Source organism: Cornus florida, unplaced genomic scaffold (genome assembly GCF_030987335.1).
Source record: "Cornus florida cultivar Cherokee Brave unplaced genomic scaffold, ASM3098733v1 CherokeeBrave_3.0.0_Hap2_Chr02, whole genome shotgun sequence".
In the NCBI taxonomy this organism is placed as follows: domain Eukaryota; kingdom Viridiplantae; phylum Streptophyta; class Magnoliopsida; order Cornales; family Cornaceae; genus Cornus; species Cornus florida.
The window spans coordinates 11,318,485-11,379,432 of record NW_026775572.1 but is presented as its reverse complement, the minus strand read 5'-3'; the positions used below and the strand labels follow the sequence as shown (position 1 = coordinate 11,379,432).

Sequence of the window (60,948 nt, the reverse complement as noted above, 5' to 3'; positions counted from 1 at the left end):
ATTTAAAAAAAAAAAAAATTATAAAAGAAACTCTCACATACATGCATTTATTTTTACAAAAAATTCAAAACTTTTGACTTTCACTTTGATTGGCTGAGAAGAGAGGAGTATTAAATTATAACCTTTAGTTGCTTTCTTGACTTGGTAATTAGTAGTTAAACGTCATTTTGCATTGTTTGAGCTAATTAATTGCAAGAGATTACAATGAGTTAAAAAGCACTCACCAATCACCATACCAATCTTGAATAAATTTTCATTTTTGTTTTTTATTATTTACTGCAACAAGCCAAAGTACTACACGAAATAACAAAAGCCTCCACTTTTGAACATCATGAATAGGACTTTTGCCTATCAAGCAGGATAAATCGAGCGCATGGCCAATTTTTGCCTCCACATTCATGCCTCACACAACTGGACCACAACAAGATTATGAATTTGTATACGGCTTTGCTTGACGTAACACATTTTAAACAAGTGTTTCATTTACATATATAGAGACACGCTAACACAAAATGTCAACTTTAAAATTATTAAATATTTAATTTATCCAAAAAAAAATAAATTAAATATTTATGCAAGTAAACCAGGCCGGTTATAAATAATTCTCACTTGAAGAATGTCAACTTAATCAACCAATACATTTTCTGTACCTGTCTGGCTGCAAACCCTTCCTTTCAAAATATTTGGAGAATGTCTAGCTAGCATTTGTATTCCATTGTATTATAATGAATTTTATTTAGCCAATTAAATCACTCCATGGCCAATGGTTTCATTTTTTTAAAAATAAAAATTATTAAATTAAAAGTTAGAGATGCGAAAACTCAAAATTAGACTCTCAAGGACAACTGGAATAACCCAGTTGTTAGGTACGAAGGTGTTCGCATGACCAATGATTCTAAGCTTCACCCATAATACTTGACCCAATTTGTGACACTTGTATTGCCAAAAGACATTCATACCCTAAAAATAGTATTAATTGCTGTGAGTTGAATTTCTTACAATATATATGGATTTTTCAGATTACACATGAAAATATCTATTTTAGGTAACTTGCCTATGTACATATGATGATGCCCTGAAAGCCCCACGAGACCCTGGTCGGTCATTATATGAAGGATGGATTGAATATTTTAGATGTTTTAGACTTTTAGTAAAGTTACATTATGAATATGCATTGAATCTATCTTCATGTGGTCACTTTCATGACAATATATCTTAAAGAAGGTTTTGTCTCTTAATTAAACCCAAATTAAGTACAGGTTAACAAATTGCCCTCTCAAGCCATGGAATCGTTATGTCATCGTTCAATTATTAAAAATACTTTATTGTTTCCAATTTTTCAAATCCCTCTTTATTAACTAAAGTAAGCTTCAAACCGTCCAAGAGACTCAACAAGATAATCATTGAGCAATTGCTTTTGTTTTTGTTTTTATTTTTATTTTCTCATTTTTTATTTTGAGTAGTCTTGTGCTACCACATGTTTATATGATTAGGATGCCTAATCTTTCTAATATGTTTACATATATTCATTAGCCGCCTTATAATATGCATTTATAGGTAAGGAAGAGTCCTCGAATGTCCTATTAGTACAATTTATTTTAAATGTAATAAAAGTATATGTGATTTCATGTTTTAACTCTTCTCTCTGGAATCATCATAGGATCATCCAACACAATTGTTATAGTATCTTGTATTACGTTCAAATTAACTTTTGGAAGAGATTAAATTACACGCACCGGCAATATAGTCTAATAATATTTTCTCGACATTTTAAAGTAAAATTTTGAAGAGATTAAATTACACGCACTGGCAATATAGTCTAATAATATTTTCTCGACATTTTAAAGTAAAATTTTGAAGGTATAAGTCTGATTAGAAACATAATAGTGAGTGTGTGTATTTCTTCCTAATAATAATAATAAATTAATAAATATTAATTTAGCTTGAAATATTATAAATTTTTTTTTTTATTGAGAATAGTGTTTTTTTTTTTTTTTCTGAATTTATAAATTATTAATTGATTGCCTAAATTTATTCTATTTTCCTCTTGACATAGCATTTGTGTGTAAATAGGAGTGTTTAGTCATTCTTAGAATTGGCTCTGATTATTTTCTTAATCCTAAGCCAAGCAACAAATATATAATAATAATAATAATAATAATTTACCTCCTCTACTATCCCATAGGTCACCGAATCGCAATATTTAGTATTATTGGCGATTCATTGTAGTGAAGCGTTTAAAGATAAAAATTGAAATGGTACACTGTAAATTGGTTCACTATTAATTCTATTAAAACGTTGTTTTCCAGATCACTGAAAAAAGATTTATCTGAATTACTTAAATTGAATTCTAGAATGCTAACTAAATAAAGCCAAAACCTCTCTTAATTTAATAAAAAGTCGTCCCTTAAACAAAGGTTTTATATCATTATCGTTAAATTTGAAGATCTAATCTGTGAGTGTAAAAAATATATGACAACTAAGCAAAATGCAATTAAATTATTATAATAGTGATATGGAACAAGTGGACCACGCAAATGTATTATATAATTTATGTGTAAATAATTTTATTAATTATTCTTTTAATTTGATATATACACGACTCGGTCAAGTTACTCAAGTACATAACGCTAAATCGCTAATGAATAAGCAATCGTGCATTTCTCGACTTCCACCTATATAAGTAGGATCATAGATCGTTCGTTTACACGCTTCCTTGTGAAAAATAAACAATTTTTTACTTTAACTGATTGAGATTAATTTACATACGCATTGCGCATGTTTTCAAACACGTGTAATGCATTAGTTTGACAAATTGCACTGGAAAATGGTCCCCATTGGTGAAAGTCGACCAAATTATCTTTGCCCCTAATCACTTTTTTTACCCACTTAGAATTAAAAATACAATTCTTTTCCAGATACATTAAGAAATTTAACCAAAAAAAAAAAAAAAAAAAAAAAAAAAAAATTTTTTTTTGAACCTATTTGTTGCAGTGAATTGTCTGACTTATTTGTTTTAATTGGTCTATTTATATAACAAATAAGGAAGTAAGGCACTTCAGTTACTTGTTTTGTACATAAATAATTAATCAAAAACTTTTGATTAAGTAATTGAGGATAACAAATCGGTACAAGTATCACTAATAACTTGTCATATTTTAGACCAAACCAGAAAATATATTTAGAAGGTTTTGCACTACGTTTTGAGAATTTGGTCAGAGAAAAGCTTTTACATCCATTATTTATTAAGATGATAGTTTTGTCTTTCTTATTATTTTTTTTTGACCCGACTGACTAAACATTAACATGACAATTAACACTATAATAAGACAATAAAACAAAAAAAAATATATATAATAATTAAGATTCAAATATTATGTCAAATATTTGTTTTTTCTTAAAACAAAAAAGACTGTAGGATAAAAGTCAAAAATATTAGTCTATACTTTACTTATATCTCTTAACTTGTTAGAAAAACTGATAATTTTTTTTGATTGATAGAAACATTACTTATCTTATGATTTTGGGAATCTTAAATCAAGATATTAGTAGGTTTGATGAATCTGAAAATTTACTCTGCTTATAAATGAACATTTATCAAATCAAAATGAGGGAATAAAAAATATAAAAAGGTTTGATATGATACGATATGATTATTGGTGGATTTGAAGCTACTAACTAGAGGGGCATACATAATATAGGAGTAGTAATATTTTGCAACCACAAAGGTCAACGATAAATAAAAAAGATGAGTATGAATTACAATAATTATACAGAAACCATTTGTCATGGGAAAACATTAAAGCATATGTGTCACCTGACCTAACAAATTGTAAGAGTAAAAATTAGGTTGCGCTCAACCACCCTAAACTGTCCATAATTGATTAAGGTACGCATGGCCGACGGAATTAGATTTAATTAAATGAGTTGTGTCAATAGAGACTTGGTTGTTTATGGCCATGGAGGTTGTAACTGTCACTGGTTCATCTCCTCTTGAGCTTGGGACACTCATGCAGTTGACTTATTAATTTTAAAACAAAAAGGAAATGGAAACAACAAAAGGATAGATAACCACTTAAATTCCGTGTTGTTAATATTAGGAAAATATAAAAATTCTCGATTTAATTTATAAATTAGGAATGACAATTTGTACGGTCCGTCGGAGCCCCGCGTCTTATGGCACGGTATGAGCGTCGGAGCCCCGCGTCTTATGACACGGTATGAGAATCGTTTATGTACTGTAAGAGCGGGTATGAATTTAGATTTTAAACCCGAGTTACGAGACAGGTACGAATTTTAAAAAACATTTCCCCCTACCCCGCTCTCTATACTTTGCAATATTTTTTAATTTTATAAATTATATATATATATATATATATATATATATATATATATATATATATCATTATTTACATTGTATAGAATTTTTAGATTCTATCAATTTATTTATATAGATAATAAAGAAAAAAAAGTAAACGGAGGCCGGGACGGGTACGGGGACACTCATTTCTTAATGAGACAGGTATAAATTTGTCCATAATTAAATGGAGCGAGTACGAATTTAGACAAATCCACTCCATACTTGCATCCGTTGCCATCCCTAGCATAAATTAAGTTGTGTTTTTTTTTTTCTTTTTTTTTTTTAAATCATGCAAATCTGAACTGGAAATTTACACTTGTATGGTTGAAAAAAATTGAGAAAAATGTTCTTATAATAATAATGAATGTGGATGAGAACTTGGGTTTGTGTCCCGCAGGGTTAGATGGGTGTGTATTTCTTATTAATGAAAAAAGTAATAACTTAATATAAATTGAAATAGTAAATAAAAAAATAATAACATGATGATTTAATTATGCTTATAGCCTTAATTAGAAGAATAATGTACATCAAATGAGTTGAGTCTCACATCTATCCCACTACAATGATTTTTTTATTCTTATCCATCCCGCTACAATGATTTTTTACTTTTTATTTTTGTAAAAAGGATTCAAGAACGGAGTTGGAACCAACACACTACTTGTATAATTGTTTTATTTGTCACGATAAATAACATACCACTCGTTTATAAAAAAACACTAAAGATATATATATATATATATATATATATATATATATATATATATATATATATATGAAAGTAATTTAGTGGTATTTTTTTTATTTTAAATTGAGTATTTAAGATGAAGAGTCAAAGTTCAAAATTTTTTTTTTTTTTTAAAATAATGTTGAGACAGATTTAATTATATAAATTTTTATAATTCAAAGATTTTGTTGAAATTGAGTTATTGAATAAGGAAAGTGATCGTAAATCGACTTTACTTTCATTTTTATTTTTATTTTTATTTTTATTTTTTATTTTTTATTTTTGTTATAGATTCACTATTATAATTCTTGAGGATGAAGAATAAATTAAATTTACGTCATTTATTTTTCGTCCAATTTATAAACTGAAGTTAGAATTTACAATCACAGTTAGACCGGAGGATTCACCAGTTTCCGGCTCGAACTCACTTGTAACGAAAAGGCGGTTCATCATTCTTTAGTTGAACTCCACTTTGTTTCAAGTTTCAACGAGTGTGTGTGGGCCCAAAATCCCACTGTGGCATGGGAATTATTAATCCAACTTCTGGACAAAAATTTGGAATCCGAGAACAGAGAGAGAGAGAGAAAAGAGGAGGGAGAGAGAGAAAGTGGTCACTGTTTGCTGTGGGCTAGTGTATATAAAAGTCCTCTCCATAAAGCCGTTAAGTGTGCCGGGGTGGAAAAAGTGCAGTTTCGCCACTCTCTCGTCTCACTATATACATACATATATACACATCTCTATATCTATCTACAGATATTCATCGATCGCTGTTATACCATCTTTGTTTTCCTAATCAACACCAGTATTTCTCTGTCAAGTCGCATCGATTTGTAATTTCAATGCAAAATGAAGTTGATGTAGTCCTTGTTTTCTCTACGTTGAGGTTTTGTGTGGTCTTCATCCACGATTCACGAGACATGGAGGCGAACGAATTTGAGAAATCTATTCATGTCAAACAGTTCGATTAGAGGTAAGGACCTATATTGATTTTAATTCTTTTGATGTATTTCTCTTCACTCGTGTTTGGTTGCCAAGAATCTTGTAGAAAAGAAGAAAAAGAAACAAGGTTTTGACTTGTTTTTGTTTTTATGATTCTTTTTTGTTTCGATAAAGGAAAATTTTTTTTTGCTCGTATAAGAAAATTTTCGAAATATTTTTTTATCATAATTTTCTTAGCAACCAAACGGAGTATTTTAATTAGTTGCAAAGAGATAATATTGCTTGATTTTGTGTCTTCAGGTGTGCGTTCGCATCGATTTCACAAATCTTGATCTTGAAAGTTCGGCTTGTTTGAGGTTTGTTAGGCTATAATAACAAATATTTTTAAGTAAAGGTTTTGGGAACAGATTTGGATTTTGAAGCTTCTGGATTCACTGTGTTTATCAGCCAGTCCTAACTGTATACATAATTGTGCGCACTACTAGTTGTAACTTGGAAATTGATGGAAATCTCATCTGGAAAGGTCAAAATCATGAATTTCTTTGTTACTTGTGGCCATCTTTAATTGCTTTTACATCACCTGTTACGAATATCTGGTACGTAGTTCTTGAGGTAGGGTTTTTAGCTATGGACTATTTGCTATTCACTTCCATGGAGCCGCCAATAAAGAGAAGAGCAGGTTTGCGGATAAAACAGGCGGGGCGAGGTTCATATCGGGGTAGTTAGTGAGCGGTTGTATTGATAATTTGGCTGATTTTAATCTTTCTTCAACTGGACCTTTTTATTTCCTGAGAAACTTTACACATGGGGGCTACTCCTCTGCGGCAGTTCCTGCAGAGTCTTTGCCATAACTCTCATTGGAATTATGCAGTCTTTTGGAAGCTTCAGCAGCAGAGCTCAATGTAAGTAGTTGAAAGCAACTTCTTTGTTAGTGTGCGACTGAAACCAGCTTGGTTATGTACTCAAAATTATCTTTTTCATATGCTTTTGAAACATATTGTATCTACCGTTATTCATTTTACTAAACTGGTCCATCTATATGAAGTATTCACTTTCTTGGGCTGCATACTGCTGTAGACTAATGATAAGTGTTCTTGATCTTCTAAGACAATTAATTTTTTTTTTTTGATAAGTATCTTCTAAGACAATTAATTGAAAATTTTGTTTTGTGTTTTCCTTTCTTTTAGAGATTAATGACTTTTAAGTAGTTCTACTAAAGTTTATCCCTCCCATGTATTTACCAGAAAAAAAAAAAAAAAAAAATCTCTCTCCTGTCCTACTTTTACATGGAATTTTAGTCTCTTACTCTCTCTTTTTTTTCCTAGTTGATATTCTCTTACTCTCTTTTGATCCCATAGACTTGGCTTCATGTTGATAGCTGTAGACATTGTAATCAATTGGTTGACGTTGGTTAAAGAACCACTATTGGACGCCATATGACTTTTTCGATTTCATGGATAGCTGTTGTTGATTCCAGGTGTCTAAAGTTGTTTGTCACAAAGCTGGTCTGTGATGCTATTTAGCGCACTTTCTGGTTTAGATCATGGTTAGGGGCCTAGGGCATGTTGCTTATTACATTCAGTTAAAGATGATAGTTTTGAATTTGCAAACTGATATGAGATTCACTATGGTATATAGTAGGCCAAATTTTGGACAATTTTTTAAAAATAAAAAATTGAAAACTAGTGTATTTAATTTAATTTTTTTTTTTTTAAAAGTATTTTGCAGTTGATTGACTTTTGGTTCGATCATCAACTTCTTCAGGTGCCTATTGCTTATATTTTAGGATTGTATTCTACCATATGCCTCTCTATCGGCTACTGCCATTATGCGCTAGACTGGGAGTGGATCATATAAGCTTTAGAATGTGATGTTGTAGAATTAGTAAGTTTTAGAAATAAAAAATATCTGCTTAAAATCATTTTGCTACCATGTTATTGTCATCTTGTTCTTTTGGATTTGCGATTAATATCATATGTGATCTTCTTGAGTATCATAAACCATATAATTACTTTCACCCTAGTAACAAGAGTTTAGCATCTCTTTTGGCATGCCACATGTTCTATGAATTGATTAAGTTTCATGGAAGAAATTGTTTCTTAATCATTCTGTATTACTGGGGAAAAATGTTAGAAGTAAAGTTGTGAAGCATCATTTTAAGTGATATTCTGCAATTGAGAAAGGTAATGCTCAACATAAAAAGTATTCTTTTCTAGACATACTAAAAATGGTCAACACTTGCTATTGTGCTAATTTTAATATCATTTACCTTTTTTTTCAGGCTTTTGACATGGGAAGATGGATACTGTGATTGTTTGAAACCTAGAGAATCCATGGGAAGCATACTAGGTGATATTTGCTTCAAAGAATCGGGTGAAATATTTTCTTTTAGTTGTGAATCAAATTCAAATGATGGAAGAGTGGGTGAATATCCAATTGAATTAGCAGTGGCTGATATGTCAAGGGTTCAATATGCATTGGGGGAGGGGTATTATTCTGCTTTACCCTTGTTGTTTCTCATTGTGTTCATCATTGCTCAAATTTTCCAATGGAATGTACACATATTTACACAAAATAAGTAATATTCACATAATATAATCATGATCAGATGTTTAGTGGCTGGAGCCTTAAGAATGCAAACCTACAGGTATTTGCCTTAAGCTTCATCACATGCCTTTTTGGAACGTGAGTTCCGCATTGCCATCAATCATCTGAGATGTGATTCTGTACTGGCCCACATACCCACCACTTTTCCTCTTTTTTGGTTTCTCGGAGTAGGAAATTTTCAGACAAAAGGTAGGATAAAAGCCTGATAACTCAACAGTGAGCAACAGAATCACTTGATGTAATTCACGGATCACTTCAGTTGACCGAGTCAGGTTCACTTATCAAAAAAAAAAAAAAAAAAAAAAGTTGACCAAGTCAGGATTGTTTGAGAAGGATGAATTAAACTTGCAAGTTCTAGAACTTGCCTAGGATAGTATTTTGTTCAAAATACCTTTGTTTTTGTTTCACTCTTAATGAAGGTTATATTGATTGTAATATAGTAGGAGACACTTGGAGCAGTAAACTCATACAAAATATTAGGACACTTTACCATGTAAGTTGTTACTAAAAAAATATAAAATATGTTGACCAAGTCAGGATTGATTGAGAAGGATGAATTAAACTTGTAAGTACTAGAACTTGCATAGGATAGTATTTTGTTCAAAATAACTTTGTTTTTGTTTCACTCTTAATGAAGTTTGTATTGATTGTATTATAGTAGGAGACACTTGGACCAGTAAACTCATACGAAATATTAGGACTTTTTACCATGTAAGTTGTTACTATTGTTAAATTAGGTAATTTGACCACTGGCTATTAGCTTGACTATATCTCCTGCCACCCCAAGAGGGGGGAGGTCTAGGGTTCAAGTTTTCTGGTTGGGAACTTATCAAAATAATATGAATGAATTAAATAATAAGTAAACATGATTTTTTTATTTTTTATTTTTTTAAATAAGGAAATTAAGGGAAAAAAAAAAAAAGAAGGTAAGCAAACAACTTCCTAGGTAGTCAAAATTCTCTTTCTAGAACAGCAAATGGAAGATCTCATCAACAAGAAAGAATGATGTGCATCGCCATATACCCATGTCAAAGCCACTTAAAAAAATAGATGCCACTTACTTGATTGCTCACCCATTTGGAACTTGGACACTACTTGTTTATCACCCAAGTCATACTCCGATGAGTCCATTGAAATCTAGACTCCCATCTAGGTAGCCATTAGCTATCATACTTCATGAGGGCAACTGCTGAACTGTGTTCTTACAAGTTGAATTTCAATTATAGCAGGGAAAACAAAAATGCAAATTGTAACATAATTGTAATTGATTATGAAAATTCTAAACTTAAGCAGGGTTATTCATGAAGTGGCATATACGGGGAACCATTGCTGGCTTTTCTGCGACAACATATCAGCTGGTGAATTCAACTCTAAGTTAGTTGCCAAGGTGAGTTGCCAGTTAACATAAAAAGAAAATGACCAAAGTTTATAGTCGCGCAAGTACTGGACAGAGGACTAATATAATTCTTCCATTTGCAGAGTCAAGATGAATGGCAACTTCAGTTTTTGGCAGGGATCAAGGTAATTTATTTATTGAATTATACTATGAGTTATTTATTGGTTAAACTCCCTACATTGTGTATCTGTATCTGTGTAAGGAACACTTTCTAAACTGGTTTAACTACATCTGTGGATAAATGCTGTGTTGGTTGATCTTTCATACAATGGTCATGCAGACTATTTTGCTGGTACCAGTTGTTCCACATGGAGTTTTGCAACTTGGCTCATTGGAAATGGTGTGTGTTCAATTTTTTATTTTATTTTATTTTATTTTTTTATATATATATATATAATTATAATTGTCATGCATTGATGTGGGAGTAGTGTTCCTGCTTAATCATCATAATAGTGGTCTTATGTTTGCCTTTGTTCTTCTATCAAAACTTCAGGTTGCTGAAGATCTGGCACTGGTTGCTAATATCAAAGATAATTTTAATGCTCATCAAATTGTTTTAGGGTATTCACCTTCTACCTCTAACGGGGAATTTTTAGCCCAGTCATCATCATCATCAATGATGTCTGTTCTCATGGATAACTTAGATGTGCCGTCAACAACTGCTATGAATGAAATGAATTCTGAATACATAAAGGCTGTTGATAGTGTCAAACCCAAAAACAACAAACTTTCAACTGCAGATCAAATGATGCCACAAGGCACATTTCAAGATGCATACCACATTTCTGAAAAAAATATGCCAGAAATCTTCAATGGTGCAAGTGAATATGATATTAATGTTCGATCAATGTGTTTAATTGAAGTATCAAAACCACTCACTCAGTCAGTAGATGCCATTAAGTCAGAGATGACGGAGAGTAACATGTTCAGATTTTCTGGTCTAGAAGAAGAATTACAGGCTTTTCCCTGCACTAACAACTGCAATGTGAGGGAGTTTGGAGAATATGCTTACCAAACTATGATCTCTTACTCTGATGGAGGTATGATGGAACAGCCATTTTTAGACAAAGATTCTGATAATAATGGTCTTAAAATTGCAAATAGTTTATTCAGCTTTCCCATAGACTCTGAGCTGCCAATTGCAAATAGTTTATTCAGCTTTCCCATAGACTCTGAGCTGCACAAAGCACTAGGGCCTTCTCTCTTGGAGCGGCATAGCGAGGAAAAGTTGTGTGATTCATCTGTCGTAGTTGAGGATACTTGTGGCAGCTCAAGTTTGATCTACAATGGAAATCTTAGCCACGGTATTGAGTCATCAGCCTGGGAATCCATTGGATGCTTTGCCAAAGGAGATCTCAGCCATGGTGTTGAGTCATCAGCCAGGGAATCCATTGGATGCTTTGCCAAAGGAGATGACGTGGAACATCTCTTGGATGCTGTAGTTGCCAATGTATGTAGCAGTTCAGATGATTTTTCATCTAACATGCCCAACAATGTCAAGTTAACTATGACATCGTCGGGACAATTTGCTGCTGCTTCCTCCACGGCAAGAAGTCAATCAGAAAGAACTGCCTTTGTGGGAGAGGGTGCATTTCCACGGAGCGGTGCAGTATCTGCATTTGCTGCAAGGGACATAAATTCTCTTACTAACTCTACACCATCAGCTTCTTCATTTGAGAGCATGATGAGCACATTGATCGAGGAGCAGGAGCAGCAGCAGCAGAAAGAAGGGTACAGTTACACGCAGTCCAGGAAGGGATCAAAGATATTAAATGCCAGCAAAAGAAGGGCCAGACATGGTGATAACCACAGGCCAAGACCACGGGATAGACAATTGATTCAGGATCGGGTCAAAGAGTTGCGTGAACTTGTCCCAGATGGTGCAAAGGTGTGTTCTTTTTCAGGGTTACTCTTTGCTGCAGTTAAGACAGATTATCACTTATCTGCTCTCTCTCTCTCTCTCTCTCTCTCTCTCTCTCTCACTCATTTAAATAATGTTTGCTTTCTCTTCCATGATAAATGCAGTGTAGCATTGATGGCCTGTTAGATCGAACAATAAAGCACATGCTGTTCTTAAGAAGTGTTACTGATCAGGCTGATAAATTGAGGCAGTGGGTTCATCAAGAGGTAAATGAATGTTGTCCACTTTATGTTGATTTTTCTTTTCTTGCCTTGTCAATTGTTCACCTTTAGGTGTACCATCACTTTAGCAAGCCATCTTCTTCAGTTGAAATCACGCATTCTGCTTTTCTAAAGGATAATGTCAAAAAACCTAAATATAATATTAGCTTATTTAGGATATATTATTTAGTGAAAATATTGACAAGTTCAGGCTCTACAATGGAGCTGTAATCAGTGCGTCGATTCTTTGGGGGTAATAACTAGTAAATTTACGACTGCAGCGGGCTTATACCTAGGGTTGGCTCTGAGTTTCTATTTTGGTTGGTGGCTGTGCATGTACAGGAGGGATGTCTTATGGTGTCTTATCTTTGTTGACAACAGAGATTTGATTGATGAGGTTATAGAATTGTGCTTGCTTGGTTCAATGTAAAAAAGCTCGTAAGTGTCTAACCAAAGTTTGACCAAAAACATATGGATGTATATTGAAAACTTGAAAGGGAATTTGGAATGACTTGATTCAGGTTGAAGGATGTACAAGGAGAAGAGGAAGGGAAAACGAAATGGTCTGAGATAGAGACTAAATACTTAAGGATCAATGTTGCCATTGTAGTTAGAATAGCAGACTGGAATTTATTACCCTAAATTATTGAAACTATGCTCAATTGAATTGATTCGTGCCATCCCCCAGATACAAGCAACCCGTCATTTTTGTCTCGAGTCCACAAATATTTGTACGAGCAAATTGTAAACCTCAGAGGAGGTTAGGGTCTCTTCTCCACACCTTGGTGTCCATCAGTGCACTTTGTCCATCTTCTGAAGCGCCCTGAAGTTGATGTAACGCTTCCCTTGAAAGAATAACGTTATATTTACTTAAACATTCTCAGGATTCATGATTATAGGGCTTTGATAAGTGCCCTATGCTGACTGTCAGTTACATAATAACTTAACTTTCTCCATTTTTTCGTCTTTGGAATCAACTTGACAATAGGCAGACGTTAGACACAATACAGAAAGAATTATCAAAAAGAAAGATAAGACATTGTTAGTAATATAACAAATATTTTCATGTACAATATTCTTATGTCTATTAACTACATCTGAAGACAAAAATGAAAAGAACATCATAACTGATGTGTTGGTGACGTAGTTAACTGACTTACGCATTAAGATTATTTCAAAAGACGGCTTAAGTTTCCATTCCAATAATTAATAATTCAGGAAATATTTCAACATGAAGACAAATGCTTCTCTTGGCAACTTGTGCATTTGCAACAATTTCAGACCATAGCTCATTGGATGTTGAGATCTTAAGAGCTAACTTGTCATCCACTTAAAAGTTTTATTACTTCATCTTTGTTGTGAAAAAGAAAAAATGGTCCTTATGTGAGGTCAAATAGTTGGTCATGAGACATGACTAAGTGATCTATCAGAAAATGAATGAAACGAGCTTAAAAAAGTAGAACACAGATGTTTGTGCATCTGATCTCTACATGAGAATAAGTTGTTATTTAAAAACTTAAAATGTCAAATGCATGAAACTTGAAATGTGTAGAATCTGGAATTCTTTACAGGTAACTGGTGAGAAGAATGTGAAATCATCTGAATCCAAGGGTGGTCATCAGGGTGGGACAAGCTGGGCTTTCGAACTGGGAAGTGAGCTCCAAGTGTGTCCCATAGTTGTGGAAGATCTTGAATGTCCAGGGCACATGCTAATAGAGGTCTGTTCTGTGGCTTTACTTGTAGTGTTGTATCAACTGCTTAGAAACTTGTAGCATCGTAGACAACTGCTTAATTATTGATGAGAAAGAAATGAAAAACGACCATCTCTATCTCTCCTATATAAAAGAAATATAGAATTCACCTGGAACATGATATGTTTGTTCTTTTGCTGGGCATGCTTCTAATTCAAATTTATAGCAGATGCTTTGCAATGACCACGGTTTCTTCCTAGAGATTGCTGATGTTATTCGTCGTTTGGAGTTAAATATCTTGAAGGGTGTGATGAAAACCCGCTCTGACAAAACGTGGGCTCACTTCATTGTTGAGGTTAGATTATTTTGAAACCTGCACAGTCAGTATGCATAATTTTACATGGTAAACATTACTAAAAACACTAGTTCTGTTGTGGACACAGGCTTCGAAGGACTTTCACAGATTGGATATCTTCTGGCCACTAATGCAGCTTCTGCAACGAAACCAATGTTCCATACCAAGCAAGATTTGACGCATATTATGCCCAGAGCTCATGTGAGGAACAGCCGGGAACCATCTGTCTTAGCTTCCAATGTATTATACTAAAATCTGAAATTGGTCGCAGCTATACATCATCTTCGTATTATGAGCTATACATCATCTTCGTATTATGAGCCATTTGAGTCACAAGAATTGCTTGTATGTATTGTATGAGTAGAAGGAATGTATTATTTATTTACGAAGATTGGATTCAGTTTCGATTTCAGTTTGATGTTTAAGACTAGAGCTTGCAGAAGAATGAACAATTCTCAGATGCATGTGTCCTCGCAGAAAAGCTTGGGCATACATATCACATACAAAGGCATGTCAAGTGCATCTATTTTTTACCGTAGTAAAGATAATAACTAGCCTAACAAATTGTCTTCTACGCTTGTCAATGCTCGGACCTAAGTCACACAAAGCGGGACAAAGTGGGAGCGAAAATGAGTATGAGAGCCGTAAGATTTAAATCACGGAGTGTGGGAACGGGTGTGCAGAGTGGAAGTGAGCGGAAACGAGTATGAGAGCGGTAAAATTTAAATCACAGTGTGGGAATAAGTGTGTGGAGTGGAAGTCTATGCAGGGCATGTGGGAATGGGTGCGCGGAGTGAAGTGTGAGGGTGACAATGGGTGGGTGTAGGTGCAAAAATTCGTTCAACTTTGACAAGTCAACGAATTCTCTACAATTACTAGAAACTTAGGATTACCTAAGTATCCTGCATGGAGTGTGGGAATCAAAACGTAGTTCTAGCGATGAGAATTGGATCTTTATTTTTAGGGGTTTTGCCCTTTTTTCTGTGTCCCCCTTACTGAGGGTCTTGAGCCCTTTTTATATAGGAAAAACCATAATCAATTCCTTTTAGCACTCGCATTGCTTGTCCCTTAAGAATTTGCATCATACTTTCCTTATAACAAGGATTTACATTTTTTTGTTTCCATAGATTATAATTCTTCTTCTAATAGAACTGTTACTAAAATGGGTTTAGTAACATATTCGTAATTGGGCTCGGGATCCCATTGTAACGACCCCAACTGATGCCAAAATTTTTAAAAAAAATTCGGCATGACCTCTGCTAAAAATTGTCCTACAACAATCTATTTAAAAGCATTTTTAACCTGTCCCAACCCAATAAACATCTACTACATTCCATGGTGGTACAACCACATGCTATATCATCCAAGTATCATAATTACAATCCCAAAATACAAGATTAAAATCAAATATCTATGCCTTACAAGCCCATAGGTATATGTATAATATTTAAAGTCCATAAGTCATCGTACAAAATACATTATGCTTAGTCTTACAAAAATAGAGTGACCCAAGTACAAAAATAACAAAATAAGCTCATAATTCATGCTAAGTCTGTGGTAGAATGTCATCCGCCACTTCTTTCCCGTTTCCTATAAAAAATGTTAAATAAAAGGGGTGAGCAAAATTGCTCAATAGGTAGTGCCTAAGACACACATCTTGTATCCCCGTGAATCCAAACAAGGAATAGGATAATAGGAATTCGGGATCATGCAAAGCCGGGAAAACAAAATATCAATTCTAAGTTCAAAGCAAATAAATCTTGTGCCATGAATGCAATGTTATGCATGTCACCCTCCATTTTCAGAAAAATATCATCACTTCACAAACAGTTAATATAACCCGCCCTTTGGTGACTCTACAGTGACACGAGAGAAGGATTGGCTACTGTCCTTGACCCTTGGTACCTCCGCAGTGTCATTTGGGGCCTAGATAGTTCAACCACGCTAGGACAATCTCCTTAGTTCCCTCTAGGCTATATTAACACACCGGCCCTTTGGTGACTCCGCGGTGACCGGGTTTTTCTCAAAAAACCGTTTCATCAAATTCTCCCCAAAATCCCTTTTTCATCTTTTTCAAATCATTTCACCCTTTTCATACCCCATGCTTTGAATGCATGTTACATGCCTTTTTAATACCATAAAAATTTAGGGAAAATTAATGTTACATAATTAGCATGCTTCCTCATAACAATTTTTAACAATTTAATAAACACAACAAATATAGAAGATCAACAACGGAAAATTAATGTTACATAACTAGCATGCTTCCTCATAACAATTTTTAACAATTTAATGAACACAACAAGCATAGAAGATCAACAATTAGGCATACTTTCCATGTAGAACAACAAATACACATAATAGCATGCTTCACATACACAATTAAAATCATTTAATAGATTATCAGTTCAAATCTAGCATGATTGATAACAATTAAAGTAGGGAAACTCACAAAGGAACAAGAATTTGAGTATTAGAGACCCCTACCCACTTTCAAGCAAAACTCCCAATTTCTTCACCTCAAACCCTAGGATTTCGAATCTCCTATAGTGCATCAATCAAGGAATTGCTCCTATCAACGTGTTGATCTCGTCGTGGGCTTCGAATAGCCGCAAACGGCTCTTAAAACACCAAGAAATGAGAAAGATATCAAGAGTGGAAGTTGCAAAAGAAAAAAAAATACAAAGAGGAAGATACAGATAGACAGAGACAGGAGAGAGAATGACATAACAGAGCAACAAAAAAAAAAAAAACGTCGTCTTATGACCACTTTAGAAAAAAAAACATCTGTGGGTCCCTCCACTAATGTACATATATATAAAAATCACTTAAACATTACATTATACCATAAAAATTTGGGGAGAATTAATGTTACACAACTAGCATGCTTGCTCATAACAATTTTTAACAATTTAATGAACACAACAAGCATAGAAGATCAACAATTAGGCATACTTTCTATGTAGAACAACGAATACACATAATAACATGTTTCACATACATCATTAAAATCATTTAAGAGAGTATCAGTTCAAATCTAGCATGATTGACAACAATTAAAGTAGGGAAACTCACAAAGGAACAAGAATTTGAGTATTAGAGACCCCTACCTCACTTTTAAGCAAAACCCCCAATCTCTTTACCTCAAACCCTAGGATTTCGAATCTCCTATAGTGCACCAATCAAGGAATTGCTCCTATCAATATGTTGATCTCGTTGTGGGCTTCGAATAGTCGCAAACGGCTCTTAAAAACACCAAGAAATGAAGAAGATATCAAGAGTGGAAGTTGCAAAAAGAAAAAAAATACAGAGAGGAAGATACAGAGAGACAGACGGGAGAGAGAATGACATAATAGAGCAACAAAAAAAAAAAAAAAAAAAAGTGGTCTTATGACCACTTTAGAAAAAAAACATCTGTGGGTCCCTCCACTAATATACACACATATATAAATCACTTAAACATTACACCCATCATCTCAGGCCTTCTTAATGAGTTCAGCCCATTATGCTTAATTAACCCGGCCCAAGCTTCTTGTATAGGCCCAATTTGAAGGTTGAATAGTCTCAGTATTTGTGGTGGTCCCATTATGAACTGATGTGTCTTATTTTAATTGGAAGGGGAGATTTTTGCCCTTGGGTGTGCGGAGTCAAAGTGTGTGGAGAGCGAGGGTGAGAACGGGTGGGTGTGCGGAATCGAAGTATGTGCAGAGCACGTTTATAAACTTAAAAATCTGTGACTTAGGCTTGGACAGTTTGGGATTCATAAGAAGGTTTTTTAAGAAGGCTCTCATTTTATTCAACCTTTCTTTTTTTAAAAATAAATAATTATATTACAATATTTCAATATATTTTTATTCTTTTTTACGTTCAAACTAACTCAACATTGCCGAATCTATATTAGCTAAATTGGACTCTTATTATTCAGCCTTTTATTTTAAAAAGATAAATCACTATTTTTCAATTTTTTTATTTGGGAAAATTCTATATAACCCCATTGTGACCGAATTATCAACTGCTTGATTTTCATCTATGGTAATGGTTCAGTCTTGCATAAACGGTTGTATTGCATAAACGGTTGTATTGCACTTGATAAATTTTACAATACTTCTTGTTTGGTGAGGAGTAAATGAACTCTCACATCTGTTTGTATATATATAGCCAAATGCGTTGCAATGAATGGTGTACAAATGTCAATGATCCAACGATTGGAGTATTCTAAAATAAGGTTTTAGAATGCTCAATCCTAAAGAGTTGGCTCGTGTAGATAAGAATTTGGTCCTCGTGTCTCATGAAGTATCATGCCTATTGTTTGAATGCTCCTGGGTGCAAACAATTTCTCGAGGGAGGTGTGTAAGTACCAATTAAAAAAAAAGGGTTCTAGAATGCTCAAAAAAAAAAAAAAAAAAAAAAAAAAAAAAAAAAAGAGAAGAAGAAGAAGAAGAAAGAAGAAGAAGAAGAAAATCATCTCCCTAATACTAAAGTTCTAGAGAATTTTAGCTTATTCTATACAAATCTTTACAATTCAAGACAACTCTAGAGATAACTCTAGAGAGAAGTTTAGGATATTCCGGTGTATGTGAACTATCCATTTTATCTTTTTAATGTGCGCCTCCTGTCTGCATGGCGTCTCTATGGCATAACCTTCTGTGACAAGGGAGTGACCTAAGTCACACAATCTTATTGCTCTCGCTCTCGCTCTCGCTTTCACTTTCACTCTCACGCTTCGCATGTGCCTCATTTATATTTCACTATTTGTGACTTAATTTTGTCGTTTTTGCGCTTCCGCTCTTAAATTCGCTTTCACTTTCATTTTATGTGACTTAGGGCCTGACACCTTACTTACTTCCGTTAGTTCAGCATTTTTTAAGGTAAACTTATTTCAATTAATATTGAAGAGGCAATTGGGTGCTCCAAACATAATTTTATTGACCTATTTGCTTTCCTAAGAGAGCCATTTCATATTGGACTTTATTTGCTGCTTCCCCAGCAGCCAAATCACAGATATACCAAAGAAAAAACACTTGTTTTTTTTATTGTCTCTGCGTTTTAAGGATTCAGAATGAGGTTACAACGCAGCAATGCTACAACCTGCTGGTTGTCGCTTGTCACGAAAATGGTTGTTTCCATTTTCTAGCATTATCTAAATAATAGTACTATTTTATTAAATTCTCTCTTGGTTCCTAAGAAAATGGACAAAACACAATAATTAAATTAACACCCTCTCTTAGATTTTTCGTCATCAGCTGCAAGAGAAAACATGGTCCCCCACTGAATCGAGATAAATACAAGGCTTCACCGGGTCTAGCTTTTAATTCAGGAAATTCGGAAATGTATTTAAGCTTAGGTTATGTTCGACTGTATGAAAAAATTAGAGTTTTGAAATTGAAATTGGTGAAATTAAAGAAAAATAACTCACAAAATTAAAATAATTTTTTTTTCAGTTTTACCAATTCAAATTCCAAAGTTTCAATTTCACGTAACCGAAGGTAGCTTGCATTCGGCTACATGGAATTGAAGTTTTAGAATTGAAATTTGTTAAATTAAAGAAAAGTAACTGACAAAATTAAAATAATTTTTTTTTTTCAATTCCACCAATATTAATTCCAAAACTCCAATTGCATCCAGCTGAACACAGCCTTATAATTTTAGGATTATTAAGAGTTGTGGTCTAGACTTCTAGCAGTACTTTATATCTTTCAAAACAAATGACCAAAGTTGAAACTCATAAGTTGGTGTGTGATTTAATTTTTTCATCTAAGGTATATATAAAAAAAATCTCATTTCTTGAGACATCAAGCAATGTTCAATTTTAACTTGCAGGACACATATAGGCCTGTATTTACCCAAAAAAAAAGAAAAGAAAAGAAAAGAAAATACAAAAGGACTAAAAAAAAAATTAAGAGATAATTTTTAGCAATTAAAAATTTTAGAGGGAAGCATTATGTAAAATTTCTCATATATATATATATAAATGTCTATAAAAATAAAAAGTATATACATAATATATGGGTGGTTTTTTTTTTTTTTTTGGGGGGGGGGAGGCTTAAATTGTTTTCTTTTGAACTTATATCATCTAGAAAAACAATAACTTATCAATTGATCATGAGAAATGTAGTGTTTTCTGATATTAATTAGCTCTCATTTTCAAATAATATAAAGTTTACCATCTCCTTACCCTTATCCCGCAGAAGTCTTTTTTTTTTTTTGGGCGGGGGGGTGTTGGGGGGTTACAAATCTTGCTATCCCAGCTAGTGATAACAAGTTCAAAGATAACAGAATAACATAGAAATGTTCCAAATGATTATCAATTCCAGTAAGAATACACCAGAGATTTACATAACTTTGCTTACAGACATATCCACAACAATACACACAATGTATGAAGTGTTTATTTAGTAGATAGATGGTAGAGCTACTGCACAAGTAATACAAAGGTTGCTGTTTAGACCACTTCATGTCATGAGCTGCCTAGGCACTACCTGCTGTATATCCGCCATCAATACAAATGACCTGCCCGGTGATGTATGAAGCAGCAGGAAGGCAAAGGAACGCCACCAGTGATGAAATCTCGTTAGGCTCCCCAATGCGAGCCAGAGGAGTTTTAGCCAATAGTGGTATAAATTTTCTGCCGTACTCCTCAAGAGCCCCTTGACCCTGGAGAAAATGAAAGTTGAATTTTAACAAATCCTGCAAGAGCTATGCAACTGCTTTTTCTCGTCTGTGAACCTAAATGGATACCGGAAATTATAACAAAATAGTCATGGCACTAGAAAAGAAGGGGGTTTGCGTTGTGGAGGAACATTACATCATCTGGTTTGATCGAGGTTCTGACAGCCCATGGCGTGACAGCGTTTGTACGAATGTTGTCCTTTGCCCATTCACATGCCAAGCTCCTTGTAATTTGGTTGATTGCAGCTGAAAAAAGGCGAGAAACGTAGTTAATTTTGAAAAGTGTCTTTTGAGCAATGGTTTTCAAATTTTCTACTACATTACAGGAAAATTACCTTTAGATGCTGAATACATCGAAAGTGTAGGTAGAGCCGTCACACCAGCAATTGAGGAAATGAATACTATATTCCCCCGTCCTGATTCTTTCAAGAGCGGGTATGCTAGTTGGCACAGATGGTAAGGGGACTCGACATTGGTTCCCATTAAATTTGAGAAATCGTCCGAATTATGATCTGTAATTCGTTTAATTACAAGTGTCGCAGCATTGTTCACCTAAGACACGAACACCATCATTCCATCTAGGTAACTCCGGCATAACATTGAAAATAAGAAATAGCAAGCATGAACTGACAACAATATAATGGTAAAAATTATATGATTAACACATGAATGAACATAAAAGCCTGCAATCCGTAACTCAGATAGTCTTAATTTGGCACTGGGACTAAATGTGGAAGGCAACTCTGCTAGGTCTAGTCAAGGAGACTTTAAATCATTACAATGTAAATCAAAACAACCACATGTTAGTGTAATAAGTACTACATACTTTTACTTGATAGATCTGAAGTTATGCTATTCCTTAAATTGTTTTTTATTTTTATTTTTATTTTTTATAAGCTGAATTTGTTCTTTCTTTTACACAGATTTCAATCTTTCAATTTTGAAAATTGTCATGCATAATTCTTCTTTTGACAGCATCAAATTGAAGTTGGTTTGGCAAAATCTTATTTATACTAAAAAGTGAGGAGACAATCTTATATATTGTACTGAAATAATAAGGGGATACAGAAGACAAACTAGTCATAATTGACACCGATACTTGAGTTCTTAAACTATCTTTGTTCCAGTGCTCAACTCACTAAACTGTCTCCCATTTCTGAAAAATTCGACTTTCCTGTTCCTTATTCTTCTTTCCATTTCTCATCTACATTTCTACAAAGTTTGTGAAACCTCATAATCACATATCTCTCACTAGTCATTTTCTCAGAATTAAGTATGAACTAATAGCCAACGCCCATATCTATAAAGTGATAAGACATGAAATCTTTTAGGGCCCTATAAAATACCATTAATTATTTTCGTGGCCAATAATAAAGAATAAACATCACAATAAGTTGTTTTCGTGGCCAGCAACAAAGAATAAACTTCACAATCAGCTCACTTTCATACTCAATAAGAAATAATGGCAAGCTATTATTATTGTTAGACATACTTTTCTTCCGCATCATCTTTGCTCTGAGTAACAAACCCTTTCATTGATTTTTGTTAGAAAATTTAGAAAATTGATTCATGATCCCACATAGCTTACCATGCTAAGAAAAATTTGATTTTTGTTAGAAATTTAGAAAATTGATTCATGATCCCACGTAGCTTACCATGCTAAGAAAAATTAGGTAAGTGTTGATTATCAATTTCCTCAAAAACTCAGAACTTTTAAGGTATAAGCCTGACAACTTAAATTAAATTCAAATACACTCTCTCTCAAGGACAATCCCATCTTACAACTGGAGAGACAACCAAAGTTGGAAACTCGAACTTAGTCCTATAAAGAAATGGACCGAGACAATGTATATCAAGCTCTAGTGCTAGAGGACGTTCTGTCCAAATTAGATACAGATGTAAACATGATCAATATATGTTTTGCATATACTATGTTAAAACTTACAAGGATGTTGAGCTTGCCATCGAACACAGAAGAGACAGTCTGCATCAGCTCCTCTCTTTGAACTCTCAACGACATGTCACAAACAGAGCCACTTACTTTAAATCCCTTTCCTTCCCATTCTTGTAACCTTTCATTGAGCTCCTTTTGGTTTCTGGAACACGTATGAACAGCGGCACCAAATCCTGCTAGTTCCTCTACGATGGCATATCTTAAATTCGTTCATCAAACCAAACAGCAATAAAGCACTCATCAGAATAAAAGAAATATAAAAGTAATATGTTTATGTGTGCGTATGTGTGTGTGAGAGAGAGAGCAATTTACCCAATGCCTCTGGTACCACCAGTGACAACAGCAGTCATCCCCTTAAGTGACCATCTCTGGTCTCTGCAACTCTGCTCTTCTCCAGCCATGTTTGTGTTTCAGCAGCTCTGTGTTGTTCACTAATTTATATACATTTACGTAACTAACACGAAAACAATGACAAATACTTTATAGCCCACTTGAGAACTGTTAGATCGGAACATAAACACAATGTCAATGCTGTATGATATATGCATAAAAACAATGAAAGTGAGATAAGTTCAAATTATAGGCCTTACTTGTTTAATTAGCAGAATAATTAAGTAACATGCTTCGATTAGACCAATTAAGTGAGTTGGCTGCTAATTAAGCTACACCCTTCGATTAGATCAAGTGAGAATAGGGTTGGCAATGAATACAAAATAAATAAGACAGTGGAATTGTTTATTTTAATAGAATTATTGGGGAAATATTTTCAGTGTTGTCGCTCACTACATGAGTGATCTCACTTAGTAGGCCTTCAACTGAAACATCAGAAATAACAGGGCCAGTTTTAAGTATGTGAAACATTTTTTTCCTTATTAAAAATTCTTTCAGAGATTTTCAAGTACTACCCCCCAAAGAAAAGAATTGAATGGTTTAGAAAACTTTTTCCCATATATTCTAAAATTTGTAATCACATGGCAAAAGCCCATTTGAATTTGTCAATTCTGTATCTTAATCAAGCGATGAATAGTATGAAAAGGATATATGTTGACATTATATATGTGTGTAGCTATGGACCGGCAGCATCTTTGAGGTGCCGAGTCGGCTGAAATAGTAAAAAATGCGCAAGTCTATCCAACAACAGGCATCTTTCAATTTGCACAAGAAAAGAAAATAGGCATCTTTAATTGGTCTTAAATAGAAAAAGATAAAGATAAAGAAAATTTGGTTTTAATGTCTTATTTTATGATGGGTGTAATCTCTCCAAATGATCCCCTCGTTTGAGTTTCGTGTATGTGTTTGCTGATCATAAAATTATTAATTACTAATAAAAAATACATCAACACATAAAAATTACTACTTGACCAGAAAGTTTGATTTTTATTTTGTTTTTCAAAGAACAATTAATGGGCTATCTAGAAAGTTTGAAATTATTTTCGAAAGTGAAATAAGGATCACACAATTATCTGTCTAAATAATTTGTTTTGACTTTGACCCACGTTTGTTGGATGGAATTTAATACGTTTTTACTTATTCAACTCTTGTGTCATCATCCCCTTCCTAACCTAAACTGATCTCTATTCATAATTTATGAAAAGAGGATCAATAAACAGTCCACCATATCCCATTACCTTAATGATTCCACCACTTACGATAACAAAATCTTAGTGAATGTAAAGAGGATTAGAAACAGGGCATATATACTAGGTTACATATAATATAACACACGCAATATATATATATATATATAATATGAAATTGCACATAGACACGAACCTCTTTTGGTGCCGAATTTGAAGGATCTGCTGCTATTCTAAATGAAAATTTCTTATTGGGCCTTGGTAGTTGACTGACTAGCCCATGAAAAGACTGAAGGATTTGGCGCGCATGATTTTTTTCGGGCGGAATTTGGTGAGGAAGATGAAATTTATTTATTTTATTTTATTTATTTATTTACTATTATTTTTTTTTTTTGAAAAGACTATATATATATATTACCACAAGAAATCGAGGCATGATGGTGTTTTATATCACCGGAGATGGAATAGGTTGAGTGGTTTGAAATCTTTGAATGAGATGTGAATCGTGTCAGTGTAAGGTCAGCTCTTTTAGATAAAAAAACGTTGTAGGAGTGAGTAATGGAGTATATTGTCTTTATCAAAAAATAACACAACAGTCTAACCTCTTTCCAAATATGTTGTCAATTAGTGCGTCATAAATCCGATCCCGCGACTTTAATCTTTTGTATCGGTGATATATTAATGAAAAACTTATTCAACATGTATATAAATTATTTACATAAATAACATAATGACAGAGACACAAAAGAAAAGAGAACGTGATTTGATTTGATCCACTGAGTCATATACTTTTACACTTAATTAGGTATATTTCAATCGTTTGACAATAGAAACACGACTTGGCTAGGTTTTGGGTGTAGAGTTTTACGTCTCTCTCATTGTGACTTGTTCGGAGAGTCGTCACGTGACTTCTTTGCACGCCCAAAATGTATGATGCGGGTTGGATTTACAAAAACAGTCAGTCCATTAATATCCTATGGATTTTCCCAAAAGAATAGGCCTAGGAAACAGAGAATATACAAGTGTATTTATATACTTTTATTTATTTTAAGAAAAATTACACCGACTCTCTTAAGGTTTCATCAATATTGACTTTCTCTTTTATTTGTCAAATAACAATGACCTCTCCAGTCAAGAATTGATGGCGTTAACGGTTCTAATAAAATTACTTTTCTACCCTTTTATATCTAAATTGTATTTTATTAAAAATCTAATGTAATTTGAAAAGACAAAAATGCCCAAAATTCCCATTAAAACAGGATATTCAGTCACCTTTCTGTCACCGCCGAATCTTCATCACCGAGCACCATTACTTGGCCTCCTGCTCAAATAAAGAGGAAGCAAGAACATAAAACCATCCATTAACAAAGCTAGCTTTAAATGCGCCTATACCCAAAAAAAAAATAATAATAATAATAATAATAAAAAATAAATGAGCATTTTGTTTCTAACATAGGATTATTATTGCCACTACTGAATCCATCATGATAAGTTGAAAAATTAGCTATCGGTGCACGTGTGGGTCATCATCCTAAATTATGTACATTGACTAATTCATAGATCAGGACAATAATTACAACCAGAAGGGTTCATCATGCAACAACATCCACTAAGCAATTGTGGAAATTGACTTTCGTCAATCTATTCGTTTGACCCATTAGAGCACTGCCTTGCTCGCTAGCACCAGCCCCTCTTCATCACGAGTTGCCATCCTCTTTTTTATCATCGAAATTCGCGACGGTTCGAGGAAGGTAGTCGGCAGTTAACCTGTGGAGAAGAAAGGGGAAGTGTTTGCCTATCAACTTGTTTACGTTTTGGATTTGATTGAGGAAAGAGAGTAGAGAGAGAAAGAGATTAGAGAGAAAATTTGAGGAGAGGGGAGAAATAATTATGAGGGTTCTGAAAAAAAAATTTGTTTACGCTTTTGGATTTGATTGAGGAAAGAGAGTAGAGAGAGAGAGAGAGAGAGATTGGAGAGAAAATTTGAGAGGAGGGAATAAATAGTTATGAGGGTATTTTAGATACTTGCTTTATTTACATATCTTTGAGGGGTAGAATGGGAATTTAATAATAAAAAATTCATGACATCATCATTTTCTGTTAGTAACAGTATTTTTCATTAATGGAGGAAAGGTCCTATAAATAGGTATACCAACCTTGAGAGGTCATAGCACTTGGTCGATCTCAGGAGAGGTCAGTGTAATTATCCCTTTATTTTATTAAGATTGGCTCATTTGGTCGATCTCATAGCACTTTTGATTCGAGGGCACAGACCACCTACGAATTGTCCCACAATAAACAATCTGCTATACTAAAAATGTCAAAAAAAAAAAAAAAAAAAAATTCCCCATTGGTATATAGTATAAGCACATAAATTTCTAATATTTAAAAATATGTGAAAATTGCTCCCTAATATCTGATAACAGTCAATTTTGACCCCCCAAAAAAAATTATTATAAGATCTCTAAAAAACCCTTTATATACCCAGAAAAAACAATCAAACAAAGCCCAAAGAACAACAACCAGAGTGCTTAAAAGGCCGCAAAGGATAACTAATCATCCAGTAAGACAGAGCCCAATTAACTTTATCCATAGGACAAAAGGCCCAACTTGGCCTGAATCCGAGGTACAGTGGCCCACAGAGGGAATAGAAAGATAAACATGATAAGTTGACCCAGAGATCAGGCCCGTAAATTCGAAAAAACTGCTACTAAGTTTTAACGGCAGCAAATAAATAAATAAATTATTAGATGGTTCTGCACTATTTATCTGTTTGCATAGATGAAATATTTTTATTATTTTTAAATTTTTATTATTGATATTTAAATTTGAATCACTTCTCAATTTTACAGTAATCTTGCTAAAAAATATATATAAAGGAGGATGCAATTAATGATGTATGAATGCGTATCTTACATCATACTAGCACATTTGTTGTATAAACAATAATACTTGCTCCTTATTTTCAAGGAGAATCTTCCGCTTACAATCAAATGTATCATAAGATGATAAAATTATACGTGACGTAAACAGAGTTTTTCCTTACACGCAATGGAAGAAATAATATTGTTATATAAAATTTGCAATAAGTATAATTTCATTCAACTACGTCCAAATTGCTTACTATTTGTCAACACGACAATGAAGCAAATTTCATTCTTGGTCCCAACGAAGTAGACTTTTGACGTCCAAATATTGTTAAAATCATAGCGTCAATTCACGGAATAGCCCAATAGTTGCTTCATAGTTGCACACATTGTCACATCATTATGTATATATAAAACCTAATTAATTATACCAAACTGCTATGCAATAGCAGGGCCGGCCCGTGTCGGTGGGGTCGTGCCGGTCCAATGGACTTGCATAATGGTCTAGTGGGCATAATAAAGAAATGGACTCGATCCATTATTTAAAGTGGAGGTGACTGCAAATAATTAAACCTAACAGAAAAGAATTCCAAACACGTTCACTAAAGAGACAAAATGAAATGTTTAGGTTATAAACTTGTAACATTAATCAATATTTGTGCATAGACTCTAATCTTCTAATTATATATATATATATATATATATAATTGAATTCTCTACATTCATAGATGCTTCCTCCTGACGCAAGATTAAAGTAGTATTTTTTGGCTTTCTGTTTCAAATGATATTATGCCACAATATTGGTGGTTGAAATGTTCAGTCAATCAACATGGAGTATATTAAGGAAGTAATATATACGTTAAGTCACTTTAATTTCCCACTAACATGCACGCATCGTCCCTAGTTAGCACCTTTTTTTTTTTTTTACCCAGTTAGCAATTAACTAAAAACAAATAATAAATAAATATATATATATATATATATATATATATATATATATAAGTTGGTTTTCGAGAAAAAAAAAAAAAAAAATTGTTTGGGTTGGGCCACAAGTCCGTATAATATAATCTTTCATCCTTCGAAAATTTTTACATTCGAATCTCCCTAGAAACATGTTGTGGATGTATATTTGCTGAAATTTCTGAAAAAAAAAAAAAAATAAACAAATAAAAAAAATTGTAACTTGCTGATAAGGTTTGATACAATGACATTCATGCTATTTACTTTTTGAAAAAAAAAAAACATATACAAGGCTTTGCCTCGACTAATTCACAAGACCCGTGTCCGGCGATCTCCTCACACAAATCAGATAAAACTCGAACTATGTTCGCGGTCGTAGCCTCAAGGAATTGCTCACACCTAAGAGGAATCGTTCATGCTAATTTTTGCTCATAAAATATGGACACTTAATTTTAATGGTAGTAAGATAGTAGGAGTTTTGAATTGAACAAAAAAATAATAGAATGTGAGATATATAATGAGTGTGTGGTTGCTTGAACTATAAAATAAAAAAATAAAAAATCTAGATTGTGCCATAAGCTATGCACAAATATAAGAACAGCATATACAGATCACAAGCTAATCAAGTTTGTTAGCATCTTTGTGAGCAATAAAATTTACAGTAGAAGACAAGATAGCTCTCAACGGTTCAATGTACTTCCAAGAGGATATGAGTCACATAAATTATTTTTACCAAATTAAAGTGCAGTTAAAGTTAATTTGACCTATATTTGATTAATATGCAACACTTGGTCTTCTCTAGCATCCGTCTCCATGAGTAACTTAATTATCTTCTAGTCAAATTTTTTTTAACTAATTTTATATTATACCCTAGGTCATATACACGACAAAGGCTACACTCCTATTATTATCTTTAGATTTGAAGTATACCATATATATTTAGACTTCTCGAGTTATATCATAAAAATGATCATTAAATTTAAAACACATACTTTTTTTTCCTACTTTCCATTCTGAATGTGTGTGTCTATATATATATATATGTCATGCCTGTCTTCTGCCTGATTGCTCTTTACACCATGGAACGCATATTTTATTATTTTCCAATGCAAGACCTTTTGTTTTCTTGTTTAGTTGTTGTTGCTCTTTAAGCTTGAGGTTTTGCCATCTTGTCTGTATATTTTTTCTTCTCTTTTAAATAAAATTTATTTGCTGATAAAAAAAAACATGGTATACATATACACACCCAAGGTGTCGCTGAGTGAACAATTTTCATTACTTCACGGTTTTAAATCGATCAAAAGGGGTCTGAAACATTAATTATTCATTGCAAAGACATTAAATCAAGAACTTAAATGTTCTCACATTACTTATATTTAATATTTTACAAGGATGACAAAGTTGAAGTTAAAGCACCAACTTGTATATATACATGCTAAGATTTCTTGTCCTGTTTTCCTGCTAATTTCCCTACCAAGAGCGTTAGGGAAGACAAAGTTCAAAATGAAAGAATTATATATACACTCTCTTCAACTTAGACATCTTTTGAATAATAATAATAATAAAAAAATAAACATCTTGAATGCATCACTAAATAAGTATATATATATATATATATATATACTTATTTAGTGATGCATTCAAGATGTTTATTTTATTATTATTTAGGCGCGTACACAACTTGATTTTGATCATATAGGTGACTCAGTAGTCATTCCAGTGGGACGGTAAATATAACCAGCATGCATGGATACATGAACAATTGTTGTTTAACAATTTTGGAACAAAGAATTTGCTTCAAGCTGCTTTTTCTCAAAGCGGTTTCTGAAAAACTATCATCAAATCCAATTTTCAAACTGATTTCTGCTATTAGTTTTTTCAGAAAACTATTGCTAGCAAAATAAATAAGACAGACATTTAACTTTCCAGCATAACTAGTAAGTGTTTTTATTTATGTATACACAAATGATCTCTTGCATATCGTTGATCAAGATTCACACCATGTATATGATTGATATGTTATATATATATATATATATATATATATATATATGAGCGTGAAAATATCTAAATATACCCTTCAATATATATATACACAAGCCATTTTGTTGCTTTTTTTTTTTCTTGGAATCTCTCTCCTATATATATAATTAACATTTCAATAATTGATCTCATTTGGTATTCAATGAAGCACCATCATCCTATATGATAGAAACATAAGGACCCACACTAGTGATTTTACACCCATTATTTCCTCCAATTCACAAAGAAATAGCAGGATCAGAGGAAATTATGGGGTGCCCACTACAGTGACTGTGTTGAAGTCCAAACTAAAAACCAAAAAAAGTAGCTATACTTAAACATCCGAAGTAGAGTCAGCATAAGTAGCTATAGAAAAAACAGTACTTTTCATCTAAGCCTTGTCTTCCTCACAAATTCTTTTCATTGACTACTAGCTACAACATCATCCATCTTATAACTTCATTCATTTCCTGTCATCCTCAGATTAAACATATATTTCAGTACAACAATTAAATCAAAGACAGTAGTACTGTCCATTTCAGGTTGTACTATCCATCGCGATGGAGCAAGCTTTGTATTGGATGCACACGAAGCGAAAACATATTTTGACATCTCATATTCAATCGTCAAGCATTAATCCATCGTATGGTGATTCATGGGAAGAACAAGCTTTTGCAGAAGATGCAGCTGGAGCTCTTGGAGGGTGTATATGGCCTCCCAGATCTTACACTTGTAGTTTTTGTGGAAGAGAATTCAGGTCGGCCCAAGCTCTAGGGGGTCACATGAATGTCCACAGGAGGGATAGAGCTAGACTCAAGCAGTCTCCAAATCCCCAGATTAATGAAATTCCTCATCTTCATCACCACCAAAATCATCATATTAATCTTCAATATAGCTCTTTGGATGTCCAATACCCATCCCTGGGTTGTAACCCTAACCCTAACCCTAGTTCTGATCAAGGTGTTCTTGCATCAACTTCTTCACCTTCTAGGGTTTCAGCTCCTCTCCAAGAAAACCACAAGGGGACCTCCTTATCATTAATCCCTCCATCATGGTCAAAGTTGATTGCCAAAAGATACTTTCAAATCTCTGATCGAGAAGTTGGAGACAGAAATTCAAAGCAAGATCAATCAGGACTTAGGGCCAGAGGGGATTATGTCAAAGCCAACTTGTCGAGCTTGAATTTGGTTGTTTGCAGAACTGTCCCAACTGTATCTGGTGCTAAATATGAGGCCACGAGTAGTAAGAGACGAAGAACTGATCCTATACCATTGCCTTTATTTGTGAAACCAGGTTCAGTTGATAGACAACATCTGATCAAATCAGAGGTACTTGAATTTAGCCTTAGCTCAATAGATCAGGATTTAGATCTTGAACTAAGGCTTGGAGACCGGCCTAAGCTGAAGTAGAAATGATCAAAAAGCATGTGCTTTGATGAACATGTTAGTTGTTTCTTCTGTTCATGTCTGTTGTTTGTTTTCTGCCTTGCTCTTTTTCTTTTTTTGTTTCCTTCCTTTTTCCCATTTATTCTCTCTGGTGTAGGAAAAGTCTTTTTTTTATTTATTTTAAATTTACTAATTTGCAGTAACAATTACCATGTGAAAATCGCGGATAAACTTAAAATGTTTATCTCATACATATGAGAATGATCGATGATGCCTTTATGAATAGCTCTAGCTTGATTCTAATTATATAGTGGATGGTAGTTGAATCTATTTGTATTCATGACTCATTTTAATTGCCAATATTGGAAAATTCTGAATTTAGAATGATAATCTCTATGCCTCTATGACTTCTCTTGTATTCTTATTGCCCATTATGAAAAAGTAATTTATTTCGACTACGTAGAAATAATGCAAGTTTAGGTAAACATTCAAAAAAAAAAAAAAAAATGTAAGTTTAGGTTTAGAATTAGGGTTTCACTATTGAACCAGATAATGAAGCAGAAGATCTTAATATTTGTTTAATTTCTGAGAGAGAAATCAGACAATTATTACTCGATCTTTAAATTGCATAGAAATTTAGGTTAAGAAGAGAGAGAGAGGATTTTCAGTCGTCCATATTGTTAAAGAGTTTATTTTGATGGCTAGCTTAATTTGAACTTGGTCTTGGTTGAAGAAAAAAGTAATAATGCATGATATATAGTGAGCTCTTGTTCCTACTCAATACCTCACTGACATTCCATCAGAAAACAATTAAACTAATCCACAAAACACACACACAGTTGGAATTTCAAGAAACACACAAGTCAGATACACCACAGCATCGATTCTCTTTTCTCTTGTATTATTATCATCGTCATCAACATCAGATCTGTTGCACCTACAGTATCTCCACATAAATCCACATTGTGTTTCCTGTATTACTTTTTTCTCTCTGCTGCTAAGTCCCTCCAAAATTTCAACCAACTCCATGGAATCAATTCATTTAGGTCACATAATGCCCTTTTTAATCACAAAGAGAATATTATAACATTCTGAACCAAAGATGCTTACTACTCATCCTTTGTTTCTTCTTCTCTATGTATAGTTAATTAATCAGAGAAAAGGATCCTCCTTGAGCGAGAATCTATATGTAAGTGCAAAATTCTACTCAACCAATAACAATTGAGAAAAATAATACAACACCCCCAAGAACAGTAAAAATAAATAAGAACAGTATCTAAAGAAGCGTAAAATTGCTTGGATCTCTTTATTGGAGGTCTGAGTCTCTATTTATATACAAAAGTTAGAAGAATTATGGTAGGACTCGCGTTGCTTGTCCTCTAATTCTTTCCATATATCAATTTCTTAACAAATAAAATTCTTTTCTCTTTATAATTCTTCCCTTTCCGGATTTTCCTTACACAGAACTTATTCCTTTGATGAATCCTTTTCCTTGTAGGACCGGTTCCTTCTTTAAATGGATTTGGGCTGCATCTAACTTGGTACACATGACTGCTGGCGTCTTGATTCGAGCTTTAGTAAAGCCCGTAGTTAGATAGCGGTACTTTTGGGCTAATGACCAACTCAACTTGGGCTTCTGACGAAATGGGCTTTGACCTTTATTGAAGATAAAGTTATATTTATGATGATGTGGATTGCTCTTATTGGAGGGAGAGTTTTCCCTCCACACTTTGCCCCCAATTCCCTCTTTAATTGGATTGCGGCTCCTATTAAAAAGGGAATTGAAGTTGCACGGTTGTCTTTTTTTACCAAAAGACGTTTCGAAGATTGCCCATTGCCATTCTGCCTTAAGAGATTCTATAAGGGTTACTTTTGCTCTCACTACGTGTCTTGCATTCTTCACTCCATCGTCTTATCAGGTTAGTTCTCCATCTTTTTCTCTTCGATCTTGCATTATGAGTACTTCGACTACTCCTGAACGTATAGATATCATAGATTCTGAGTCCACTCCCTTGTCTTCCCCTAATCTCATTAGGGTTCCCCCACCTAGGGTTTCGAACTTTCCTGAACCCGTAAGTGACTCGGCTAATCAGCCAGATGTTTCTCCGATCCAGGCTGAAACCTCTACTTCCGGGTAGGACAATATCCTCACTAAGGAAGAGAGGAGTGCAATTCTATCTATTCGTCGCATCCCGTTCTCCATTGAATCCGTAATGGAAGAATTTGAGATTCTCGAGGGGATAGAAATCGCAGAGTACCCCAAAGGAGCTGATTTTTGCGCCGGCGAGGGCGTCGGAGAAGACGAGTTGCTCATCTCTGTTGGGCATCTCAATGCTCTTAGGTTCCCCCTTCATCCCTTCTATCATTTAGTCTTCAACAAATTAGGGATTGCACCCCTGCAAGTAAACCCTAACTTCCTTCGAGTAATCTCAGCACTCCTCATTCGCCGATAGCAGGAGAGTCTTGACCTGACTTGCTGATTACTTATTCTATTTCTAAGCATGGAACCGAACCTTGTCGTTTCTTTTTCACTTCCCCCTTGCACCAGAGGATATGCACAGACCTTCCTACTTCTGAGAAGAATTGGAAAAAGAGGATGATAGTTGTTAAAGGGAAATGGGCTGTGCCCCAATCGAGCAAACTCCCAATCCCTCGCAAGTTCAGAAAATTAGGTATAGAACATCCCCTTTTTCTTCATGAAGAGTGCTCGGGCTATTTCCCATGTCGAGTCTTACTATTTCGATATATTTACGAGTTTCTTAGTATTTTTTAAGCAACATTTCCTTCTTCGGCTGCTAAGAAGAGGCTTTCCTTCCTGGAAAAACGGGTCTGGAGCAACCCTCCCTCGATCGAGAGCTTACTCACTTCTGCGAGTCTTAAAGCAGTTGCTTCCAGAGCTGTAGCCGCTGATCTCATGGACCTCTCACTTCCATCTTTTGACAGCTTCCCCATGACTGAGGAAGAAAAACAGAGGCCTGAAGCCTTGAAGAGGAAAGTTGCAGAGAATGCTCCGTTGACTATACTGCGCACAAATGAGCAGGAAAAGGAGATTGATGAAGTCCCTTTGAACAAAAGGGCAAGGCTGAACTCCTTTTCAACCACGAAAACCAAGGGTGCTTCCAACCTAAAAAGCAAAGGGAAGAAAACCGAAGAGGTTAACCCTGAGGATGAGGTCAACGCTTACGTCCTTGCCGAGGCTGGAGCACCTTGGACTCCTTCCTTCTCGAGGGCTGACAAATCCATCCTCCATGTTGGTGATTCTATGATCACTAACCCATCTGCAGCACTGGCCGTTGCTCGGAGAATGTGGCTCCCCAAAGATGAAGAAATTATCGGCAGAATGGGGCTGGAACAGCTACTCCCATCTACCCCTATTCGAGCCATAGAGGTTTGCCTCGTCTTTCATTTCCATTGTCATAATTGCCTTACACACTTTCTTACATTGTTATTATCTCAAAATACAGGGCTTGTATCATACTATGGCCCTCTGTGCTACTGCTGAGGCTCAGTCTCTTTCCCTTAAGAAGCTGGAGAAGGACCTCAGTAATTCTGAGAAGAAAGCATCCCATGCCATTGCCAATGCACAAATTGCATACGAGGCTCGGGATGTTTACAAGAAGCGTTTGACTGCCTCTGATGCTAAAGTTGAGTCGCTGGAGGCTGAAGTCCAGCGTTTGAATGATGCCCTTAGCACCTGCATCATTGCAGGGAGGCAAATGCAGGGTTATTACACCAGTTTGGTGCGCTTATCTAGCGCCAAGGCATTCAGGTCCGGCTTCAATCAGGGTTCAGGGGAAAAGACAATAGATCCCGAGGCTTTTGATGCCCAAATGGGAGTGTCGTTCCTTTATGATGAGGGTCCAAAAGCTCAGGAAGCTGAAGTTCTTTTTGCCGAGATGGTGAAAGCTCATCCTGAGGTCCCTTCAGCTCCAAGTGTCTCTACTCTTGCAACTGGCCCATCAAATCCTCCACCTGCAAATCCAGCTGTGGTAGATGCTTTTGAATCTACCCCGTTTGATCCGAAGAGGAAGTAGGATCGAGTAATAATAATTTTATTTTATTTTTTATTTTATTTTATTTTATTTTTTTTTCCTGTAATGAAATAACATTGGGAATGAATGATATATCGATGTTTCTTTAAGCTGTGTCATTTTTATTCTGCTTCGACTGAGTATGCTTGTATGCTTTTAATATTGCACACACTTTGTCAGATGAGATTATTTCTAAGGAAAGTACCCTGCCTGAGAGTTCCTTATTTGTTCCATTCCGAAGCAAAATAAATAAGATGTGAAGAAGAGATCTCCTCTAATGGTTTATCTGATAATAGAGGATTGTTTTTTCCTTTGGTAATTTAACCGTTAAGAGAACCTTTCTTGAAATGGATTTGTGTGAAACAAGTATATTTATACTTGTTTCTTCTTGTAGTTTTTCAATGTGGGATAATCTTGTGGCTTATATTACCGAACTTAGAATCAGTGAATATGAGCGTAAGAGTTAGGTTTGCTGAGCCAGATACTTAGGGTCCGAGGCGAATAAATTACTCCCCGGCGCTGAGCCCGAGGGGAGGTTGGTTTGCCGAGGCGGACACTTAGGGTCCGAGGCGAATGAATTACTCCTCGGTGCTGAGCCTGAGGGGAGGTTTGCCGAGCCGGACGCTTAGGGTCCGAGGCGAATAAATTATTCCCCGGCGCTGAGCCTGAGGGGAAGTTGGTTTATATTTTTTCTCAAACAACTTATCATGAGGCCGAGGATTCAAAAATGATAAGAGGCCAAGAAAGCAAGTAACAGTGGCTGTGAAGTTTCCTATTTGTTGACTTTGGAGACTTTCCTCCTCCATTGATACTCCTTTCTTAACAACCAAATGTAGTGGACTACGCATATATTAATCGCATTTCTTTTCTATTTCATCCGATGTGGGACATAGACTAAATTTTGTCAAAAAGGTCGGTGTAAGGAATGCCTCTGGTATTGAGCTTGACAGCCTTAAATACCAGTGGGCCTTCCTTACACCGCAATTAACTATTTGAATATTCCCATATATAACAGAATGTAGCACATACTTTTTTGTCGATGTGGGATAGAAAGTTTTAAACATAGGCCATAACTCATGTTTTTTTTTTTTTCTTCTTAAAAATCATCGTGACGAATGCTTTTTTAACAGCTTGCTTCTAACATTGCTTTGCATAAAAATTGCATAGTGCGACTTGGCATGCATAAAAATTGCATAATCATAGAGTAGTATGAAAATATCTCTGCATAAAAATTGCATAATGCGACGCATGCATAAAAGTTGCAAAATCATAGAGTAGTATGGCCCCCATTTTTATGGAAAGAAATAAATAGAGTAGAATTGTACTGAATATGATAGAAGCAAAATAAAGAAAAGTTTGGCTGACTGTGGACATACTCAGCCTTATTTGTGAAGAATTTGTAGCAAAATTGACAAACTTATCTAATGGAAATACCTTTTAAGGTGTATTGCATTCCAAGGACGCGCAATGGGACGCCCGTCAGCTTCGGCCAAACGATATGCTCCTTTCCCCACTACTTCGGTAACCCTGTAGGGTCTGGTCCAATTAGGTTCTAGTTTCTTTACGTGAGCTATTTCTTGCTTCAAAACCCAATCGCCTACCACAAAGCTCCTGAATCTAACGCGTTTGTTATAACTGTTGCGCAGCTGTTGCTGATATGAAGCAAGCCTAATTGTTGCAGCATCCCTTTTTCATCTAGGAGATCGAGACTATGTTCGAGCTGCTGACTATTGTTTCCTTCAAGCAATAAGAATGTTCGAAGGGTCGGAACTGCCGCTTCGGTTGGGATCACAGCTTCAGATCCATAAGCCATGGCAAAGGGACTCTCTCCCGTAGGCCGCCGCGGTGTGGTTCGGTACGCCCAAAGCACCTGAGGGGGATTCTCGCACCATTTCGTTTTGAGTTTCTCCAATTTCTTCTTTAAACAACTGAAAATTGTCCGATTAGTTATTTCAGCCTATCCATTCCCTTGTGGATGACTAACCGCAGTTAACTTTTGTACAATTCCATGCTCAGCAAAGAATTTTCTTGTACTTCTATTATCGAGGTTCTTACCATTATCCATCATAATGACTTTTGGGACCCCAAACTGGCAAATGATGTTATTCCAAAGGAAACTTTTTACCTGCTTATGGGTCACACTTGAATAGGCCTCGGCTTCTACCCATTTAGTGAAATAATCTGTAGCCAGTAGCACGTACTCCTTTTGTTCCACAGTCTTGGGTAATGGGCCCACCATATCAATCCCCCATTGTGCGAATGGCTATGGATTCGCCATTGCGTGCAAATCTTCGGCAGGCTGATGCTTTATAGGACTATGACGTTGACATTTGTCTTACCTTCGTGTATACTCTTCTGCATTCCGGGATAAGTACGGCCAGAAGTAACCTTGAGTCAGGACTTTATGCGCGAGGGATCTGCCCCCGGAATGGTTACCACAATCTCCGTCATGGATTTGTCTCAACGCCACAAGAGCCTCAGTAGGGCTTAAACATTTTAGGTAAGGACCTGAAAATGACTTTCGGTATAACTGATTGTTAATGATGGCATATTTAGCTGCGGTGATACGAAGCTTCTGTGCTTCGGACTTCTGGTCTAAAAGAACCCCATGCTTGAGGTAAGCTTCCGATGGATCAATCCAGCATGGTTCTCGAGGAATAATTAGAACTACCATTACTTCCTGCGGAGGATTAATGCTGGGCTCGTCCAGAACGTCAATTGGCACAATCCGAATCAGATCCTCATTTGAAGATGACGCTGATATGGCTAATTGATCTGCTTCGGCATTCTCAACACGAGGTACCTGATAGAATTCGATCTGATCGAATCCCCGTGCAACGTTCTCTACGGCTTCTTTATATGCTTTCATTCTTTCCTCTTTGGGATGGTACTGACCTGTCACTTGATTTATAACAAGCTGTGAGTCACTAAAAACCTTTAAGCAACATACCTGAAGACTGCTAGCCAACCGAAAACCAGCAAGTAATGCCTCGTACTCGGCCTCATTGTTCGTAGCTGGGAACTTCAAACAGATAGATTGCTACAGCTGGAATATAATGTGTTTATTAAACTTGTTTTAGAATGCATTCAAGTGCATGATAAGGTCATTTAATTATTAATTTTGATCTATGCATGCTTAGGAGGCTAGTTGCTGAATTATTAAATCGTTTCCTACAACTATATGGTTAATGCTTGGATTTAAATTGCCGAACTATTAAACAATCTTCTGAAATTGTTTTAGCAATTTATTGGATAATAATAGGATTATTTAACCTATTCACATGCATGATGGAGTCCCTGACATATTAAATTTGGTTTATACATGCTCTGGTTGTTAGTTGTTGATTTGTTAAATCGTCTCCTGCAACTATATGGTTAAATGCTTAGATTTAAATTGCTAAAGCTTTAAATATTTTTCTGCAATTGTTTGGATGGTGGTTTTTGGGTCTGTAAATTATTAAACTGTTATATATGTTGTAATTTACCTGAATATGGAGGATTGTATGTACCGGTATGGGACGGTGACATACTAGGGACGGTTTAGCTCAAAACGCATAAACCTAACCTATTGGATTAATGGAATGGATTGAAAAATATCGAATCCTAATTGTGACTAAGTCAGATCAGTTGTAACCAAGTTGGATGACTTCCTGGATTAACGGATGGTAGTTATGTCATATCAACTGAATAAGTTGAGTGACTAACTAGTTGGTTGATTATAGGTCAGTTTAATAAATAGTTGAACTGCTTACCCTGGATTTGGACGGACTTTATATATATGTTTATGGTACCACGAGTTGAGTTTGAGTCTCAGACTCGTTGGTTAGGGTGCGTATATGCAGTGGATGCGTAGCTGGTTATAATAGGTTGAGGTGTACCCTGTTAGGTCTAGGTACTCATGCCCACCTTTGGGTGCGTATTCGCATGTTACCTTCTATTCAGGTTGAGACCCCTATTATAGACTAGTGAATGTCCCTTAGTGTGGATATATTTATACGTATGGACTAGATAGATATTGTGAGGTGTCTACGGTGTATCTGCGTATCGGGTCACTGTATGGATTGCAGTTAGATTAGAACTTGCTCGTGGGTCTGACCCACTCCTTCATTATTCTTTTCAGGTACAGGATGGTTCCAGCTTTAGAGCTTGATCGTGTTTGTCGAGGACAGTCTCACCTTCATCTGATTACGTATGACTTCTCTCGATATTTCTAGCATTATCTATTTTCAGTTTTCAGTTTCAGTTGAACTTTTGGTTAGGGGTCCATCAGTGGATTCCCAAGTTGTAACCTTGAAGTTTTGGAGGATTGGAGTTTCAATTTTCAGTTATACATGGAGGATTTTATAATTAATGTTTCTTTCAGTTTTATTCTATCTCTATTGTTCTTTTTGTCATCTGTATTCGTTTTAAAATACTTTAATTGTTTGATATTCACTCGGGTTTGGGCCTGGGCCTGATCAACCCGTGTCTCGGATCCGAGGGGTATCACAGTTGGTATCAGAGCACTCCAGGTTCAAGTGTCTCTAGGACGTTTCGTATTAAGACTTCCGCGTAGCATTTTATATATATATATATAGAGCTTATGTTTAGGATTCGTTGAATTCTTTCACGGTTCGTTTAAACTCGTACTGATGTCTGTCTTTCTATGTTAACAGCATGGTTAACACTGGAAGAGGACATAACATGAATAGTCGACAGAGGAGAGCGGCACGTAGACAGTAGGAACGTCTACAACGTCGGCAAATGGAAGAAGAGCAGCAAATGCCAGGGTTTCAGGAGGAAGTTCAACAGACTCAGGGTCGGGTCAGAGATCCAGAGATTCCTCCACACCTCAATGACCTTGTTGCTCGGGCTATAGAGGTTGGGGTAACAGCTGCACTCCGGAGCCAACCACAGGTTCAGCAGGCACCTGTACCAGCACCAGTGGTTCAGGCGGATTCTTGGGGAAAGGCTAGAAGCTCTTTCACAAAGGGGAGTCCACCTGTGTTTTCAGGCTCAACCAATGCGAGAGCAGCTCACCAGTGGAAACAGGACATTGAGCGTCATCTTCGTTTGGTTCAGTGCACGGAGGTTCAGAAGCAGATGCTTGCTACTTTCAAGTTAGTTAGGGATGCACTACAGTGGTGGGAGTCAGTTATCACCCCAGAGGAGAGGATGACATTGACTTATGATGAGTTCAGTGCTCGCTTTGACGAGAAATATTTTCCCTATGCAATCAGGGCAGCTATGAAGACCGAGTTTCTAAATTTGCAGCAGGGAAACATGACAGTGGCGGAGTATGAGCAGCAATTCATACACTTGTCTCTCTTTGCACTGGAGGAGGTGGATACAGAGGAGAAGAAGCGTAACAGTTTCGTCAAGGGACTGATGTGGTCTATCAAGAGAGCTATTACAGGTAGTCCAGCTTATACTACCTATGCTCAGGTGGTAGACGCCGCTCTATAACAGTATCAGTTGACTGTAGACATCAGACAGGCTCGTGGTGAGAAGCGGGGTGATAAAGACTCTGCTAATCAGTCAGCTGAAAAGGGGAATGGCAATGGTCACCGGCAGAATGACAAAGGCAAGTTCCAAGGACAACAGCCTTGGAAGAAGCACAAGGGTAGTTCAGATGCTCACCGGAATGTGGCACCTATTCAGAGGCAACAGAATGGGGGACCACAGGTAGGACAGGGTCAGCCACAGGCTAACCGACAGAGGAGGCCATTTGGTACTTTCCAGGGTAGTTGTTACACTTGTGGAGAGTATGGTCATACCTGTGATACCCCCGAATTTCCGGATGCGGGTTGGCCAGGCCCACGCCCGACTACCCGAGGATATCAAACAAATTAGCAATAATCGAACACAGAATATAATTAAGACAAACATGAGTAAATAAAATTCGCTGGAAAGAAACTAAATACAAATCCTTTACTGAAAACTTCAGAATAAATCTTATAAATAAGAACTAGTCTGTTACATCCAACTTCTCCAATTATAATACAACTCGGGAATCCATCTGGTGGACCCCTAATCAAAAGCCAATACTGGAAAGCGAACAACTAAAAAGAAGTCCACTGCTAAACCATGAAGAACCCCCTACATCGTTGGTAGAATGAGTAGTCATTTCTGCTCGGTACGAACAAGCTCTAAGACCTGGAACCGTCCGTTACCTGAAAAATAATAGTGGGTCAGGCCCACGAACAAGTTCTATCCTAACTACAATCCAAACAGAGACCCAATATGCAGATACATCCTAGACGTCTCAAACATATCTACATAGTCCATAATAGATAAACATATATCCACACTACAGGACTCTCACCAACTATGCTGAGGGTCTCAACCTGAATAGAAGGTAACATGCAATACGCACCTGAGTGGGCATGACTACCTAAGCCTAACAGGGTATACCTCAACCAACATAGCTAGCTACGCATCCTACTGCATATACGCACTCTAACCGTCGACTATGAGACTCAAGTTCAAATTGCGGTACCATAATTTATATATATAAATTCCCATCCAAACCAATGTAGTGCCGCTCAACTGATTCGTTGCCATGACACGACATAAAATTAGGATTTATTGTTTTAATTAAACCCCTATCCATTCTAGGTGATACATGCACCCTAACCGTTGACTTTAAGACTAATACTCTTGTCACGGTAACATAATGATATATTTAAAATCCATTCACATTCATCCATAAGAAATTCAGTAAGTCGTTCAGCTTATTCAACTGCACAGACTTAAGTATTTAGGGTGGATTCTGTTTTAATCATCCGAACCTTTATTCTAGTATAGGTAAGACTTTAGCAACTGGTGCTGTCCAAACCTAGTATGACACCGTCCCATACCGGTTCATACAATCCTCCATATCCATGTAATTGACAGAACATATAATAATTCAGCAATTAAATCCACGATCATGTAACAATGTAATTAAACGAGACAAAGTTTAGTAACTCATTAAGTTAAAATCCAGCATCCATCCCGTTAATTGACAGAAAACATAAATACAATTCCTCAATTAATTCCCGGCCAAGCATTGAATTAGATTTATAAAGCCTAAGTACTGGTTCAGCAATTTAAATCCAAATCCTAACCCAAATAATTGCAGTGTAATGCTTAATATTACAGTAATTGTAATTCAAATCTTACATCCATGTATTGCAGAAAAGAATTTAATATCTTAACCAATAATGTCCAAACTATACATAGACCAAACTTGTTAATTAAATGGTCCTAGCATGCCACCAAAAAATTAAGATTTATAATTATAATAATATTTCATTAAATTGCTAAAGCTTATTTAAGCAATTAAGCTCATTCCATCCGTTAACCGCCTGTACTGTTATATACTTTTCTACGGTTAAATTCATGAGTACTAAGACCTTAATTTATTAAAGATAGCATGGTATAATGTTTGGAATCCATGTTCCAACTCTTTTTAATTTTTAGACACAGTTTGCACAGTTAAATCATTTCGATCCGCTAAATCCGTAAACTGCCTGCGACTTGCCTTAGATTTTCCTACGGTTTAAAACATTAGCATATAGTTAAATTAATGCAACCTAAGGCTTAAAAAATCCACGAATTAATTTTTAAAAACCTTTCCCTAACTCAACACAGTTCAGAAAGTCTAATTTGAACTCAAACAGTGCCAAAAATATCAAACAGTGCCTTAAAACTAACCACAGAACGTAAAAGAAAAGTGGAGCCGGCTCTAGACAAGTTGAGCAGGCTCCAAAACACTTTGGAGCCGGCTCCTATACTCTTGGAGCCGGCTCAATGAAGGGGGAGCCGGCTCCCAACTTGCTGGAGCCGGCTCTCACCTCATTTGAGAGCTCCGTTCCCCTTTTTGCTCCGGCACCGACCCTCTGCTTCATCTCTGGCATATTTCTACCATTCAGTTGATTTATAAAACTAATTCTAAGGGTTTTAGGAGTATCCAGTAACATCTTAAACATTAATTACACTAGTGGGCATCATTGAAGAATCTTAGAACACTTACCAAATAGAATATGCTTAAAGACTAACACTGAAACTCAATAAGCACAAACTGAAACAGATTAAATTGCAACACATAATTAAATAGGATAAAACTGACCCCATGAGTTTTATATAACCCTAGTAGCACTCCCCTATTTTATATTTAATGGTTGCAAACAAATGCAGAGATTAAACGTGCTACCGATTTAACATGCGTACAGATTTAATAGTGAAACCAAACTTAAAAATAAAATGATTTCAGTTTAATTTCAACCCCTATAGATAATTAATTTATCATATACTAAGCATGCATGATCCGTTTAATATCCTAGAGAACAGCTATGAATGCATAGAACACAAGCCAAAGGGAGAGAGACAGAATAGAATTTGCCTCTGTAACTGTAGCTTGTCGTCCTCTGTCCAGACTTTCCGGTGACCTCTTGACTATCATCTACTCCATTGTTGCCCTAGGTTCAACCCATGAGCAGCATCCCTTCCTCCTCTCCTTGGTTCAGCCTTAATTCTTGGCCAAAATCCTCGTATCCTCCTTTATTTTCCTCACCATCTCTCTCTGTTCCCTCTCTGTTCTCTCTCCATTATATTGTGTGTATATATATATAAGCCCCAAGAAACCCTAAACCCAAATCCTAATCCACGATGGAAAACTTAATTCTAGTCGGCGTGAGATGTACCAAACTCAAACCCTAATTAACATTACAATTAAATACAAAATTTAAATTTAAATCAAATGGAAACAAAAAATAAAACAATTAAGCACCTAGCCACATAAATACCAAAAATAATTAAAATAAATAATGAAAATAATAAAATAAATATTAAAATTCCAATTATAACCCTTACAAAATCAGGGGTATTACAATACCACCAGGCAGTGTGTGCAGCAGGGACAGAGGGCGCCAGTGCCTCTACCTGCTCCACAGGTTCCGCGGATTCAGGGACAGACACATCTAGCTTTACCGACACCGCCGTAGACTCAGGGACAGGCACCACAGCAGTTGCATTATGGCAGGGTGTATAATCCCATGCCACAGGATGTTCAGGCACATCAGACTATTGAGGGTAAGTTTCCTATTCATGGTTTGCATGGACGTGTTTTATTTGATACTTGTGCTACACACTCATTTGTAGCTAGGACTTTTGTTGCTTTATCTGGGATGAGGACGAGGGTATGCACTAGACCTCAGGGTATTTCTACACCATTGGGTGATACAGCTATTATACATGAAAGTGATGGGCCTGTGACACTAGATATTGGCAGACTAGATTTCTAGCCAATCTACTGGTCCTGGACATGCACACTTGTGATGTGATACTTGGGATGGATTGGTTGTCTCACTACCATGCCCAAGTTAATTGTTTTGATAGATTTATTATTTTGACCATACCTGGTCAGGATATATATGTAGTAGCTATGCCACGTTCTAAAGGAGACGGTAGCACCTATTTGTTCCATGTGGAGGAGAAAAAGGATGAGGGGATTACTGTGTCATTGGATAACATACCAATTGTACAGGATTTCCCGGATGTATTTCAGGAGATTTCAGGGTTGCCTAGTTGCGAGATTGATTTTGCGATAGACTTAGCTCCAGGCACTGCGCCTATTGCTAGGGCACCCTATAGGATGGCACCGGTAGAGATGAGAAAGCTGAGGGATCAGATTCAGCAGTTACTCAGCCAGGGTTTTATTCGTAGGAGTACATCACCTTGGGGAGCACCGGTTCTATTTGTAAAGAAGAAGGATGGTTCGCTTCGTCTGTGTATAGATTACAGGGAGTTGAACAAGGTTACGATTCATAACAAGTATCCTTTGCCCAGGATTGATGACTTGTTTGATCAGTTAAGGGGAGCCACATATTTATCCAAGATTGATCTGCGTTCTGGGTATCATCAGCTGAGGGTTAGGGAGCAGGATGTTCCTAAGACAGCGTTTCTCACGAGATATGATTCTTATGAGTTTCGCGTTATGCCGTTTGGGACAACTAATGCACCTGCAGTGTTCATGGACTTGATGAATAGAGTCTTCCGGGCTTATTTGGATCAGTTTGTTATTGTTTTTATTGATGACATCTTGATCTATTCTCGGTCGGAGGACGATCATGATAGACATCTTCGCATAGTCTTGCAGACGCTCCGTAAGCATCAGTTATATGCCAAGTTCGAGAAGTGTGAATTTTGGCAGCGGGAGGTGAAATTTTTGGGTCACGTGGTGTCAGAAAAGGGGATAGCAGTGGATCCGGTCAAGGTTTCAGCGGTGGTTGAGTGGGGACAGCCTACGTCACCTACTGAGATTCGGAGTTTTCTCGGTCTGGCAGGATATTACAGGAGATTCATCAAGGGGTTCTCCAAGATAGCAGGACCACTCACTCATCTGACCAAGAAGGGTGTACAGTTCGTGTGGGATGAATACTGTCAGCGAGCTTTTGATGAGCTGAAAAGGAAGTTGACTTCTGCACCGGTTCTGGCTATTCCGCAGAGCGGGATAGAGTATCTTGTTTACACGGATGCTTCGATGCAGGGTCTTGGATGTGTATTGATGCAGGAGGAGCGACCGATTTCTTATGGATCTCGAAAACTTAAGCCTCATGAGCTTAATTATCCAAACATGATTTGGAAATGGCAGCAGTGGTCTTTGCCTTGCGTATTTGGAGGCATTATCTGTTGGGTGAGTCCTTCAGATTATTCAGTGATCACAAGAGTCTACAGTACTTGTTCACTCAGCGGGAGCTGAATATGAGACAGTGCAAATGGTTGGAGTTTGTAAAAGACTATCATTTTTCTATACAGTACCATCCAGGGAAAGCGAATGTGGTGGCGGATGCACTCAGTCGCTGACCTGGTGGTAGTCTTTCTGCTCTATTCACTACTGAGTGGAATGCTTTGAAGAGTGTGGATGAGTTATCGGATGCTTTTATGGCTTGCATGGTGGTTACACCTTCCATCATTCGCAAGGTTTTACAAGCACAACTCACCGATTAGCAGTGTGTCGACAAGGTCGCAGATATAGCTTCCGGAGAGGTTCCATTCTACTATGTTGGGGCTGATGGAGGTTTAAGGTACAAGGGACGGTTAGTGGTACCTTCTGCTGATAATTTGAGGAAGGATGTGATGACTGAGACTCACCACTCTGAATTCTCTGTTCATCTATGAGGCGATAAGATGTATTAGGATATGAAGTAGCAGTTTTGGTGGGCAGATATGAAGAGGGACATTGCTCTTTTTGTTTCTCAGTGTAGTACTTGTCAGATGGTTAAGATTGATCATCAGAGGCCACCCGGAGTTCTACAGTCACTACCAATTCCAGAGTGGAAATGGGAGAACATATCTATGGATTTTGTGGAAGGGTTGCCAAATTCTTTCAAGGGGCATAATTCCGTATGGGTCATTGTGGATAGGTTGACCAAGTCAGCTCATTTCTTGCCTATTTGCACTGACTACACTTTGGAGCAGTTGGCGAGGCTTTACATTTCAGAGATTGTGAAGCTACATGGCATTCCATTGTCTATTATATCGGACAAGGATTCGAGCTTTGTATCTGGATTTTGGAAGAGTTTTCAACAGGCTTTAGGTACGGAGTTACACCTTAGTACTGCTTATCATCCTCAGACTGAGAGGGTGAATCAGATTATGAAAGATATGCTTCGGTCGTGTGTCCTAGATTTCAAGGGCCACTGGGAGGAATATTTGCCACTGGTGGAGTTTGTTTATAATAATAGTTTCCAGAAGACTATTGGGATGGCACCTTTTAAGGCGTTATACGGTCGACCGTGTCGATCACCTGTTTGTTGGATGGAGGTTGGAGAGAATCGATTATTAGGTCCTGAGTTCATCAAGGATACCTTTGAAAAAATTGCTCTTATTCGAGATTGCATGCGTACTGCTCAAAGTAGGCAGAAGAGCTATGCGGATCGTCGCACTTGTGCTTTGGAGTTTCTGGTTGGGGATCAGGTTCTTCTCAAAGTATCTCCTATGAAAGGTGTTATGCGCTTTGGGAAGAAAGGGAAGTTGTCTCCGCAGTTTGTCGGTCCATTCATGATTACGGATCGAGTTGGAGCTGTTGCTTATCGGTTGGCACTGCCAGATAATTTGGATCGCGTACACAACGTATTCCATGTGTCCATGTTACGGAAATTTCTGCGAGATGAGGATCGGTATCAGCATATCGATGTTGGGGAGATTGAGTTGCAGCCGGATGCAACTTATTTGGAGCCACCATGTTGTATTGTCGATCGTCGGGATCAAATCCTTCGCAATAAGGTTATCCCTTTGGTTCGTGTGCAGTGGAGTCATCACAATGAGGCCGAGTCCACTTAGGAACGGGAGGATGTCATTCGCTCGCAGTTTCTTGAAATATTGGAAGAAGGTAAGGGCGAATTCCGAGGACGGAATTCCTTTTGTTAGGGGAGAAGAATGTAATACCCCTAATTTTACAAGGATAGTCTCGGCATTTATTTATTATTTTTATTGTATTTTTGTGTGATTATTTGGTTTAATTATTTTTATTTATTGATTTGATTTAATTGTTTACCTATGTGTCATGTGTTTTAAATTGAATTAAGTTATCTTTTATTATTTAATTGGCATTTTATTGTTTAAGTGTTTTTACTTATTTAATTGGGTTATTTAATTGGAATTAATTAGTTAAGTGGATTTAATTATTTAATTATTATTATTTTTTTTAATTCTGTTTTAAGTTACTGTTAACTTTGGGGTTGGAATTTCACGTATAGGTAAGCCGTAACAGAGATAGTTTCATGGGCCGACTAGGTTTAGAATTAGGGCTCTGTCTCTGATTAAACACGGATTAGGGTTTATGATGTTTACGCCTATATAGATACGGTTAAAATCTGTATCAAGGGTTGGAAAAACACTATTCACGTACCAAAGATACAGAGAGAGAAACAGAGAGTAGTTGTGGGATAACAGAGTGAGGTTTAAGAGGATTTGTACAGAGAGGACCAAGGAGGTTGAGTAAGGATTAGAAACAGAGTTATAGGAAGCTTGACGGCGTTCAGAATTGCCGGAAAACTTAGAGACGACACAGGGATTTCAAAATTTAAATCATAGGCAAGTTCTTCTCTTTCTCCTTCTTTTTGGCTCGTGTTCTGTGCACCTAGATAGTCTCTAGGGATTAACTAATTAGTAAATGGAACTTATGTGTTTAATGTATGCTTGTTGATGATTTGTTTGCATTGAATTCAAATCTGTTTACAGTTCGTGTATTGTTGCTCCCAGTTCTATTCATTAAAGCATATTAAAATCTGTTGAGATTTTAGTTACGATTCTTGATTCTATCTTCTGTAAACAAACCCTGGGGATGTTAATGGGATGATATAAGACTCCTAAGATCAGTTTGTGAAAAGAAACAGAGAGGTTTGAATAGAATTATAGTTTCAGTTTTGTTCCTAACGCGAGTTAGTTCGGTAGCAAATTTAATCTCTGTAATTGATTTTAATTGTTGTTATCAAGCCATTGGGATGCTACTGGGTATTAATATAACACCTAAGTTTGGTTTTAAAAACTAACAGAGTGTTAGGAATAAGCCGGAGAAGGAGCACAAGAGCTGAAACGACGCACCGGGGACTGAAGGCTCTCAAAGGAGGTGAGAGCCGGCTACATAGAAGTGGGAGCCGGCTCCCACAACAAAGTAGAGCCGGCTCTAAGGAGTCCTAGAGCCGGCTCTAGGCTGGAAAAAGAGCCTGCTCCAAATTTTGGAGCAGGCTCCCTTTTTAATTTTGATTTATTTTAAGTTTTTTTTTAATTTTCTACGTACTATGTTCACTATTGGAGCATGGAGACTATTTGAGTGAATTTGGAACTTTACAGAATGAATTTTGAGTGTTATTAAGACCCTAAATTGATTAAAGTTTAATTCTAAATTGTCGGGATAAACAGTGTAAAAATTAAGGCACTTCCTATGTTGTTAACAAATGGAAGTTGAATTAATTGTTGAATTAAATTTCAGCAATTTGATGGAATATAATGTGTTTATTAAACTTGTTTTAGAATGCATTCAAGTGCATGATAAGGTCATTTAATTATTAATTTTGATCTATGCATGCTTAAGAGGCTAGTTGTTGAATTATTAAATCGTTTCCTGCAACTATATGGTTGATGCTTGGATTTAAATTGCCGAACTATTAAACAATCTTCTGAAATTGTTTTAGCAATTTATTGGATAATAATAGGATTATTTAACCTATTCACATGCATGATGGAGTCCCTGACATATTAAATTTGGTTTATACATGCTCTGGTTGTTAGTTGTTGATTTGTTAAATCGTCTCCTGCAACTATATGGTTAAATGCTTAGATTTAAATTGCTAAAGCTTTAAATATTTTTCTGCAATTGCTTGGATGGTGATTTTTGGGTCTGTAAATTATTAAACTGTTATATATGTTGTAATTTACCTGAATATGGAGGATTGTATGTACCGGTATGGGACGGTGACATATTAGGGACGGTTTAGCTCAAAACGCATAAACCTAACCTATTGGATTAATGGAATGGATTGAAAGATATCGAATCCTAATTGTGACTAAGTCAGATCAGCTGTAACCAAGTTGGATGACTTCCTGGATTAACGGCTGGTAGTTATGTCATATCAACTGAATAAGTTGAGTGACTAACTAGTTGGTTTATTGTAGGTCAGTTTAATAAATAGTTGAACTGCTTACCCTGGATTTGGACGGACTTTATATATATGTTTATGGTACCACGAGTTGAGCTTAAGTCTCAGACTCGTTGGTTAGGGTGCGTATATGCAGTGGATGCGTAGCTGGTTATAATAGGTTGAGGTGTACCCTGTTAGGTCTAGGTACTCATGCCCACCTTTGGGTGCGTAATCGCATGTTGCCTTCTATTCAGGTTGAGACCCCTATTATAGACTAGTGAATGTCCCTTAGTGTGGATATATTTATACGTATGGACTAGATAGATATTGTGAGGTGTCTACGGTGTATCTGCGTATCGGGTCACTGTATGGATTGTAGTTAGATTAGAACTTGCTCGTGGGTCTGACCCACTCCTTCATTATTCTTTTCAGGTACAGGACGGTTCCAGCTTTAGAGCTTGATCGTGCTTATCGAGGATAGTCTCACCTTCATCTGATTACGTAGGACTTCTCTCGATATTTCTAGCATTATCTATTTTCAGTTTTCAGTTTCAGTTGAACTTTTGGTTAGGGGTCCATCAGTGGATTCCTAAGTTGTAACCTTGAAGTTTTGAAGGATTGGAGTTTCAATTTTTAGTTATACATGGAGGATTTTATAATTAATGTTTCTTTCAGTTTTATTCTATCTCTATTGTTCTTTTTGTCATCTGTGTTCGTTTTAAAATACTTTAATTGTTTGATATTCCCTCGGGTTTGGACCTGGGCCTAATCAACCATTGTCTCGGATCCGAGGGGTATCACAGGTGGTTCAGCCATGTAACCTTTCAACCGACTGAGGGCCTCCTACTGCTGAGGTCCCATATATCTTTATTCTTGGATCGTATAGTATCGAAGAATGGTTTGCACTTATCTGACAATCGGGATATAAACCGGTTGAGTGCTGCGATCCGACCAGTAAGTACCTGCACCTCCTTGCGATTTTTTGGTTCCTGATTCTGGATGAGGGCTTTAGCCTGAGTCGGACTTACCTCTATCCCTCTTTTATTCACTATGTGGCCGAGGAATTGACCTGATGATACCGCGAAGGAGCAGTTAGATGGATTCAACTTCATGTTATACTTCTTCAAAGTATTGAAAACTTCCTGTAGATGCTTCGAATGATCTTCTTTCTTCACACTTTTAACCACCATGTCATCTATATATGCTTCAACTGTCTTTCCCAACAGATTATCGAATATCTTGTTGACAAAGTGTTGATAAGTAACTCCAGCATTCTTCAGTCCGAAGGGCATGACCCTGTAACAATAAGTCCCCTTTTCTGTAATAAAAGCCGTTTTTTCTTCATCTTCAGGGTCCATAGGAATCTGATTGTATCTCGAGTATGCATCTAGGAATGTCAACCTCTCATAGCCGGTGGTAGCATCAACCATCTGGTCTATCTTGGGCAGAGGGTAGCTGTCTTTAGGGCAGGCTTTGTTGAGGTTGGTATAATCTACACAAACCCTCCACTTTCCATTCTTCTTTTGTACGACTACCACGTTCAACAACCACTGCGGATATTGTACTTCTCGAATGAAACCTGCTTGCAATAATTTGTTTACTTCTTCAGCTATAATGCGATTGCTTTCAGGGGCAAACCTTCGGTGTTTCTGCTTGACCAGTTTGAACTCCGGATCCACCTTCAGGCTATGGCAAGAAACTGTGGGATCGATTCCTACCATGTCCGAGTGATCCCATGCAAAGGCATCTGCATTGCTCTGGATAACATCAATTAATGCCTCATTTTCTTTGGTCGTGGAAGAAGAGCCTAGATAAGTAACCTTCTAAGGGTCGCCGAAGATAACTTCCACGGCTTCGAGGGTTTCCTCGGTGGGCTTCGTAATTTCCTCTTCCTCATTTCCCTTAAGATACTTGGGCAGTGGGCTCTGTAATTGCTATTTGGGTCCAGTTTTGGAAGCCTCACCTGGTTGCTGTTGAGTCGACATCCTCTTCGCCTCAACCTATGTCAGCATATAGCATTCCTTCGCTGCGACTTGATCGCCCCACAGATTAATTACTTCTTTCCCGTCCGGAGATAAGCACCGCATCATCTGGTGGAGGGTGGACGGAACTCCTCCCATCCGATGTATCCAACCTCTTCCCATGATGAGATTGTAAGAATGATGGATCTTTGTTAAAACAAAGTTCTCCTTCAGAGTCCTCTTTGCCGCGGTTACGGACAAGTCTATTACTCCAAGGGGATCTACTCTTGTGCCTTCGAATCCCATCAACGGGCTGGAGGTAGGTCAAATAGATGATGACGTGATCTCTAACTGATCAAAGACCATCTTTGTGATTATGTTAGCGCTTCTTCCTGGATCTACCAAAACCCTTCTGATCATACAATTGGCCACTAAAAGACTGATGACCAATGGATCCTTGTGGGGGAGTTGCACTCTGGGTAGGTCGCCATCTCCGAATCTAATACTAATGCTACCAGAATTGATAGCATTGACTGAGGATATTTTCCTGAGCTTGTGGGTCACCCTCAATCTGGACCTGTACACCTCCTCGGACTCTTGATCATCTTCAGACCTGCCATGTATTGCATGGATAACTTTTACTTGCGTAACTTCTACCTTATGGGGATAGACCTCGCAGGGCTTTGCATGCTCCTTTGTCTTGAGGTAATCCGTCAACTCACCTCTGGCGATCATATTCTCCACCTGTCGCCTGAGGGATCGGCAATCGTTGGTTGAATGCCCATAATCTCGATGATGAGCACAATGCTTACTTTTGTCCCTTTGCTCTAGGGGTTACTTTATTGGCTGCGGAGTTGTGAACTTCGTCTTATTCTCTTGGAAGAGCCGAGCCAAGGTAGTTCGGAGAGGTGTAAATCATTCCTCTACCCTTTACCTTTTTTCAGGTGCCTGGGTGACTGGCGTTGAGGAACGTTGGCTTTTTTGAATCTTTGAAGTTGGGATTCTTTCTCGAGGCTTGTTTTCCACTGTCACGAGGGTAGCGTGTTGCGCTCGGTGGGCTATATTTTCCTCAAGCTAAATGTAGATCTAGGCTCTGGCATTTAAAGTCTGCATGTTGGGAGGAGAATACTTGACTAGGGAAGTGTGGAACTTCGTCCCCTGAGTCATTGCGAGTTTAAATGTCTCTATAGCAGTTGCGGGATGACAATTCGCTATTTCTGATGCCTCCATGTTGAATCTTGATAAGAAATCCTGCAATGTTTCCCCCCTTTTCTGCCTTACGGTGAAGAGGCTGGCAATGCTTTTCTTTTGCTTTTTATTTCCGCAATACTGTGCCAGGAACATGGTGCATAGAGTTACGTAATCCGAGATGGATTTATGCGGTCTATTCCTGAACCACTCTAGTGCTGCTCTTGTCAAACTGGTAGGAAAAACTCTACACATCCAAGGGTCATTAAGATCATCCAAAGCCATCTTTTGAGCATAATGATCTAGGTGCCGAGAAGGATCCCCTGTTCCATCAAACTGGGTGAAAGAAGGCATGGTGAATTTCTTGGGCCTCTCTACCAGATACATATCGTCAGTGAAAGGAGTTTTGATCAAAGAATTTTTGTGTTCTCTAGCCATCTCGGCAGGTTTTTGAATCTTTAGGAGTCTCTTTTCGTCAAAAGCATCCTGAACACCTACACCATCTGGGATTCCATTGGACCACACCGTAAGCTTATGGCTGGATTCGACCTGATTATCTTGCGTGCGACGAGGGACTTTATTTGAAGCCGCAGCCTCGGATCTTGCCTTCCGTTGCTGAACCTCATTCGGCTGAACCTCATTGGGTCGTGCCTTATTAGGTGGAACCCCATCAGGTGGAAGTCCAGTAATCGGAGGAATATTTTGACTAGGGGGTGCTGCTGTGTCACCCACTGGTGGCGGTGGTGCCAACTGAGCCAGCGTCGTTTGTAGAGCGTTATTCTGCTGTTGAAGCAAGGCGATCTGAGCCACGCTTGCTTCGTTTGCCTGACGAAGTACGTCAAATTGGTGCAGAAACTCTTCACGCATCTTTTGCATCAACTTCGTCTGTTGATCTGCTGAAGATCCTCCGTTCAACATTCTGGACGGTTAGCTACAGGATTCACTTGTGAAACAAAAACAAGAATGGGAATATATTTGCACACGATTCCTACAGACGGCGCCAAAGTGTAAGTGCAAAATTCTACTCAACCAATAACAATTGAGAAAAATAATACAACACCCTCAAGAACAGTAAAAATAAATAAGAACAGTATCTAGAGAAGCGTAGAATTGCTTGGATCTCTTTATTGGAGGTCTGGGCCTCTATTTATATATAAAAGTTAGAAGAATTATGGTAGGACTCGCGTTGCTTGTCCTCTAATTCTTTCCATATATCAATTTCTTTACACATAGAATTCTTTTCTCTTTATAATTCTTCTATTTCCGGATTTTCCTTACACAGAACTTATTCCTTTGATGAATCCTTTTCCTTGTAGGATCGGTTCCTTCTTTAAATGGATTTGGGCCGCATCTAACTTGGTACACATGACTGCTGGCGTCTTGATTCGAGCTTTAGTAAAGCCCGTAGATAGATAGCGGTGGTTTTGGGCTAATGACCAACTCAACTTGAGCTTCTGACGAAATGGGCTTTGACATTTATTGAAGATAAAGTTATATTTATGATGATATGGATTGCTCTTATTAGAGGGAGATTTTTCCCTCCACACTATATACTGGACTCCGTAGGGGATCAATCCTCAGTCACATCATCCTTTTATTCAATTCTACCACTTGCAATTTCGATTCTATACGAAGGGGGAAAAAAAAAATCAACATGAAGGTAGTGGAAGAGGATGATGTGACTGAAACTAGGCGCACCACATGATTGAGCTCTACGAAGCCCAGTAGAGAGATTCTCAAGGAGAGGATCCCTTATACCATAAAAATAAAGAGAAAAAAAAGAAAAAGGTTCAAAAAATAAGGTTGGAAATTAATTTGAAATTTCTTGTGTTATCTAGAACCGTCTGCAAGTCGTTGATTAATTGAGGAACTATATTTCTCAATGCTCTTATACAAGAAGGGGTTATCATAATCTATGCTTAACCTAATTAACCTAATAAATAAATTATGCCAAACCTGAAAACATTCAAATAATAATAATAATATAACAAAGATAATTGCTTGAAATTGTTCAGGATTTAAAGATCTATATATTAAGGAAATTCACGTTACAATCAGTCACCCGGCATATATATTCCAATAAAAGTTATCAATTGATCAAGATTGCCTGGTGATACCTTTCAAAAAAAAAAAAAAAAAAAAAAAAAAAAAACAATGATTGCCTAGTGATTAAGAGAAAGGGAGAGGTGGTATCTCACTACCATGTCTAAGTTAATTGTTATGATAGGTCAATTATATTCGCTATATGATTGAATCTTTGAAAGAAAATGAGATCGAAAATAGCCTTTCTACAAGACTGCGTACATTTAAACTTTCTCAAATCTGCAATGACGAGAGTTTCATGTATAAGGCCATTCAGAAATTAGTGAGATTGTTTGCGTTGGTCTTGAAGAATTAAGTTCTACATCTCTAGTTGATTAGGGTAGTTGAGTTGGATCATCTTGATTAAAACACAGCTAGCAAGATCTGATGAGCTGCAGAGAAATGTGAGTGAATTTCATAGGGAATTGAGTGACAGGTCTGGTGGCACATGGTCCATCAGATGTTGTAGTTTTATTGAATTGAGCAAGGGAATGGGAGATATTCTTGGGTTTATCTGTTTATGGTATTAAGTAATTACATTTTGTATTGATAAGGTAACGAAGATTTCCAAGAAAAATATTCTAGTATTTTTGTTGGATACTGCGGGATAATTGTTTATAATTGTTTTGACAGTCAATTTATATGTCAGCTAATTTCTATTCAATCAGTTGCATAAATTTGAATATACAGAAAAAGATAAACATTATGCATCACATACACATCACAATATGTGTGTGTATATATATATATGAATTTTCGGAATTGAAATGACACTTTTAGATCAAAGTACTACCATATTTAATTTGAATTCATAAAGCAAGACCGTTCATCAACTTTAATAACTTTACAATTGGAATTTGAATTATTACAGAGTTTTTTTTTTTTTTTGGAATACTATAGAATCATATAAAAATTAGTAGAATCCTAATTCTGTAGGCATTGATAATTTTGGTTCATGCGATGAAATGAAGTTGGGTGAGTCCATTAAAATATTTCCTTTTTTTTTTTTTTAATCAAAAAGAATAAAAAATTCATTATACATGTCTTGAAAATAGTAAAGGTTAATGTAAATTTTTTGGATTGAAAGGAGTACGGGCATATATTTGAAGTTGATAAAACCCTAATCCAATACTCTTCATAGACTAGAGGGATAAGCACTAGAAGTAACACCTTAGGATGAAAATTTTGGCTTAGAAATAGATCGATAATTAAGAGAATATATTCGATGTGTTTGGCGACTTGTACATATACCGGGTCATCAGAGTTATCCGTACCTGTGCATAGAATGCACATGTTCATGCGCATTGTACAGAAATGATTATGATGTAACTGATGCACCGAGTACACTGCTATTCCATAATTAGGAGGAATATATTTAATTAAAAAAAGGAGCTTATATGTAGAGACGACCAGATGGTAGTTATATGGGCCGCTCAAGTCAATGGGGGCGATGGGTAGCCCTGCTTGGTTTGCCTTACTTTTGGGCTTTTTATTTGGACTCTCTCCCACATTTTTTATAGAGCCCCTGTTTTAGTGTTGGGCTTTGGGCATTGTTTTGAAAACAGTGGACTTTAAGCCTTATTTTAGTGTTAGGTTTTGGGCCTTATACATTTGAGCAAGGCCTCTCAGTCCTAAGCTCCGACAACTACTAGATTGGACACATATGAATAAAATTTGGAAGAGACACATTCTTAATTTCTTACTACTAGATTGGACATAAATGAATAAAATTTGAAAGAGACACATTCTTTAATTATCATTAGATTTAGGTCTATAGATGCTTTGACAGGGAAATTCAAATTCAAATTCAAATTAATGGTCTGATATAAACAAAATTCAAATTAATAATGACAGATATACATATAAAAATCTTTATTAGGAGGGACAGACATAGATACCAAAAATGGAGCCTCATCTTCATCGATAGTATTTGTCTGTTTTTTTTTTTTTTTTTTTAATTATATCATCAATTAGGGGTGGCAATTCGTGTTCGTCGTAATCGTGTTGTGTTGATATAGGGATATTATAATAAATAGGTCAATTCGAACACGACCCGTTTAATAATTGTGTCAGAAACTCTCAACACTAACCCGACCTGTTTGTTAAACTAGTTGCGTCTGTTTAATTAACTGTTTAATAAAATCAAATATTTTATTATTTAAATTATAAGTTTCAATCCAACCAAATTACTAAATAATCTTTAATCTATAAAATAATAAATTATAAGATACAAGTTTAGATAGTTATTTTGGAACTTAAATAGAAATTTACTTATAACGCATATAGTTAAACGAGTATAAATGGATTACACGGGTTAAACCACTCAATTCAAATACGACACGATTAAGTAAATGGATTAATCATATCGATCTGTTTATAACCTGAACTCGTTTAAAATTAACTCAAATTCATTTAATTTGTGTTGTGTTCGAGCTGTGTCAAACTTTATCACCCCAACCATACATTTGTAAAATTGGAACCGAATTAGGAAGAAGAAGCCAAAAAGAAAGAGGGCGTGTGAGGCCCACTAGTGAAGCCCACAATATTTCTTGCACCGGCCCTCAAATTCCAACCTCACCGCACGACATCAAAAACCAAAAACAAATTACTATGGGACAGATATCAAAATACCTATGTCTTGAATAGTTTATAGTTATATATATATTTAAAATAACACTCGATTCTTCTTTACTCTCCACACGTCTATGGACAGACATAAAAATACCAGAACGGCCAACTTACAAAATCAATACTAGTAGTTATATTTAGTAAAACTGATTAATATATCCTGAAATTTATGTATATAGTTATTATATACACACATACTGCCCTTTTAAAATAGAAACTGCCATCATAAATAGATACATACATACATATACGTGAACACATGTTATAGAAACTGCCTCATAAATTTAAGGTCCTAAAACGGCTTCGGTTCAATCAAGGCGTGAAAATAGTAGTGTTATTTTCAGAATTTGATTTCTATTGAAACACAAACACAACAAACACGTCTCTGAGCCCCATCCCAGTTTCTGAGGGGTGGGTGGGTCAGCCTCACTTTCTTCTCTAACAGAAAAAAACAAGAAGAAGAAGAAGAGATTAGGATCATCATCCAAACATGTCTCAAACCACCCCAGAAAAAACCACTTTTCAAGACCATTTCAAACCACCCTGGACATTTTCAGCCATTAAAATCCCAGACATTTTCTCGTCCTTCATGAAGGGCTTTATAGCTCTTTGCATCATCGCTTGGATTTCGATTGTTTCTCTCTCCGTCGTCTCCAACCGTTCAAAATGGCTCGCATGTTCAGAATGTCATCAAATGTTCATGCGAGGCTCAAAGATCAACAACAACAACGATCTTCAATTAGCCCCACAACAACCACCAGAATCGACCAACATTTCGCACATTCTGTTCGGGCTGGGAGGCTCGGCCAAGACGTGGCAGAAACGGAAACAATACTCTGAGCTATGGTGGAGACCGAACGTGACTCGTGGGTTCGTGTGGCTGGACGAGAAGCCCGCCACCGGCACCGCGTGGCCGGACACGTCTCTGCCGTATAAAGTGTCCAACGACACGTCCAGCTTCAAGTACTCGTGCTGGTACGGGTCTCGGGCGGCTATTCGGATTGCGAGGATTGTGAAGGAAAGTTTTGAGCTGGGGTTGGAGAATGTGAGGTGGTTTGTGTTGGGTGATGATGATACTGTGTTTTTTTTGGAGAATTTGGTGACAGTGTTGTCCAAATATAATCATAATGAGATGTATTATATTGGAGGGAATTCGGAGAGTGTGGAGCAAGATGTGATACACTCGTACAACATGGCCTATGGTGGTGGTGGTTTCGCCATTAGTTATCCGTTGGCGGCGGAGCTGGTTAGGGTTTTAGATGGATGCATTAATCGGTACGCATCGTTCTACGGCTCTGATCAGAAGATTCAAGGTTGCATGAGTGAGATCGGGGTACCACTTACCAAGGAGCTTGGTTTCCATCAGGTACCACCTCCCTTTAATTTGTTTAACATTCTCTTTACTGATAACTCATCGTCCTAATCAACCTGGTGTAGTAAAGATAATTAAGGGTAATAGAGTATTATATTTATTTTATACTAACACAGACTTTAAGTGATTATATTCAATGAGTCCAAATTTTCAAAATTTTGAAATTATGTTACTAAGTTTCATTTCAACATCTGCATATTATTGCCAGCCATCTTATTGCTACGAAAATTATATTAGTTGTCAGAAACAACTCTCTATGTTCATCATAAGAAATGATGTGTCACAACTAACTTGTATTATTATATCTAGACCATTCTTTCTTAAAATAAATTTTTAATTAGGAAATGTATATATATATATATATATATATATCAACCTCTTTGGATCCACTAAAGCCCCAATGAGAGAAGAGGCCACATAAATGTGGTCTCTACTTTATCTATAGTTTTAATACGTTAATTATGTTTGATTTATCTTACCTATTAATATTTGTTTAATAGTATATATGTTTTGAAATAGTATGTAATTCTCTTACACATTAATTGCGTATGCAATTAAAGCATTATCTCTAAAGTAAAAAAATAAAAGAGTGTTATTAAATTCCCTTGAAATGATTCGAGGCTTAACATAATATATACTTTGTATTAATATACTAAGTAAAAGAAAACTTAATTTAACGATTTTCTCAAAAGGTATTTATGGTAAATCCAGTATCGTCCCATCTTTGTTGAAAAAGTAAAAAATTAAATATAAAATATCTAATCAGTACATTAGGGAAATTACCAGTAAATATGAATGGCATTGCGTTATGCAGGAGCCACGTCAGTCTATTTATTGGTTAGTTTATCTTTTATTTTATTTATTTGTTTTTATAAGAGTAATTTTATCCCAAGAAAAAAGATTTAGAGATTTTTTTTTTTTTAATCACTAGATAATCCATATAGTTCAAACATGATATCATCACATCAGTTTAGTTGTTTTTGTTTTTGATTATTTGATTTAATTTTTGTTCTGAGAATCACTTTTCTATGCTTGTTTCTACTGAAATTACAATAAAATTTGCACTCATATATATATATATATATATATATATATATATATATATATATATATATATTCCTGGCAGAAGCACTCATATATATTACTCCCTCCATAATGTTATATTCAACTGAACATGCATTTTAAATAATTAATGACAGCTTGACATTCGAGGAGACCCGTATGGATTATTAGCGGCACACCCGGTGGCGCCACTGGTGTCTCTCCACCACTTAGACTACTTGCAACCTGTGTTTCCGGGACTGAACCAGATAGAATCCCTCAAAATGCTGTTCCGGGCATACGAAATGGATCCGGGTAGGACCCTGCAGCACAGTTTCGGCTATAACTTGCATAAAAACTGGTCGGTTTCGGTGTCTTGGGGTTATACTGTACAGCTCTACCCTTACCTGGA

General features: G+C 36.4%; 6 protein-coding genes and 1 long non-coding RNA gene across 9 annotated transcripts in view; 3 read left to right on the top strand and 4 right to left on the bottom strand.

Moving 5' to 3' along the window:
• Window positions 1-5,659: 5,659 nt before the first annotated feature.
• Window positions 5,660-14,605, top strand: LOC132293588 (transcription factor LHW-like). Its single transcript, XM_059791127.1, has 11 exons — window positions 5,660-6,054; window positions 6,324-6,925; window positions 8,305-8,511; window positions 9,924-10,017; window positions 10,110-10,151; window positions 10,307-10,366; window positions 10,520-11,914; window positions 12,052-12,153; window positions 13,719-13,865; window positions 14,068-14,193; window positions 14,282-14,605. Exons 2-11 carry the CDS (start codon window positions 6,828-6,830, stop codon window positions 14,369-14,371), a joined length of 2,361 nt encoding a protein of 786 aa, XP_059647110.1. The 5' UTR covers window positions 5,660-6,054; window positions 6,324-6,827; the 3' UTR covers window positions 14,372-14,605.
• An 895-nt stretch (window positions 14,606-15,500) lies between these two features.
• Window positions 15,501-17,754, bottom strand: LOC132285370 (uncharacterized). Its single transcript, XR_009472524.1, has 3 exons — window positions 17,304-17,754; window positions 16,681-16,814; window positions 15,501-15,783 (listed from the first exon to the last, which is right to left on the bottom strand). It is a non-coding gene; the product is annotated as an uncharacterized LOC132285370 (long non-coding RNA).
• Window positions 17,755-20,445: 2,691 nt separating this feature from the next.
• Window positions 20,446-23,729, bottom strand: LOC132293587 (tropinone reductase homolog). Of its 3 annotated transcripts, none has more exons than XM_059791125.1 (6): window positions 23,407-23,729; window positions 23,129-23,314; window positions 22,808-23,015; window positions 21,198-21,414; window positions 20,999-21,108; window positions 20,446-20,847 (listed from the first exon to the last, which is right to left on the bottom strand). In XM_059791125.1, the coding sequence occupies exons 2-6, from the start codon at window positions 23,215-23,217 to the stop codon at window positions 20,662-20,664; spliced, it is 810 nt and encodes a 269-aa protein (XP_059647108.1). In that variant the 5' UTR covers window positions 23,218-23,314; window positions 23,407-23,729; the 3' UTR covers window positions 20,446-20,661. The 3 variants fall into 3 exon arrangements, with proteins under 3 accessions (XP_059647108.1, XP_059647109.1, XP_059647107.1); XM_059791126.1 differs by having other exon boundaries at window positions 23,129-23,270; XM_059791124.1 differs by lacking the exon at window positions 23,407-23,729 and having other exon boundaries at window positions 23,129-23,386.
• Window positions 23,730-30,802: 7,073 nt separating this feature from the next.
• On the top strand, window positions 30,803-31,933 carry LOC132285360 (zinc finger protein 10-like). The gene has a single exon (XM_059787543.1). It carries the CDS (start codon window positions 30,803-30,805, stop codon window positions 31,649-31,651), a length of 849 nt encoding a protein of 282 aa, XP_059643526.1. The 3' UTR covers window positions 31,652-31,933.
• A 20,616-nt stretch (window positions 31,934-52,549) lies between these two features.
• Window positions 52,550-52,960, bottom strand: LOC132295642 (uncharacterized). Its single transcript, XM_059793947.1, has one exon. The coding sequence runs from the start codon at window positions 52,958-52,960 to the stop codon at window positions 52,550-52,552; it is 411 nt and encodes a 136-aa protein (XP_059649930.1).
• A 351-nt stretch (window positions 52,961-53,311) lies between these two features.
• LOC132295641 (uncharacterized) lies at window positions 53,312-54,331 on the bottom strand. The gene has a single exon (XM_059793946.1). The coding sequence runs from the start codon at window positions 54,329-54,331 to the stop codon at window positions 53,312-53,314; it is 1,020 nt and encodes a 339-aa protein (XP_059649929.1).
• Window positions 54,332-58,541: 4,210 nt separating this feature from the next.
• Window positions 58,542-60,948, top strand: part of LOC132295640 (uncharacterized) — a 3,481-nt gene continuing 1,074 nt past the window's right edge. The window contains exons 1-2 of the mRNA XM_059793945.1: window positions 58,542-59,489; window positions 60,695-60,948. The exon at window positions 60,695-60,948 is cut by the window's right edge and continues 292 nt beyond it. Of these exons, the coding sequence (XP_059649928.1) occupies window positions 58,614-59,489; window positions 60,695-60,948 (1,130 nt within the window). The 5' untranslated portion in view covers window positions 58,542-58,613. The remainder of the gene's footprint in view (window positions 59,490-60,694) is intronic.

What these genes read in the sequence shown, in the direction of transcription:
- LOC132293588 (XM_059791127.1), top strand. Translation starts at nt 6,828, where the DNA reads ATGGGGGCTACTCCTCTGCGGCAGTTCCTGCAGAGTCTTTGCCATAAC. An exon ending in CTTCAGCAGCAGAGCTCAAT is followed by an intron (nt 6,926 to 8,304) that starts GTAAGTAGTTGA and finishes CTTTTTTTTCAG; the next exon opens with GCTTTTGACATGGGAAGATG. An exon ending in GGCAGTGGGTTCATCAAGAG is followed by an intron (nt 12,154 to 13,718) that starts GTAAATGAATGT and finishes AATTCTTTACAG; the next exon opens with GTAACTGGTGAGAAGAATGT.
- LOC132293587 (XM_059791125.1), bottom strand. Translation starts at nt 23,217, where the DNA reads ATGGCTGGAGAAGAGCAGAGTTGCAGAGACCAGAGATGGTCACTTAAG. An exon ending in ATGGCAAGCTCAACATCCTT is followed by an intron (nt 21,415 to 22,807) that starts GTAAGTTTTAAC and finishes TTCGTGTCTTAG; the next exon opens with GTGAACAATGCTGCGACACT. An exon ending in GATGTATTCAGCATCTAAAG is followed by an intron (nt 21,109 to 21,197) that starts GTAATTTTCCTG and finishes GCCTTTTTTCAG; the next exon opens with CTGCAATCAACCAAATTACA.
- LOC132285360 (XM_059787543.1), top strand. Translation starts at nt 30,803, where the DNA reads ATGGAGCAAGCTTTGTATTGGATGCACACGAAGCGAAAACATATTTTG.
- LOC132295642 (XM_059793947.1), bottom strand. Translation starts at nt 52,960, where the DNA reads ATGATCGCCAGAGGTGAGTTGACGGATTACCTCAAGACAAAGGAGCAT.
- LOC132295641 (XM_059793946.1), bottom strand. Translation starts at nt 54,331, where the DNA reads ATGTTGAACGGAGGATCTTCAGCAGATCAACAGACGAAGTTGATGCAA.